The sequence below is a fragment of the Coptis chinensis genome, chromosome 4, assembly GCF_015680905.1.
Source record: "Coptis chinensis isolate HL-2020 chromosome 4, ASM1568090v1, whole genome shotgun sequence".
Taxonomy (NCBI): Eukaryota; Viridiplantae; Streptophyta; class Magnoliopsida; order Ranunculales; family Ranunculaceae; genus Coptis; species Coptis chinensis.
In genome coordinates this window covers 50,179,953-50,252,041 of record NC_141459.1, presented here as the reverse complement: position 1 = coordinate 50,252,041, position 72,089 = coordinate 50,179,953, and the positions used below count along the sequence as shown (strand labels likewise).

The 72,089-nt window shown below is 38.1% G+C and overlaps 3 protein-coding genes and 2 pseudogenes across 3 annotated transcripts; 2 read left to right on the top strand and 3 right to left on the bottom strand.

The window, feature by feature from the left end:
* Positions 1 to 11,286: 11,286 nt before the first annotated feature.
* LOC147503854 (exopolygalacturonase-like) lies at positions 11,287 to 14,738 on the bottom strand. Its single transcript, XM_086604981.1, has 6 exons — positions 14,671 to 14,738; positions 13,388 to 13,544; positions 12,819 to 13,127; positions 12,621 to 12,674; positions 11,616 to 12,131; positions 11,287 to 11,517 (listed from the first exon to the last, which is right to left on the bottom strand). The coding sequence occupies exons 1-6, from the start codon at positions 14,736 to 14,738 to the stop codon at positions 11,287 to 11,289; spliced, it is 1,335 nt and encodes a 444-aa protein (XP_086461107.1).
* A 246-nt stretch (positions 14,739 to 14,984) lies between these two features.
* LOC147503853 (uncharacterized) lies at positions 14,985 to 16,932 on the top strand (annotated as a pseudogene).
* A 607-nt stretch (positions 16,933 to 17,539) lies between these two features.
* LOC147503852 (protein FAR1-RELATED SEQUENCE 6-like) lies at positions 17,540 to 20,382 on the bottom strand (annotated as a pseudogene).
* A 2,125-nt stretch (positions 20,383 to 22,507) lies between these two features.
* LOC147503851 (exopolygalacturonase-like) lies at positions 22,508 to 24,740 on the top strand. Its single transcript, XM_086604008.1, has 4 exons — positions 22,508 to 22,773; positions 22,910 to 23,425; positions 23,531 to 23,775; positions 24,306 to 24,740. The coding sequence occupies exons 1-3, from the start codon at positions 22,510 to 22,512 to the stop codon at positions 23,759 to 23,761; spliced, it is 1,011 nt and encodes a 336-aa protein (XP_086460134.1). The 5' UTR covers positions 22,508 to 22,509; the 3' UTR covers positions 23,762 to 23,775; positions 24,306 to 24,740.
* A 12,511-nt stretch (positions 24,741 to 37,251) lies between these two features.
* On the bottom strand, positions 37,252 to 38,801 carry LOC147503850 (uncharacterized). Its single transcript, XM_086604980.1, has 2 exons — positions 38,639 to 38,801; positions 37,252 to 38,459 (listed from the first exon to the last, which is right to left on the bottom strand). Exons 1-2 carry the CDS (start codon positions 38,799 to 38,801, stop codon positions 37,252 to 37,254), a joined length of 1,371 nt encoding a protein of 456 aa, XP_086461106.1.
* Between the last annotated feature and the right edge of the window lie 33,288 nt (positions 38,802 to 72,089).

Sequence of the window (72,089 nt, the reverse complement as noted above, 5' to 3'; positions counted from 1 at the left end):
TGAGGATATAAAAATTAAAATCTTACGTATGATTTTATCTTCTTGTAAAAACCGTCTATATAGTTAGAGATACCTTTTGAGAAAAACATAATTCCAAAAAAAAAAATCGTAGTAGAATAATTACGTAAATCCCTAGTATAGTTAACCCATGTACATCTTGTTCTAGATCTATCAAACCATGCTCCAAACTTTTTTGGGGGTGGTATATTCTTATCATGAATAACATAGTACATGTTATTGCCGTTTTTGCTCATGTTCTTATGGTAATCTCTTTCTTTTTCTTCATACTTAAAGGACAAAGCATATTTCTGTTTAAGGGTGGTATAGTAACATTCTGCAAAAACTAGGCATTTATTATATAACAATCCTTATATTAGATATATTAAGCATATTTCTATATTTTTTCTTTCTATAAAAAAATATTTCGAAAAGACCAAAAATATTTTTCTGTTTAGTAATAAACGTCTTGTTTTCCTTTTTCTATGATGAACAAATGGTTTAGAAGTCTCATTATAGCAATAAAGTAAAGATTCATTCTTCGAACTCAGACTAATATGCATACAATAGTTCTTTCATCTTTTCATGAATGGCATGCATCAGCATTTGATTGTATATAGCGGTGAGTTTCTGAGACCAAGGTTAGAACAATTAAGTTTCATATCTTGTGAGAATCTAGCCAAAAGCCTCATCTGAATGATTATTAAGTGATGACACAAAGGATTTCCAGATAGTGAGATAACATGTCTACTTGCTTGATCACTGTGCCATATCTTAGGAGAAAATTTAGCCCCTTTTTGGATCGATATAACAAATAAATATTAAAAACCCAAAAAGATAGTTTTTTCTCTAGTTACCCCCCATGAGCCTTCACCAATTTCTAAAAACCTTTTTATTTTTTCGTTAACAATCCCTGAACCGTTACTTTACACACAATAAAAAACATACCCAGCTGACGAGTTGAGAATTGGATGAACTGTAAAAAGAGAAGAGAAGGTCTTGTACAAAAACAGAATAGTTAAAAGCTTCAAAAAAATGGAAAGAAAATAAAGAAAAGATTCAAAAATCAAAATCTCCCAAAAGTTCAAAATCAAAAGGAGTCGATTTCAAAAGAAACAAGAGCAAAGTTAGAACTCCCAAAAATCAAAATCATATGGATACACAAAGCCAAAGGGCTAAAGAATTAATCACAAATTCATAAGCAAAAGAACAAAACGAGGTTCTTCTCTAGTTACAAATATCCTGAAGACCCAATTTCTCAACTTATCATAGTTTGTTTTCCCTTCCTTTTTATTTTTAAACCACTACCTTAGCCCCGTAATTCTTAATAAATGACCTCTAGCTCAACTAGGAATAGAATGGTGTGATAGTAAGTGGGTATTGTGATCAATCGACCCCGGTTTCTTTGGACATCATTCGTATGTGAGGAATATAAGTGCTCTCTACACTTAAGAAAACCAAATTTGAGTGAATATATCAGAGAGTTATGATTGCAACACACCCCTGTGAGAACCCACCTGAAAGACACTCTCCAAAAGTTTCGAAAACGACTCTGCTTTTGCATTTCACCGCTCATGTTTTGCACATTTATCTTTAGATAATTAAATTACTAATTAAATTACTGTGTATATATTATTCTGAGTTCAAGGGAGCTTTTCCTTATTCCCCTGCTAATAAGATGTATAGGCCTCTGAGAATAAACAAGGAAACAAGACTTTTGTACTAGATAGAGGAAGTTTATGAGTACCTTCTATGGAAAACTCTCACGAGGCTTAAGCTCATCTACTAGGTAATTCCTAGTGGTTTAAGGCCTTGTTACATATGGTCAATACAATCGCACTGCGTGAAACGAGACTAGTAGAATAAATCACACATTTGTGATCTTAGTTTTTTCTCTCTCATCTATGCTTGAGGACAAGCAAAATGCTATTTGGAGGTAGTTGATCAGTCCCCAAATGTGCATTTTATTATTTTTACAATGCTTCAAATATGGCATTCTTATGATTAATGAACATACAACTTATCGCTTTTGTTACCTTTTGCAGGATACAAGCCATTTAGGACATATATTCCTAATACGTGCATTTTAGCGCAAAAAATATTATTATTGGCGCTGCTTGAGAAGATTCCAGCTTAGGAGCAAAAGTGCCAAAAACTTAACGTCAAAGTCAACTCTCAAGGACTCAGGACTAAAAATTGAAGAACCAAGGACTCAGGACTAAAAGCTAAAGACTCAAGGACATAAAGCCAAAATCAAGAACTCAATTATATGGGCTTAAGCCGAAATCCCACAAAGCTTAATCTTATCCTTAAAGTTGTTTATAGAATAAGAGGCAAATATGTAATTGGTGTCCTATATAAACCAAAGAGATGTAAAGAATTAACCATCCAATGTTTTAGGGTCCAAACCATTTGGTTTGTTAGGAGTAGTGTAACCTAAATTTACATTTAAGTCATTTGATTAAAAGTCTTTTTATTTTCTTTTATTTGCTTTATTTCAATTTCCATTGTTGTCTTCAAGTTCTTCTTTCAAGTTCAATCAAGTTTTCATTCTCTACAAGTTCTTTTCCTTCAAGTTGTTACAAGTTTCTACAAAGTTAATCCTAGTTACACACTCTTGTTTTCATCACTAGTCTATTTCATTCAAACTCCACCACCAAGTTGGGTTCATTTCACAAGTTCAAATGAAAACAACTTGGTGATTTAGTTACCTTTCCAAATCAAGTTCATTCCAAGTTTTGATTTAAACAACTAAACTAAAATCAAGTTCTAGTTTTCCCTCAAGCAACAAGAGTTTTACATTAAGAAAGCATTTGAAATAATCATTAGAAAGTAGGAGAGAAGAGTTAGAAGTTTAGTTTTTCAACCATCAAACCATTCCTCCAAACAAAGGATTCAAGATGAACAACAAAACCCAACACCCACCACTTTACACTTCTTCACCAAGGTGTGCGTACACTACCCTTGGGGTGAAGGCGACATGGTGGGGTTGACGAAGTGTATGGTGTCTTGCATGTCAACCCACCATTCAAGTTTTTCCTTACGGTTACATGTTTAATCTAACTAAGACCCACAAGTCGGGTCGAATTATGGCAAAGCCAATAAGATACAATTGGTTGCCTTCGTGGGCCTAAAACAAAGTTGCCTTTGTAGGCTTAAAACTATGAAAGCGGTAAACACGAAAAGTAATTATGTTTAGCTAATTAACTATTCACTAATGATTAATTAAACAAAATATGTAAAAACTTGGAAAATGTTAGTCAAATATTGAATTTCAACCCCCAAGTTGGGTTGAGATGCGCGAGTGTGATGTTACACTACTCGCCTCGCACATCCAACCGGTCCAAGTTGGTTGAATCCCCAACTCTTGGTAAGTAAACTTAAAACAGAAGACTAAACTTCCAAAACTTAAACTATTTCGTATTTATCCTATATATATATATTTTTTTTTTTTTTGTATTTTGACTTAACTATATGATATTATCTTAATCTAATAATGCATAAACAACAATTACTAGAAAATAAAACCTAAACATGCTACTAAACTAATTTTAATGTTTAACTTTACTGATGGATTACTAATTTATTTTAATTAATACATTTTTTTAATTTTTTAATTACTTTTTTAATTGAATTTTTGGTTTTAAAAACTCAAAACTTTGCAAATCTATCTACTTTTTATCTACTCACAGTTGAATTAAAAAGACTAGGGGGAATTAAAGGTGAGTTACACACGAAGATTCTGAGCCAATAGAACCTTCGTTGGAAGAAAACAAGGTGCGACGCGGGTTAATGAAGTGCGGGTGCGTGTCTTACGCGGGAGCATGTCTGACAGGTGCGAACGCATGTTGTGCGTGGGCGCGTGGGTTAATTTGCTCCCTTTGCGCTCGTTTTTCTCCAGCAGTCTCCAGTAAATCCTCTCGTGCTATTCTCGAGCTCCATTTGCTCATAAGTGTACTAGAATTACACAAAAAAGAAACATCAGTAACGAAATAAAGGAAAAAAAAACTTGAAAATTTTGAAAAGAAGATTGAGAAAAAGAGTTCAAAGAGTGATTTTTTTCTCCATCTTCCTCTTTCCATTTGGATCCATGACTACGGCGCCATTTGATGCTTTGAGAATAGTGGTGGTTTGGGTTGTGTTGTTCATCTTAAATCTTTTGTTTGGAGGAATGGTTTGATAGTTGAAAAATCACTTTCTAGTCTTTCTAGTCTTTCTCTACTCTTGTTCTTAAGGTTTTAATGGTGGAAACACTAGTTCTTTACCTAGAATGGGTTGAAATCTTAAGTAAACAATTGATTTGATAGAGGTGGATTATCTATACATTATTGTTCATTTCTGGAATACATGCTAAATATAGGTTGAAATCTTAAGTAATAATATGAGCGCTAATAATATTATTATATCTTAACAATAATAATATTTAAGTAAACAATATGTCTTGGATTATCAGAAATATGAGCGAGAGGATTTTGCAAGCCAAAAAAATAGAAGGTTAGTTAGGAAAAATACAAAAACAGTCCCCGCCCACAATAAAGATTTCCTAACTATTTTTTGTGGGTCAAACGAACAAAATCGATATCCTTTTTCTGCTTTGTTCTGTTTTGGGCTACGCCAGATTTATAGGCACATGAGCGCTATAAAGTTGGAAACTTGGAGTGCAGTGCATAATTTTCTGATTATAATATGTGTTTCGATCATTATCAGATATTTCAGGTCAAGGAAGGAGAAAAATGGTTTCAAGCTTAATTCATCATCATAGGGTCTTGTTGGTCTTCTTTTCTGCATTGGCTGCAAATGCTAATATCGAAGTATTTGATGTGAGGAAGTTTGAGGCTGTGGGTGATGGTAAAACAGACTGTAGCAAGGTGAGTAGTTTTAGACACTATTTTTCCCATTGTTGGGTGCTGAAACCAGGCTCAACATGGAGGCTAGGCAGTAGGCACCCAGTCTGGGACAGACGCAGCATAATGTTCCCATCCACTTGAAGTCCTGTCCAATACTTGAACCCATGACCACAAGAATGACTTTGATAAATGCCAACCACTTGAGCTATTCTGCTGGCGGGAGTATCGTATACGTAGTTTCAGAATCAACTGTAGTGTTAAGTAGCTATTTAATGGTTGCGTTCTTGAGTTTTAACGGTTATATACTAAATCCTATTTATGGTTTATATATGTAGGCCTTTTTGCAAGCTTTTGAAATGGCATGTGCATGGGAAGGAGATGCAGTTGTTTACATACCATTAGGAACTTACTATGAAGGTCTAACAATTTTTAATGCCCAAAATAATCGTTGTAAGTTTTCTACAGTCAGGTTTCAAGTAGAAGGATTAGTTAAGGCACCAACTTATCATTCTGGTGATAGCTGGATTAATTTCAATATATCAAACAAATGACACTTGATGGAGGTGTCATATTCGACGGCAAAGGAGCTTCGGCGTGGTCGGACAAACTTCAATCTGCTGTAAGGCCTTTGTATTTTTTCAGATTTAGAATTTTACTAATGGGAAAAACACCTGTGTTGAAAATGTTCTTTTCACGCTGAAAATTTTGTGCTTGGAATTCTACATGTTAATTAGACATGGAAGAAAAAAAGTATACAAATCATCCTAAATTATGTCATGGCAGTGTGGCTAAAGTTACACACTGTAACACTCTTGGTCTATTGTATTTATTTGTATCTACATGGTTGCCAATGTTGAAATTGCTTTAGCTAAGGTTGTATTGGTCGGATTTGTGTATCAAAATACCTTCTATGTTATTTTTTTCATGTCTGATATTAGTGTCTACATTAAATACAAAAAGATTGTGGTGCCTTTTTCTAAAATCTTGATGTCCAAAATTTGATTTGTTTCCATATTTTCAACCGTCCTTAAGATTTGGTTCCGTCACCGATTCAACAGTAAATGAGATACAGACAGTGAACAGCAAGGGTGTCCACATAAACCTTTCCCAATGCAAAAATATGACTTTCGACACAGTAACAATCACTGCACCTAGCAACACCGACGGGATTCACATAGGCATCTCAAGCTCGATTTGCATCACGCATTCAACGATAGGCACAGGCGATGATGGCATCTCCTTGAGTCCAAGTAGCGAAGACATCTACATTGCCAATTTGACTTGTGGACCAGGGCATGGTATTGGTGTTGGTAGTCTTGGAGGATTACTTCATGAGCAGAATGTGAAAGGAGTGGTAGTAAGGAATTGCACTCTCATTGGTACTACGAATGGCGTAAGGATTAAAACATATATGTGCTAAATCGAATCCTAATCTCGTCCGAAATAAAACTTTTGAAGATATATTCATGGACAACGTTGCAAATCCGATTTTCATTGATCAAGAGTACTGTCCATCTCAAACTTGCGATCCCAAGATACTATAACATGCAATTCACACTCCTTTAATATCTCTCAAACTCAAAATGATCGAATTTAACTAATTACTTGATTGAATTTTATTTTTCCAGTACTCCTCGAATGTTCAGATTAATAATGTTCACTATAGGAATATCTGGGGCACATCTACGACGAAGCTTGCAGTAAATTTTGTTTGTAGCCAAATTGTGCCTTGTCAAGAGCTCGAGCTCAAGGAAATCAACTTAAAATACAATGGCAAAGATGGACCAGTGGCAGCATCATGTAGTAATGCCAGAGGCGTCACTGTCGACCAAGGGAACCCCTAATCCTGCCTACAATAACTTTTTCACTGAGGTTATTACTTAGGAAACACAACACTTGTTTTATTATCTGAAACCTCCATATTTATGTAGCCCAATATCACTAATGCACTTAGGTTTATTTGATCAAACATCTACGAGACTACTAGTACACGAAACTTTTGGGTCTAGATTGTTTGTATTATAATTTTTTTGGTTCTGGGTCAAAATTTTATCAAGCGCAATTCTGATGGCACCCACCTCTACGAATCCGAATTCGGCCGCTTGATAGTTAGAAAATCTAATTCAAACATTATACATTATTGTTCATTTCTGGAATACATGATGCTAAAGATATTAACAATCCAATTTTTGACATTCCATGATACATGTACATCCACCCTAATACTTGTTTGGGCTCTGAACCAAACTCCTCTGATCCACTCACATTTGAAAAAAACATGTAAGTTAAGCTCTATCTATTTTTTCACATATCTTGTTAGGCAAGGCATAAGTATACGTGGCATAGACAGGCATTGCTTGAGCAACTGCTTGGACTAAATATTGGTTGTGTGAGCATACAAAGATAATCACATCAATAGATGGATTTGAATCTACCGAGCCTAGAGTTTGTAAGTGAAGCTTAGACGTACTCCGAAAAGTAATGGAGAAATGTCCTCTAAAGGATATGGGTCCTGAAAATGTAAGTCTCATGGTTTTGTCTAATTCCACTAGTACTGTGAGTTACTATAGCAACGTATAGTGATTTTGCAGTGTCAAATATCACTACAACAACATGGATGTTGCATTGTTAAATGTCACTACAACATGGATGTTGCACTATAAACTATCACTGCAACATGGATGTTGCACTGTCAAATTCCACTGCAACATGGATGTTGCAATATCAAATTCCACTGCAACATGGATGTTGCACTATGAGTTAGTACTACAACATGGATGTTGCACTATTATATTGACATCAAATAAATGAGGTTGCATGTTAGTTTTGAATCTTAACTGTGTTTTTTTGTGCACTATCTTCAGGTATTAGTCGAATTGGGCACTAAATCAAGCAAGCAGGAAAAATTGTTAGATCTCAACTTCAAAGTTGGAAGAGAAGTTGTTTCAAACGAAGAAGCCATGCGAATTGAAAATGAAAACTTGTCAATGATAACCATGACTTAACTCTAGCCCAACCTTTGCTACTTTTAGGCTAGGCGTGATTTTGGTTCCAACGTTTAAGTGATTTCAGTGAGCATTGTAACTTGAGAGGGCATCAAAGAAGGAATGTCATTCTCTAAGAAACATAATTGCTTGTCAATATGTTTATCGAGTAATATGTTGCTTTAACAGGAAAAGGAGCAAAAGCTCAAGTTTAAAATAAGTATTCGACTAGTACCTGGAGATAGTGCACAAAAAACACAGTTAAGATTCAAAACTAACATGCAATCTCTTTTATTTGATGTCAATGTAATAGTGCAACATACATATTGCAGTGGAATTTGACAGTGCAGCATCCATGTTGCAGTAACAATTAACACTGCAACATCCATATTGTTGCAGTGATATTTGACACTACAACATCCATGTTGCTGTAGTAATTCACAGTGCAACATCCATATTGTAGTGGAATTTCACACTGCAACATCCATGTTGTTGTAGTAACTCACAGTACTAGTGGAATTAGACAAAACCATGAGACTTACATTTTCAGGACCCATATCCTTTAGGGGACACTTCTCCGTTGCTTCTCGGAGTACGTCCTAGCTCTACCTACAAACTTTAGGCTCGGCAGATTCAAATCCATCTATTGGTGTGATTTTATTTGTATGTTCACACAACCAATACTACAATTTGAAACAAAAGTATTAGTAAAAGGGATTGTATTAGAAATAGAATTCATTTGCAAAAGAAAATGAAACCTACCAAAAGTACGTGCAACCACATAACCAGAAACCGTCAAAAGCTTGTTCCTTTTACGTCTTATTTGATCCATCAACTCTGCATGGATTACTTTCGCCCAAGAGATTCTTCTCATCCCATTCAAATCTTCAATATGTGGAACAAAGGACCAACTGATTCTTGTTGGGTTCGAGAAGAAGATTGTCATAGTCAAGTATATGGATATCAACCTCACAAAATCATCTTCCATAGCAATCTTCTTTACAACACGTGTAATTTCATTCTTTACTCCTAACAATTTGATTTTGTCCTCTCTTCCAAAGTAGGTTTTCATAAACTCCAACTTGTTACTCTTTCCTACATGTTTTGGATACAACACCACAGTTTCCCCTTTCAAAGGCGACCCAAACATCAATGCAACGTCTTACGGGGTAAATCTAACAATCTTACTCCCAACACAAAACTCATCATCTACTCCCGAGAATGTCTCCAAAACTGAACAAACATCAATGTTTGCTTTTATTGTAGTCTTAACATTCAACCTATTATTAATAAAGACACTAAAAAGACTTGCAAACGGTGTATCCATCATTTTTTCCTTATGTACTTCCGTTATGTCACCTCTAATCAAATCCACAATCTCAACCATTAACTTCAAACTTGACCTATAACTCAACAACTCCCTTTTCACCAAATTTTGTTTACCCTTCTCCTCTATCTTTTCTTGCCTTTCGTTTTTGGGTTTACACTTGTTGAGGTAGTTGTATCCTTACTTCGTTTGGGAAGGCTCAGTTTAGATTTAGATTTTCCAACAACATCGACCTTCCCTTGCAGCATAACCTGAAAGACAATTAATGATTTAGTAGTTTGTTTCAATAAATTTCCACGACAACATTCATGTTGCAAGTGTTCATGTTGCAGTGTTTTTTTTACTCTAACATAGATGTTTCAGTGGAAAACATGCCTCAAAACTCAAACAAACATCACCAATTTAAACCTCAAACAACACTCATGTTGCATTCGACCCAAACACTTATGTTGAAGTGGGATTTGACACTGCAACATCCATGTTGCATTGGTAAGTGATAGTGTAAATCAACCCTAGTATATTCGATGCAACACTCATGTTGTAGTGAACACATTCAACACGTTTTAACTAATTTATTTCCAATTTTTCATAAAATGAAAATCCTAGTATATCAAAATGGTGAAACTATCAATGAAATTTGGGTTCTAACATTTTTGCCATCTGGTTGTCCTTTTTTTGGAGTAGATTTTGTGTTTGCTTGGACATGATCATTTTAATCGTTACTTTTTTCTTCATTACGGTTCTTCATTTTGAAATTTGTGTTTAATTTGGGGGAACTAGGGTTTTCTGTTTGCAATCTAATTGTTATTGGCGTATTTCTTTTTTATCTATTTGTTTAATTTTGATTTTTGTTTAAGGGACAAATTTGTAATATTACAAACAAATGGACCGGGTGGGCTTATGACATAATTAGAAAAGTCTGTGTCTTTTTTCCATAATTAAATTGGAACATCATAATAACTTTGTGGACAGGCTACTATTTGCTATTCACAAGACAGCAAGTGCTCATTGGTGGAGTTGGTGCCCGAAAAAAATGTTTATGTGCCCGAAAATGGTTTGGACCAATAAGAAGCTGCTGTTTGTGGACAAGCCTGTCCACAAATTCGCTCTCTTGGAACATTGGGCTTCAAGCCCATTCTCTGTTCTATAAAAATGTGATAGAAAATAGCACTCGGATTAGACTCATGGTGGTTATAACATGTCTTCAAATTGATGTCTTGCATTTGCATTCTTAACACACAATATCCCTCGGATGGAGCTGAAAGGTGAACAATCTTCCACGACAAACTAAAGCTTTGTACATAAAAGAATATTACTAGATGTTTGGGTTGGAAGGTCCAAGTTCAACAGAGGTTACAACTTCCCTCAAATGATGGCGCAATCGTCAGCTCTTTCCAGGGCTTCAATAAATTAGCTCTATCTCTGCCATCATAAAACAGGCCAAAATTACCTTGGCATGATATCAGGATACACTACTAGTTTCTGACGATGTTTGGTTTCACTCTTGCCTTTGTCAAGTGGCTTCTGTTTCTACCTCAAACAAGGCGTCCCTGGTTCTGTTTTGTAATCCACTTTTCTACTATTAAAGTCTCTGTTTTATCCGAGAAGTGAAAGACTATCAGTTATCACCCTTGACATTTGCTTGTATATCACTAAATCTTCACTTATCAAATAAATGAAATAAAAAGTATATTACCAGATGAATAACAGACTCTTGTGTTCTACTTGAGGCTAGATTGTTATTAGAACAGCAGTAGCTAATAGCATCCTAAGTTCAAACAGTTGCAGCATATGGCAGTATGCCATTTCGAAAATGCACAATAACGTTTAGATTTGTTTTTATTTCTGTCAAGCGGATTCATGAAGAGGTGGATGTGATTTTTATTTTCATGCCAAAAGTAATATGTTTGCAGAAGCTTTAACCAAAAAAAGAACTAAAATGTGTTACACAAACAATTTAGACCCAAAAGTTCGATGCATTAATACTTGTTTGATGACTTTGATCAAATAAACCCAAGTTTATTAGTGCATGTCTACATAGGTGTAGAGGTTTCAGAAAATACAACAATGAACGAAGAATTAATAAAATTGTGCTTCCTAAGTTCCTAAGCAATTACCTCAGTGAAATAAATTAGTTAAGGCAGGACGCAGGGGTCTGTTTGCCAAAAGAGTCACCCCTGGCATGAGTACAAGACGCTGACACTGGTCCATCTTTGCCATTGTACCGCAAGTAGATTCTCTTGAGCTCGAGGTTTTGACATGGTAGACTTTGGCTACACACAAAATGTACTGCAAGCTTCGTGGAAGAGGTGCCCCAGATGTTTCTGTAGTGAACATCTCTGATCTGAACGTTCGAGGAGTGCTGGAAATAAAAAGAACATTCAGTCAAGTAAAGTAGTCAGTTAAGTTCCTTTCAGCTTAATGAGATGTTTAAGCAGTCCGAATTGCATGTTGTAGTACCTCGGTATCGCAAGAACCAGATGGACAGTATTCTTGATCAATGAAAATCGGATTATCAACATTATTCATGAATATATCTTCAAACGTTATATTTGCCACGAGGTTAGGCTTAGATTTAGCCCATGTTTTGATCCTTACGCCGTTAGTAGTGCCAATGAGGGTGCAGTTCTTTACTATTAGTCCTTTCACATTTTGCTCACCATCGTCTCCTCCAATACTACCAACACTAATTCCATGCCCTGGTCCGCAAGTCACATTGGCGACATAGATGTTTTCACTGCCTGGACTTAAGGAGATGCAGTCATCTCCCGTGCCTATCGTTGAATACATGATACTGATCAAGCTTGAGTCACCTATGTGGATTCCATCTGTGTTGGGGCTATCTTCAGGTGCGGTGAGTGTTATGGAGTTGAAATTCATATTTCTGCAGCCATAGACGTTTATGTGGACACCTTTGCTGTTCACTGAATGTATTCTGGTGACTGTTGAATCAGTGACGAAGTCGAATCGTAAAGACTGTTGACAATATGGAAACCAATCAAATACAGTATACTCTGAATGCTTTCATAGACACTAAACTTAATATTGACATTAAAATCTGAAAGCTAGGAAAGAACAAAATATATCGTAACCAGGGACATACAACCTTAGTCAGTTATCCTTTAGCTACGTCAATTTCATCACTGGCAACCAGGGAAATATAATAATGCACTGAGTAATTAATAATGCAGCATTAACTGTAGAATCATATTCAGTGAATTCGCCAATATTAAGGAAAGATTTGAAAAGAGAATCTACTTAAATGGAAAACCCAGTAGCACATTCGCACTAATTTAGAAATTCTGATTAGACTCCATGTTTGTATAGAGATAGGCGCCTGTGTGTGTTGAATTAGAAATCAACTATATCTACTTAAAGAGTCCCTTGAAGCAATTTTTAAATAAGTGCAAGTGTTAATATTAACAACTGTTAACTAATAGAAAGACTGTCAAAATTAAGATATACAACATCAACCTCGGTAAAATTCCTAGCGTAACATTTCTTTTTGTCAGTAACAGCCTATAAAGAACTAACACAGACAAAACATACGTCATTCAATTAATATTTAATTAAACAATGATTATAATAAATTAGACAACACAAGGAGCAAATGTGAAATATATATATTTGACAAAAAATACGAAATACAAATAAAGGCCTTACAGTGGGAATTTTGCAATGTGGATTCTTGATGCAATCGTTGTGCTTCCACGCCAAAGCTCCTTGGCCATCGAATGTGCCCCCTCCATCAATTGTCATTCTTTCAATATATTGAAATTTAATCCAACCATCACCAGTAATAAGATTAGTTGGTGCCTTAACTATCCCTTCAACCTGAAACTTGACTGCTTGATACTTGCATTTTTGTCCCCCGATGAAAATTGTTACACCTGCATAGTAAGTCCCTCTTGGTATGTAAACAATTGCATCTCCCTCCCATACACATGCCTCTTCCCAAGCTTTTACAAAGGCCTAATATATAACACAGAACACACAAAATACGACTTTGTGGATATAAAACTCATCATTTACAACAACAACAACAAAAACTGGTCAGTTTGTGTATATATAAAACTCATCCTTGAAGGTCATTAGTTATAGTATTTCCCCTGACTTGTAGGGCGAACATCTTGGGACTTACCCAAACAAGGGTGAGTGCCTAGCCTGGGTTCTAGGCTTCCAGCACTCAATGAAACGAAAAAGTAAAAGAAATAGAGTAAAAAACTACTAACCTTGCTGCAGTCTATTTTACCATTGCCCAGAGCACCATACTTCCTCACATCAAAAACTTTGGTATAGGGTCTAGCTCTTACAGCCCATGCAAAGTGAAAGACCAAACAAACCCATAGGAGAAGATTTAAGCTTGAACTCATTATCTCTTCCTCTTCTCTAACCAAGACAAATCAAAAGTCATAAGTAGTCATAAGTTATGTTATATTGGTTAGTAAGTGGAAGATCAAACGAACAAAACCGAAATCCTTTGTGTTTTTGCGTTTTGGTTTTGTTTTGTGGCAATGCTAGATGTACTCTTTGCTTTTATAAGGGAGTTCATCAGCATTAATAAGACTCAAACACATAATTCTCGAGTATTTATTATTCTCTGATTCTAATATGTGATTGCTTGCCATAATTATGATGAGAAAATCTTTACTGTGGGCCGGGGTGGAACATTTTTGGATATATTTCTAACTTACCATCTGTATTTTGGCCTTAAATCTATCTTGCATAATCCTCTTTATCATATCTGTTTCTAAAATGAGCCAAGACTTTACATATTTTAGTAGCTTTCTACTTTCAACTAATTTTTTTCTAGTTTCAACTTTCAACTGTAACAAATATCTGTTAACAACCCCGCTTGCTGATAAAAAAAAAAAAAAAAAAAACTGTAACAAATATTGCTTACCTTGGCCGAATTTAAATGGTGAAGATATTTTAGGCCCAGTTTTGCTGAAAAATAATTATATCTCCTAGCTATTTCTCGAGAAGTGCTACGGCCAAAGCAATTGTGATTTGCATTCATACCACTTACTTAAAAACGGCATTTCTGTGTCTTAAAATTGCAATAATGTACTGGATGTTTCAAATCTCAAGAAGTATTGAGGTCTCTTGTATGTGCCCCACTAGCATTCCTCAAATTTCAATTCTAGAAAACTCACAAATGACAACACTTACAAACTCTTTATGCTATAATCCGTGTGCTACTTCTGCAAACACAAATCAACATTGACACTACACTAACAGTAAAGTCATCTCAAATGGGGTGTGTAAAACTATATCTCCACATAGGCTCTATGTAGGGGCCACTAGGATTTTACATCCTCATTTCTAAAGTATGCAAAGATACGAGTAATACTACACTGACACATAATATCGACACAGTCAACTAACACACTGAGGTGGCTAGTGACGTGTTATGTCCACGTAATCAAAAGTCAAACATACCATTTTTCTTTTCGTTTCTGCGATAAAAAATCCAAAGCCCTTGTCTTCTCGCTCTCTCTCTCCCATCCCTTACCTTTCTTCGTGATCAGAACCACAACGTTTTTCAAAGGATGGGTATGAAGAACCATCTGTCACCAACATTACTCTTAATATTACTTTTACCATCTCTTATTAGAGGCTCCCCAAGCCGCATTGTTAATGTGAACTCTATTGTAAGTTCCTTATATACCATTCTTCATTATTGATAATATTGTGTTATAAAGCTATTTACTTCATAACTTTATCTGAAGAATTAATCTCCTATTGCACTGACGTATCCAATCAATTGTTTTTTTTTTTATTTTTTTTCCCGGATGCATCTTGTTGGCTTTGTCGATCATCGAAGACATGAATGTTAATTCGGCAAAAGGAAATTTTCTAGTTTGGTGGGATACACAAGTAGCAAACTTTGCACAGGTAATTTTTTCTAGTTTGGTTAGGTGTGTTTTTTTCTCTATTGGCTTTTCACTTCCACTAGCCAAATTGTTCTATAAACAGTCTAGTCATAAAATGTGGCACAGAGGTTTGCCCCACCGTTTGATGGATGAGACCTCAAATCTGTCTCAGAAAGATAACTAATTCTGGTCAAGAATAATCCTTGCGTCTGTGTAATTTTTAGTTCATTGGAGAAAAAAGTTTTGCATACATACTTCAAAAAGACAGAAACTAAAAGCAGTAAGGGCACATGAACTGTTTGAAAAAATGTCTGAAAAAGTTTGGACATTGCAAACTATTGTCAAATAAATGTGAAACTTGATTGTGAGCTCAAGTGCTCTGCACCAGCAGAAATATGCTCTTTTTGCTTGAGATGGTTGAAGTTTAACTTTATGTTTGACAATTTTGTTTCCTGTCAGATTGTTGTTTAGTCAACTGGTTTTCTACTATTGAACTTTTTATGATTGAAGGTTCTTTCTAATGATTCTGCTCGAATAGAAACCCCAGCTTGGAGATACATAGATTTGGGTCATTGGGAAACTTTTCTAGTTTGTCTACTGAATCAAGACAAGACTATGGCATATTCATGGTTTGTTTGTGTGTTTTTTTTCAAGTTTTTTATACTGCACGTTTATGCTGCTTGAATGCAAATATTTTTTCGGTAATTGATCCTTGGGTATGTGTAGATGTTCTTTTTGTATACCTAAGTGGATTTTTAGCTTAAACGGTAAAGCGCTTGAGAGTCTGAGTGCATCTCTATGATATCTCAAGAGACGGTGGTTCGAATCCACCAAAATCCAATAGACATTCTTGTATATTACTTGAAAGCAGGAAAACTGTTGGCGAGGCTTGCCAGAAATATGGGAGCATCTTTAGGCATCCTCAGGGTCTTTATATCAGTTTGAAGGAGAGGTATGTTGTATTCCAACTCAAATGTGGAATGTCTTCATATCTCTTTACATTATTGTACACATGATAATATCTTCTACTATATTTTATTGTTGAAAACAAAGGAAAAACAACTGGAATAGAAAGCTAGGGTTGTGAGTTTGTTTGTGACTTTTTTTTTCTTGGCTTGTGAGTTTGCTGCTTGTGTATGATGTAACAAAGAAAGGGTTATTATATATAGGGGAAAAAGAGGATTTCTAATTCTTGTTGGGTTCTGATTACGCATACGCGGTATTCAGGAGAGTTTCTAATTTTAGTTTTAAGCGTAATTAAAGGAGGAGAGTTTCAGTTTCATATGACTACTAATCCTTGTTGGATCTCGATGTTGGGCTTCTCGCATAGCAAAATGGAAAGTTGAGCTTTATGTCCTAATTCTGAATTGATACTTGATTAAGTGTATTCATCTTAAGTAATGGAATTGAGTCACCCCAATTCACAATTTGCTCACACTTGAATCTGATTTTTGCGATTAGACTTTACAGAGATTCTGCATGGATGTGTGCTCCTGTTCGTGACATTTCTTTTGAGAAAGCCACTAAACTTGGATTCCATAGGTTATTCAACTATATCCAAGGTGCCAATCAGCCCAATCTGAATAACTCCCAAGTGTCAATGACTATTCCTGTCTTGACAAGCATTGTTGCAGACTCTGGACCTTTCCATTCATCCGCCTATTTTGTTCGATTCTACTTGCCCCTGTAAAGTTGCAGGGGACGCCACCCCTTCCTCTCCTTGAACTGAACCTGCAGCCTGCAACTTGTTGCATGGTCAAGTCACTGCGTTGCAGTCAAAAAGTTTTCTAGCAGAGAAACTTTCTCTCAGTTTGAGTAGGTCTCCATGGGCAAACTCGACTTCAAAAGCCAATTCCACTTACTCAATTGATATAACCGATCATCACCGTAATGTACAATAGTCAGTAAGTCTTCTATTTATGTGGTTCTCCTGTTCATCCTGTTCACACTCACTACTTGTGGTGGGAAATCAATTTAAGGTTTCTACCATCCAGCAGCATAATATTACACAATGGTAATGGTTTTTAAATTTCGCACCAGAGACCATCCAGCAACATAATATTACACAGTGGTAATGGTTTTTAAATACGCACCAGAGTCCAAAAAACTGGAAGTGTTTCTAAAGATAAGACAGATTCCAAAACACTTCTTAAGGATCCTACTAAATTGGGAAAGACTTCACTAAAGAAAGTCAGACCTGAAAGGATCTTAGAAGGCAGAGAAAAGATCTCAGACATAAAAATCATGCTAAAACAAATCAATGATACAACTAAAAAAATCAATGAAACATTCATTTATATCAATATCCTCACATGGAGTACTTGTTACACTTTGTTTCCAATGTTTAACCAACATACAAGAAAAGATTAAGACCCACTCTAGCCAATACAATATTCTGACATGCTACAAAAAAAGAATGTGATCACAGCACACTTGACTTTGTGATACAAAACTCCCCTAAAAGTCCTATCACAAACCCAACAAAAGCACCATGTCACATGTACGCCTTCAACCCGCAAAATAGCTCTCAAACATATGAATCAAATGATCACCCAATAACGCAAAATTTGAGTCAAAACCTGCAAGAGAAAGAAACCATAAGTAGGGACATAAAAAATGGTATTTTTATCTTTGCCATTCCGTAATATACAAACAACTAAGAGTAAAAGAAACGGTTTGTTCGACTAACTCTCATTCTTCATTTATGCCTACTAAATGCTTCCACCAAACTCCATAAGTTATGCTCCACCAATTGTATCCTACATTACCAAGAATATAAATCCAATTCATGAAACAACTTCAAAAATAATAATAATAAAACAGCAATAAACTATAATAAATATAAATCTTTAATGCAATGCTTTCTTGTGTCTCGCCTGACTCCATAACTTCTGATCCACCAATTGGGTCCTACATTTAAAGTAAAATTCATACAAATGAGCAAATAACTAAAAAAAAAAGTAAAATCAAATATTAAAAAAAAAAAACATTTCAATACGGTTGTTTGCAAACCTTCTCCAAATCTAAATCATTCATTGTATTTTCAATTGTGCTCATCCCTTTCTTCTTTCCTTGGTTCATTTTAACGACTTGTTCTCGCTTCCCCTCTTTCTTCTTCTTTTCTTGCAACTTTTTAACAGCTTGTTCCAGCTTGCTTGTATTCCGCTTGAAAGGTGGACGACCTGCACCACGAACTGATTGAGGACTACAAATAAGGCCATTATCCTTAGTTGTAGTATGAACATTACCACTAGTTTCACATGCAGTAGGTTGCTCACTTCCACATGTAGTAGGCTGACTACTCGCACATGCTCCTTCACCTTTCTTTAGTTCATTATTCAAGCCCTTAATCCACTTCATAACAATATTTGTCTTATCTTCATTATCAGTTGCCAAGTCTGCTATTTCATAGAAGGCATTACACATCCTATCAAAACGTTCATTCTCAGGGTTTTGCATCCAATCAAAGTAATTGATTTTAACCTTTGTATGACACCTCTTTACATCTTTCCTCCATCGATGAAGAATGTACTTTTCAGGTATATTTTGAATCTTTTTTTGAATTAATACGACAATAATGTGTTTACATAAGATTCCTCTAAACTCAAACAAGCGACAATTGCACTTGATGTCACTGTCATCTGGGTTGAAGCAAACTGTAAAAGTAAGTTGCAAATTTGCCTCTCCAACCATAACATCTTCAGAAATTTCATACACCTCAATGCCACATTCCTTTTTAACCGAAGACACATCACAGTAGAGCTTCCCCGTTAACTCCTTCTGAAACTCCTTGAATTTTGCAGTTGTATAAGCATCCTGAAATTGTTTCTCAATTTTATAGTGAGTAATACATGGGACCCGGGAGTTGAAGGAATTAAAATCTTCTTGGTTTTCTTTCTCAACCTTGCTCCGTAATGCATTCTCATATTGCTCGACAAATTGTTTCAATGTAGTCTTTGAATTGACATACCCGTCAAAAAATGCATTCATGCTCTCACTTCTTTGAGTACTTGACATTCCCGCCCAAAAAATATCTTTTACAAATGCAGGAACCCAACGATGACTCTCCTTATACAAACCATCTAACCATCTATTTTCCTTAAGATCATACTTCTCAATAAACTTGTTCCATCTCCCTTCGAATTCGGTGGTTGTTAAGGAATTATAAATAGCTTATTGCATCGCAAACTTAATTGACTCGTACTTCTTATGAACCCGTAATTTTTGAGGTAACTTTTTCATGATGTGCCATATACACCACCTATGGAGTGCATTCGGAAACACAATTTCTATAGCATTTTGCATGGCTTTGTCCTGGTCTGTAATTATTGCATTAGGAGCACGACCACCCATACAACCAAGCCAAGTCTGAAAAACCCAAGAAAAAGTCTTGGTGTCTTCACGCGATAGTAAAACACAACCCAACAAGATTGACTGACCGTGATGATTCACACCCACAAAAGGAGCAAACGGCATGTCATACTTATTAGTTAAGTAAGTTGTGTCGAACGTGATCACATCACCGAACTCCTCATATGCTGCTCTGCTCCTTGCGTCTGCCCAAAATAAATTTCTTATTCTACCACTGTCATCTAAATCCATGAGGAAATAGAAGTTAGAATTATCTGCTTGCATTTTTGCGAAGTAATTCTGAACAGCTGCAGCATCCCCATTGCCAAGCCTTAACCGTCTGGATTTCTCAACATAATTACGACAATCTTTATCCAAATACGGCAGTTTATCAAGTCCACCCGCTTCTACCGCCAAAGAAGAATAACTTTTGTTTGGCCGAATACAGGCTTGATCATTTATCTCAAGTTTCCTTTTAACACGTCGGTTCAATTTACGATTTCTTATGAAATATCGTGACTTTCCTGGACTCAAACCATGATTATGATCAAGTACTACGGATGTCACCCGCCACTTTCCATCGAATCTAAAGCGACTCTAAGCTTCGCATTACATTGGGTTTTGTAAGCTGGATGCAATTTGAAAGCATTTCTTGAAGTGCTCTGTCGCCTTGCGATCGAGAACATGTAAAAGCACCCATCGAACCACCCCATCATCTCCCTTCGACGAAGACCTTTTCTTTATTGGAAACCCATTCTCACTACCGTATTTAGTGTAATATTCAAACAATCCTTCGGCAGTATCAAACACCATTCCTATTTCTGGATCTCCCACTTTTTCTTCTTGAGCAAATTCATTCTCCATACCCACATCAACATCAATTGTATCTTCCAATTCTTTATCATTGATACCCTCATCCTCATGCATTTCTACACTTATATTGTCAAATTCAGAAATTTCTTGCTCCATTCCTAAAAGAAAGAAGTAAACAATTACAAATAATTAAAACAGGTATATTACGATCAATAAGTTAAGGTGTTATTTGGTGTGTGTGTGTGTGTTTTTTTTTTGAGTTTGAAAAAGAAGAGATGAGAGACGAAGGGTTTAATAAATCAAAAAATAAAACAAATAAAAAAGGGTTTGGTTTAGGGTTGACTTTTGCTTAGATGGACTTGACAAGTCAGCGTCCACCTCAGTGTGTTGGTTGACTGTGTCAAGTTTCTGTGTCAGTGTAGTATTACCCATAAAGATACACCATATGGCTATTCCAATGGCAGAATGGAAACAAAGAGTAAACAATGGGTTCCAAGTTTTAAAAAGTGAAATTTGGCCACATCAATTTACCTGCGTTTTAAAAAAGAGTTTTTTAGACATAGACCCCCAATTGGGGAGGTCATTTGATATAGACCCCCAATTTATCAAACATTTGTTTTGCACCCCCAATCTAACTGGTTGACTGGGGAAAAACCAAAATAGGTGTATATTCCAAAAAAAATTAGAACAACTCATTGTTGAGTCAACTCATCATCTTCCCCGAGTGAAACCCAAAAACATCCACCATTAGTGGGGTGATCAAAACACTCATCATAGGCGATTATAGCTTCAACATCACCGTGTATACCAAAATCCACAACTTTTAACAATCAAATCGACATCAAACAACACCGTTCACTATCAAATCGCCAAAAAATAGATGTAAAGTTATAGGTTTAAGAAACCCATGATATCACCATTAATCATCTGATCTCTCTTTTTGTCAATTGATCAACGATTCAACGAGCATTTGCAACTCCAAGAACTAAATAGTTTCATACAATTTCACTTACGTTCTTAGTCTTCACAATAATGAAGGTTGAGTATAACATGTAGAGAATCTTTTGAAGAAATTTAATTTGTTTGGTGCCTTTGTGTTGGAGTTGTCTTGTAGTTGCAGGGTTTCTAAAAACTGTTACTGATGGCTGATGCGGTGTGGCAAACTATAGGTTGGGCATTTTCAGTATTAAAACATAATAAAGGCACTATTTTGGTCACCAAATAAAATGACCCAGGTCGAACGGTTATATTGGGGGTGCAAAACAAATATTTGAAAAATTGAAGGTTTATATCAAATGACCTCCCAAATTGGGGTCCACCTATTGTCTAAAAAACCCTAACTTATATGTTCAAAAGTAGTTAAATTGGAAAGCTTCTAAAATATGTAAAGTCGAGGACTATTTGAGAAAGAGAAATTAACAATGAGGATTATGCAAGATACAGTAAAGGGCCAAAATATAGAAGGTTAGTTAGAAAATAATCAAAATATCCAAAAATGTTCCACCCAGGCCCATAGAAAATATTTTATCATCATAATTATGGCAAGCAATCACAATGAGAATCAGAAATATGTGTTCGAACTTATTAATGCTGATTAACTCCCCTATACAAGAAAAATAAATAAATCTAGCCTAGGCCACCAGAACAAAATCAAAAAACAAAAATAAAAACAAAAACAAAAAGGATTTCGGTTTTGTTGGTTTGATCCATAAAAAAAAAAACTAAAGACTGCCTTGCGTTTGTCTTGGTTCAGGAAGAGGATGAGAAAATGAGTTCAAGCATAATTCTTCTCCTAAGGGTTTGTTTTGTCATCATCTTTGCATGGGCTGTAAGAGCTAGACCCTACACCAAAGTTTTCGATGTGAGGAACTTTGGTGCTGTGGGAAATGGTAAAATAGACTGCAGCAAGGTAAGTAGTTTTTCACTGTTTTGTCTTTTCCCTTTTGTTGCGTTATTCTTTTCTTTTTTGTCTTGGTGCTGGAAGCCTTGAACCCGCCTGAACCGGCCTGGAGGCTAGGCACTGGCACCCACCGCCGTTTGTTACAAACTTAACACGGTCAAGCGCCCTAGAAGTCGGGGGCAAATACTGAACCAATCAATGACCTGAAAAATGAACTAGTTATAGATTATTCAGTTGGAGTGTAGTGTTGAAATCAATAGTACCATTTAAGTAGTTATCAAAATGCATGGTTACTTTGTTTTGTTCTAAAGAATAATAGACTCTACTAATAAACCCTGTTTTGTGTGTTCATGGTTTATATACATAGGCCTTTATGAAGGCTTTCGAAATGGCATGTGCATGGGAGGGAGATGCAATGGTTTACATCCCAAAAGGGACTTACTATGCAGGTCTAACAATTTTCAGTGGGGAAAAGGATCGTTGTAAGTTTCGTACACTAAGATTTCAGGTCGACGGGATAGTTAAGGCACCAACTGATCTTGTTGGTGATAGTTGGATTAAATTTATATACATCAAACGACTGACGATTGATGGAGGGGGCACATTCGATGGCCAAGGAGCTTTGGCATGGAAGCTCAATGATTGCAATATGAATCGTCATTGCAGGAAACTTCCTAAGGTAAGGCCTTAATTGATTCGTTCATTTCAGAGATTATGATCCAATAAAAAGTTTATTCACCTACTAGTGCCTATTTATGATTTAAAATCATGATATATATACCGATTTTGATTTGTTTTCATATTGCTTTCAACAGTCTATAACCTTTGACTTCGTCGCACATTCAACAGTCAACAGAATACATTCAGTGAACAGTAAAAGTGTCCACATAAACGTTCATGCCTGCAGAAATATGAAATTTAACTCCATAACAATCAGTGCGCCTGATGATAGCCCCAACACAGATGGAATCCACATAGGCAACTCAAAGTCGATCAGTATCATGTCCTCAATGATAGGCACCGGTGATGACTGCATCTCCATGAGTCCAGGCAGTGAAGACATCTACATAGCCAATGTGACTTGTGGACCAGGGCATGGAATTAGTGTTGGTAGCCTTGGAGGAGACAAGGATGAGCTCAATGTAAAAGGAGTGATTGTAAGGAATTGCACACTCATTGGCACTGACAACGGCGTAAGGATTAAAACATGGGCTAAATCTTATCCTAACGTCGTACAAAATGTAACGTTTGAAGATATATTTATGAACAGCGTTGACAAGCCGATATTTATTGATCAAGAGTATTGTCCATCTGGTCTTTGCGATACCAAGGTACTACAGAAGTACAGAACACACTTGGACTGCTTAAAAATCTTGTGAAGTTGAAAGGAACTTGACTAACTAACTAAATTACTTGACTGAATGTTCTTTTTCCAGCACTCCTCGAACGTTCAGATCAGAGATGTTCACTACAGGAACATCTGGGGCTCCTCTTCCACAAAGCTTGCAGTACATTTTGTGTGTAGCCGAAGTCTGCCATGTCAAAACCTTGAGCTCAAGAGGATCTTCTTGCGATACAGTGGCAAAGATGGACCAGTGTCATCATCGTGTACTCATGCCAGGGGCGACTCTTTTGGCAAACAGATCCCTGCCTCCTGCCTTAAGTAACTTATTGCACTAAGGTAATTGCTTAGGAAGCACAATTCTGTTAATTCTTCACTGGGTTTCTTCATTCATAGTTGTATTTTCTGAAACCTCAATACCTATGTAGACCAACATACAGGCACTAATACACTTGGCTTTATTTGATCAAACAAGTATTATTGCATGAAACTTTTTGGTGAACAATAAATAGTTTTTATGCTTTTGGGTCTAAATTTCAGCAATCATACATCTCACAGCATGAATGTAACTTCCACATAACTTCCACCTCTTCAAGAATCCGCTTTACAGAATTGATATCTATCTTAAATGTTACTGTATGTGTATTTTCTAGATGAGTATTGCCACTGGTCGAAATGGTTTGCACTATTCTCTTGCTAAGGTGCGATGCACTCTCCACAAGGTATAACCTAAAAACAAAAAAACAGTTTGATCTTAGGATGGTATTAGGTCCTTCTGTTCATACCTCAAGCAGAGCTCATGAATCAGGACATCATCTAGTAATGTGCTTTTTATATTTTTTTCGTAAGTGGAGATTTTATTGTTGCAGTTGTGAAAGGCAATCAAATGTCAGGGTGACAGAATCTTTCAAACCTCAGATAGACAGAGAGAATATAATAGTACAAGTGTACAACAGAGTTTTAAGAATCCGGGACACCTTGCTTGAGACAGACGTGCAGCAACTAACCAAGGCCAGAGTGAAACCAATTATCTTCAGAAACTTCTAGCAGGGGCGCTGGAAGCCATAACTTGGATGACCCTGAAATCGTGTCCTGCCTAGCTTCAACTATAGCAGCAAACATTCTGCATATATAACAGTTCAAGATAGCTTTTGCTGGGTCGCCGTGATAGAGCTAATATTTAAGGCCTAAAAAGAGTTGACCTCTGCTCCATAACATGATGGAATGAAATTGTAACCTCTGTTTTACTTAGACCTCCATGCCAAACATGAAACATCTAGTAAGATTCTTGTATACCAATTACCAAGTTTATGTTCGTTGAGGAAATTCGCCTTTCAGGTCCATTCGATGCATATTGTGCGTGTGAAAAATGCAAGACATCAATTTAATTGACGATATGATGTAACTGCCTTGGACTAATCTGACTGCTATTTATTTGTATCTCATTTTTAAAGACGCTCCTGCAACAGTTGATGAAAACACCACGTCCGTACCCCATTCTACAAGGAGTGCATGCAATGGCAGTTCTAAAGTCTAATAATAAGCGAATGCAATTAGAATTCCAAGTCCACAAACGGCATTGGTGTGCCGCGTAGTCCCAACCAAGAGACAATATAATGGTCGAGCTTTTGGGAGTCTTGCCCGAGGCTTCAAGGAACAATTAATGCCCAAGGGCCAAGAGACAATTTGAGTCTATGACATCAACAAATACCCATTCTTAAGGTTCAAGTTGTTTGTGATACTTTTCTCAGTTTTCTGTCACCTAAACCTTGCATGGAAACACATTTCCCTCATGTAACACAAAGTTGGTAACACATAGCATTACTTGGTGAGGAACAACTAGCGCAGGGCGGGCTCTGAGATTGTGGAGGCTCTAGGCGAACTTTTACATGGGGCCTATATAGGAGCGGATTCAAGATTGTCAGTCAAGGGGGGCTGCTACAACTAACATACACCACAAATATCCAGATTGCCACTCAAGGGGGGCTACTACAACTAACATACATTACAAATATTTTTTTGGGGGAATTATATACACTATTATAACTAGTATTTTTTTTTTCGACGGAAAAGTTGGGTGTGCTGCTCCCCCCCCCCACCGGGCCTATAGACATTGCCATAACAAAAAAGCCCAGATTTTTTTTTTTCTGCACCAATTTATGTATCTTGTGATATATATAATTTTCGGAAATCATAACATAAGAATTGTGTGGTGTAGTGGTTGTGTATCCTTCCCAAAAATTGACTTTGGGCCTAACAAAATACAAACTGACCATATCCATACCAACAAAATCATATTAGTTGTGGTCTAGATGGGGCCCCTAGGCGGTCGACTAGTTGGCCTTGCTCCAGAGCCGACATCTTTTCCTATTATTAGCTATTAAGAAACCCAGACGTAGCTTGTAATCTCGTTCGATGGTTTATAAAGTACGGACGTCACTTAAGCAGATGGTTATAACTTTTCATTTGCGACGGCATATGACCGTCGCTATTCCTTTTTCCAGATTTTTTAAAGGGCTTTTTAGACATAGACCCCCAATTGGGGAGGTCATTTGATATAAACCCCCAATTTTTCAAACATTTGTTTTGCACCCCTAATATAACCAGTCGACTGGGTTATTTTATTTGGTGACCAAAATAATGCCTTTATTATGTTTTAATACTGAAAATGCCCAGCCTATAGTTTGCCACACCGCATCAGCCATCAATAACAGTTTTTAGAGACCCTGCAACTACAAGACACAACTCCAACACAAAGGCACCAAACAAATTAAATTTCTTCAAACGATTCTCTATATGTTATACTCAACCTTCATTATTGTGAAGACTAAGAACATAAGTGAAATTGTATGAAACTATTTAGTTCTTGGAGTTGCAAGTGCTCGTTGAATCATTGATCAATTGACAAAGAGAGAGATCAGATGATTAATGGTGATATCATGGGTTTCTTAAACCTATAACTTTACATCTATTGATAGTGAACGATGTTATTTGATAGTGAACGATGTTATTTGATGTCGATTTGATTGTTAAAAGTTGTGGATTTTGGTATACATGGTGATGTTGAAGGTATAATCGCCTATGATGAGTGTTTTAATCACCCCACTAATGGTGGATGTTTTTGGGTTTCACTCGGGGAAGATGATGAGTTGACACTGAGTTGACTCAACAATGAGTTGTTCTAATTTTTTTTGGAATATACACCTGTTTCAGTTTTTTCCCAGTCAACCAGTGAGATTGGGGGTGCAAAACAAATGTTTGATAAATTGGGGGTTTATATCAAATGACCTCTCTAATTGGGGGTCTACGTCTAAAAAACCCTTTGGTGAAATGATCTTTGTAACTTATAGGATTTTTTAGACATAGACTCCCAATTTATGAAACATTTGTTTTGCACCCCCAATCTCACTGGTTGACTGGGGAAAAATCAGGTATATATTCCAAAATAAATTGGAACAACTCATTGTTGAGTCAACTCAGTGTCAACTCATAATCTTCCCGAGTGAAACCCAAAAACATCACCATTAGTAGAGTGATCAAAACACTCATCATAGGCGATTATAGCTTCAACATCACCGTGTATACCAAAATCCACAACTTTTAACAATCAAATCGACATCAAACAACACCGTTCACTATCAAATCGCCAAAAAATAGATGTAAAGTTATAGGTTTAAGAAACCCATGATATCACCATTAATCATATGATCTCTCTCCTTGTCAATTGATCAACGATTCAACGAGCACTTGCAACTCCAAGAACTGAATAGTTTCATATAATTTCACTTATGTTCTTAGTCTTCACAATAATGAAGGTTGAGTATAACATGTAGATAATTTGTTGAAGAAATTTTATTTGTTTGGTGTATTTGTGTTGGAGTTGTGTCTTGTAGTTGCAGGACATTTTTACTATTAAAACATAATAAAGGCACTATTTTGGTCACCAAATAAAATGACCCAGTCAACTGGTTATATTGGGGGTGCAAAACAAATGTTTGAAAAATCGGGGGTTTATATCAAATGACTTCCCCAATTGGGGGTCTATGTCTAAAAAACGCTTCACCAAACTTTTTTTTTTTCAACTTTCAACTGCCATGTCCAACATATCTTGATTAAGAAAAATATATGTCATTAGCAAACAATTTTTTTTTATCGGGTGGACTGAATGTAAAAATTATTTACTAACTATTTCTCAAAAACTATAAATCTACGTGATTGTGATTCATAATTACGCCATTGATACCACTTGCTCGCTAATTCGTAACAGCATTTCTATTCTGAGTTTTAGCTAATTACTGTATGAGGAATTCAAATTAGTAGACTTTTTTTCTTATTCCGGATTTAGCTCTAAGTGTAAGAATGTTAACCTAGATACAGTAGTTTAAATTGTGTTATGGGTCATCTCTAAATTTAGATGCAGCTAACTATGGAAATGTACTAAATCTATATGCTTGCTTGACAAATTAGGAGCGGTTATATTAGGAAACCAACTAGATGCACTTCATGGATTTGGAAAAGTGTTAGTGAAGGAATCAGAATAAATCCATTTGGAGAGTTGGAAATGGTTCCACTATCTCCATTTGGGATGATAACTGGATACCCGGTCTTCCTCATATCAATAATGCACACGCTGTTACTATCCATCTTCCACTTCATGTGTCCAAGATCTCATTCACCCAACCCACGCAACATGGAATGTACCCCTTATTCGCCAGCTCTTTGATGACCAAAATATTAAATTAAATTGGTCTCTCACAAAAAAGGGAGTCTTCACCACGCGATTCATCTACAAAAAAATTTTAGATGATGATCCTCCACTCCATGAACATGATCCCATTGGTCCTAAGATTTGGCACGTTCAGAGCTCGCCTAGAGCTCTTAACTTGGAAATGTTATCACAATTTTGCTCCTACAAGAACAAATATCGGAACTCACATCACCATCCATACCACCGCTTGTCCTATCTGTAACTACTCCAATGAAACTCTTCATCACGTGCTTCTTGAATGCCCTTTCACCAGGGCATGTTGGTATGCTTCCCAGTGGAGTTTTCAACTTGATCGAGTTGGTCACCTTAATACACAAAACTGGATCCGATTATGGATCTCTCCCCCAAAAACTTGGGGTTTCTGCTTAAATGCTTGGAGTACTTTTTGTGTCGATATAACTTGGTTAATCTAGAAAGAGAGATGCACAGCTGCTTTTGAAAAAAAAAAAAAATTCAAACATGGTCCGCGTCACGCAAATTACTAAATCCACTAACACCACTAAACCTCTCACTATCAACCATTTCTCGTCAAATTCAAAACCCACTCAAACCAAGCGATTCCAATCCACAGCAAACTACCAGGCCACTTTGGAAAGCCCTGAAACCACCCTTTCTTAAAATCAACATAGATGCTTCATTCATACCCACTACACACTCATTTGGTATCAGCCAGCTTTATTTTGCGTGACTCTCACACACATGTTTTAGCAGCAGGTACATGGACAGCATATGCCACTGTATAAACCTAAAATATCTTTCTCTCAACTGCTCTCTCTTTTTCTCTTCCTTTCTCTTTCTTACTGTGTTTTCTCCCTCTTTCTCTAATGCGGCCTCCTCTTTTCTATTCCATCATCTTCTTTTTATACCCCTTCCCCTCTGTATCTGGATCGTCCATCTGTCCTCTAATCTGGTGGCTCCCATTTTTGCCGTACCTATGCCACGTCCGCGGTCTAGGGTTCCGCAGTTATATTTCCCTACTCTTCGGGTTATCTTATTATTCTGCATTTCACTCTGTGTCCTGTTGACCTGGTCTCCTTCCCTTTATTGGGTCACCACAAATGCCCCTTCTCGACTCCGCGGTCCTATTAATGGACCCGGGGTCGAGAACCCTCACCGCTTCGTTCTCTATGCAACTTAATATCCCCTCATCGGTTTGCGTGTGATGTTGATTGTAATCATCACGCGCGTTTTCTGCAGCCCCTTGTACTTTGTGCGGACACGTGTCACCTTTTGGCTGGATCCCTGGCCCGACCCTTCGATTTTCCCAACTCTCTGAAATTACCTTTTTATCCCTCCTCTATTTAAACTCTTCTCCTTCTTCTTCCTTTCTCATTTTAACTTTTACACTCTTCCTTTGCTCCTCTACTGCTCTGCCATCTTTCCCCTCTCCGACCAACTTCCGGCTTAGGTGCGCGTCCTCCCTTCCTTTGGTGACTTTCTTTCCCTTCAGGCATTCTCTTCGGGCTTCTCACTTCTCTACTTGCTTCCCTTGGTACGTTTTCTAAGCTTTTCTTTTTTTAGTTTGCACTGTTATTTGAGTTTATTCAAATTCTCGCGTCTGTTAGTTCATCCCCTTTTCCGATGTCGGGTCCTGAATCCGCTGAATTCCTCTTCCCGGTCCGGTAGAATAACGTCTCCACCCCCTCCTGCCCCTGCTGCGGTCCCATCCACCTCTGGACGCCTGGTCTCCTTATTGCCACCCCTTCCCGGTGCCGTAGACCTAATTTGGGCGCAATTAGGGCTGCCTATGGCATTCCAGCTGACATAATTTTAGAACACGTGACATCTATCACCCACTACCCCCACCTGGTTCCCCGACATCCGAGGCACCTTGTAATCACTGTGGGTCAAATTGTCGCCGATTTACGGTTGCCTCTCACTCTACTAGATGTCGAGGTATGTAATCACTTCAACATTCCAAGGCATAGGGAATTTTTGGAGAGTTATGTATGTTCGCGAACTCGTACAATAGGACCAGAGACCCTAAGATTACGAGCCGCAATATCTTCTCTTAATATTACATCAAGAAAAGTACCAAAGATGTCGGTGTGGGATACCAGTCCTTTTGTGTACACCCTCAGAAGCAATCTTTCCTACTCCACGTCACAACCTCAGATAAAGTGTGGCATCAATACCCGTTGTACGTATCAGGGCAATTTTTGTCTACGGACCTTCCTTTTGATTTAACTCTTAACCATCTCGCCTTCATAACCCGTGGTGCGTATCTCTGTTCTTCCCTTCTCTCTTGATGTATTGCCCCTGTTATCTCTAAACCGTGGTTTCTCTTTGTTTCGTAGGTTAGCGGCCAGATTCCAAGTCTCGAATCTACTCTGGCATCTCGAGTCCTATCTTTCAAAGGCTTCGCGACCTCAGTCCTGCCCAAGCCGACCGCCTGGGTATCCACCCTACTATCGCTACTCCCCTGTTACTAGTCTCCGACCTACAAAATATAAGCAGTTTCTTAGCTCCATTTTATCGCCCTCCGCCTCCCAAGGAGCGTAAACCCCGAGCATCTCCTCCTCCAAAGAAACGGTCTCGCACTCACACATCCTGGCGCAATCATCCCTGAACCTCCACACAATCTCCCGCCTCCCTTAAATCTCACGATCCTCCCACCTCCTCTGCTCTCGAAGACATCCCTTCATACCGCTCTATCTCCAATTGGGACGATTAGTACACCTCTCCCAACTCCCCTCCTGAAGATATGGATGTTCACAAACAAAAACTTTTCGACAGCGATACCGATGATGATGAGGTGAGGGAGGTTCCCTCCCCAGAGGTGCAGGCACCTGTTGACCAACCTCCATCCAAGAAACAACGGACCTCAGCATCTGCAGAACCTACCCCTACCACTCAGCGGACCTCCACATCCGAAGAACTTGCCGCTATCACATCACCCTGCTGCCTCTTCCCCCCGCACACGCCGGTATGGCAAAGAACCAATTCCCCTTACTGCCCCGGCATCTGAGCTCGCACCTGCAAATGACTTCTGTCCCATTTTCAACGTGCGCAATCACAAGGTGAATACTGCCGACTCCGCATTGGATAATGTGGCCGTAGCCTCCTCTCATTTTTGCAATGCTCACTTGCCTAAAGACATAGCATATGTGGACGGGGGTTCGTTCGATCAACATCGTACTTCCCTATATACCAACTGGGAGAGGGAACTATTTTTTTTAAAAAAAAAAAAAATCCATCTTCCTCTTTGATCCTAGGTGAGCCTGGATATCTCCTTCATGATCTGCGGATTGTTCAGTGCCAAAACCAAGGTGGCATCCCTAGAGAAAGAGCTTAATGGCCCTGGTGGCCTAAGATTTGCCTATGCCGGCCTTCAATCAGATCTAGAAGCTGCTAATTTGGCTAAAGTCAAGGCCCGGGATGAGCTCCAGTCTGCAAAGAAATCTCACGAACAGTACATGGATAAGGTCAACGAACGCCTGAGCCATCAAAGGGAAGTGCTCCTCCAACAAAACCAACTCAACCTGGATGCCCTCACTCAACAACACAAGGAAGCCGTGGACGCCCTCAACTAGAAGCACCAAGAGGCCTCCGCCGAATTACTACGATAGCACCAGATAGACATGACTGTACTCCGTGATCGTTTCAAGCTCCTGGCCGACAAGAGGGTGGCCAAGAAAGTTCAAGAGAAGCATGAGAGACTCACATGGGAAGGTCGTCTTCTCCCTGAAAGGCCTGCCACCCCGGTAATCGAATCCCCAGAAGCCATGAGGGAAGAAGTGTCGGCCTAAGAGGTCATTCATGAACATCCCGTGACAGTCGAATCATTCACCCAGGCGACGGTCACCCATGAGACCACCGCGACCGTCGTCGAGGAAACTACTGAAGGGATCATCGCTGCTACCCTCCAAGACACTGCTGATGTGATGCCCGTTAATGATTCCACCTCTGAAATGCTCTAGAGATCTTCTTTATGTAATAAGATACTTTTACAATTTCTTGATCTGTTGTTTGCTACACTCCTTGTTTTGCTACTATTTCCTTTAATGTGATATTTGATTTTGCCCAGTGTGTTGTTGCCTCTTTATTTCTTGCTTCTAACTACTTGTTTAAATTGCAAAATATCTCCCTATGTAGATTTCCATGGCTCTACTTCTTCCCCCTGCCTTTTTGACTGTATCCGCTAGATATGCCTCAGATCAGTCCCCTTCTCTCTCCTTGGTTGGCGGTGCTGCCTGACATAGGCAGCTCTAATTGCCCCAGGTGTCGTGTGTATATCTTGCTTGAAAAGGACTCATCCCCATCCGATGAATCCACTATCTCGCCAGCGAAGGGCTCACCCCCTCCACTGTCTCTCTCTTTATTGGGATGCGCAGATTGAAGGGGGCAGCTCCCTTTGCCCCATGTGTCATTTGCATCTTTCGGTCGTGAAGAGCACATCCCCCCTGTTGGACCTATTGCCTCGGACATCCTGTTGGGGCAACTCGGCTTGCCCCAGGTCCAACTTTGGCTTAATGTTAGCAAAGGGCTAGCCCCCTCCGGTGTCATTCTCTTTGACGGGTTGCGCAGCCTAACGTAGGCAACTCTCTTTGCCCCATGTGTCACTTGCATCTCTCGGCCGCGAAGGGCTCATCCCTTTCCGCTGGATCTATTGCCTCGGAAAACCCGTTGGGGCAACTTGGCTTGCCCCAGGTTAAGCTTTAGGCTCATGTCAGTGAAGGGCTCCTCCCCCTCGCTGTCCCTCTCTATGGTTGGATCCCATGCCCCATGTGTAGTTTGCATATCTCATTCACAAAGGGCTTATCCCTCTCCGTGGGATACAGAGCTCCAGGAAACTACTTGGGGAGACTCTTCTTGCCCTAAGCTCAACTCCAACCTTGCATCAGCGAAGGGCTCATCCCCTCCGTTGTCTCTATCTATGCTTGGATTCCATGCCCCCTGTGTATATTGTATCTCTCGTCCGCGAAGGGCTCATCCCGCTCTACGAGCTCCATAGCTTCAGGAAGCTAATTGGGGCAACTCGCCTCGCCCCAGGTCCAAGGTCAACTCTGGCATTGTATTAGCGAAGGGCTCATCCCCTTCGTTGTCCCTCTCTATGGTTGGATTCCATGCTCCATGTGTAGTTTGTATCTTTCGCCCTCGAATGGCTCATCTCGCTCCGCAGGCTCCACAGCTTCAGGACGCTAATTGGAGCAAACTCATCAGGCCTCAGGTCCAGGATAAACTCGGGCATTGTATCAGTGAAAGGCTCATCCCCTCCACTGTCCCTCTCTATGATTGGGTTCTATGCCCCGTGTGTAGTTTGTATCTCTCGTCTATGAAGGGCTCATCCCGCTCCGCGGGCTCTATAGCTTCAAGAAGCTAATTGGGGCATCTCATCTTGCCTCAAGTCCCAGCTTCACTATGACATTGTATCAGTGAATGGGCTCATCCCCTCCGCTGTCCCTTTGTATGATTGGATTCCATGCCTCAGGTTCGGTTCGAACCCCTTCCCTTACACAAAATGTTTTCTTCTCAAAAGTGCCGTCGTATTATATATTTACATACAGCTATATATCCTTGCTCAGGATTTCCATTATATTCAAGTGTGAATTTTTTTTTAACATTCCTACATTCCACGGTTTCTTTACCAATTTGCCCTCCTTGGTTCGCAATTTGTAGGTGCCCGCCCCTCCTACGTCCACCACGGTGTATTGTCCTTCCCAGTTTGGACCTAGCTTCCCGTCATTCTCTTTCCTGGTGCTAGGAGTCACTCTGCGAAGCACTAAATCTCCCACTCGGAATTTCCATGGTTTGACTCTCTTGTTGTATTGTCTTTGTAAGCGCTTGTGATACTCTTCTAGTTTGATACGAGCGGAGTCTCTTCTTTCCTCTGCTAAGTTCAAATCCCCTGCCAATATTCTCCAATTTGAACCCTCCTCCACAGCCTTGGTTCGCGTTGTCGCTTCCACCATCTCGGACGAAATCACGGCTTCCATGCCGTAGGCTAGAGAAAAAAGGGTCTCTTGGGTGGATGATCGAGGTGTAGTCCGATATGCCCGGAGCACATGGTTCAACTCATCGGCCCACGCCCCCTTTTTATCTTCCAACTTTTTCTTGAGGTTATTCATAATGGTTTTGTTGGAAGACTCCGCTTGTCCATTACCCTCGGGGGTTGTACGGTGCCGAAAACCCTTGTTTCACCTTGTAAGCTTGTAAGAATCCCGTCACCTTCGCTCTTGTGAATTGCATCCCATTGTCCGCGATAATGGCATACGGTAGTCCAAATCTACATATAATATTCTCCCATAAGAACTTGACTATCTGCGCTTCTTTCACCTGCTGCAAGAGTACGACCTCGATCCATTTCGTGAAATAGTCAGTGGCTGCTAGCATAAATCTCCGCTTGTCACTGGCCATAGACAGCGGTCCCACTATATCGATTGCCCACATGGCGAACGGCCATGGACTCGACACATTATGCAGGGGTTCCGCTGGAGCGAAGATCAGCTGGGCAAATCTCTGACACTTGTCGCACTTTTTAGCAAACTCTACTGCATCTCTTTTCATGTGGGGCCAAAAGTAGCCCTATGTCAATAGTCGATGTGTTGTCATTCTCCCTGCTGAATGGCTCCTACAATCTCCCTCATGTAACTCTGCCAGCACCTCTGATGCTAACCGCGGGCCTAGGCATTTTAACAGCGGCCCATTGAAGTTCTTGCGGTACACTTCTCCATCCACCAAAACGTATATCTGAGACGCCTGTTCCAATCCCCTTCTTTCTTTCTTATCTGTCACTTTCCTTCCGGCCTAGAAGCACTTAATCGGATCCATCCAACTCTCCTTCTCTTCTGCGACATGGCATACTTCTGCCGCCTCCTCCATGCTTGGTTTTTCCAGCCTTCCTACTTGTACTGTTCTCTCCTCTGACCCAGGTGTTGTTGCGGCTATGTAAGCAAGAGCATCCGCATGTCTATTTTCTCCGTGACCTAAGTGTACAAATCTGAGCTTCGTGAATTTAGCGGATATGTTGTGCAGCACCTCTAAATACCTCGCCATTCGGGGGCATCTGGCAGCGAACCCTCCATTTGCCTGACACATCACTAAATTTGAATCGGAATATATTGTCAGTTCTTTTACCCCCAAATCCTTGGCCATTCTCAACCCCGCTATCACCACTTCATATTCTGCTTCATTACTAGACGCCGCGAACCTTAGCTTCATTGTTAGTTCTATTCTATTGTTATCTGAGGTAACCAATACCACCCCTATGCCGCTGCACGAATCTGTGGCTGATCCATCTACGAACACTCTCCACCCATTCCTCTTATCCCACGGATCTAGAAGGTCTGGCTCCATCTCTCTTTCTGGTTCCATAATCATCTCTTCTCCCCAAGTGGGGTGGTCCTCTGCGGGGAACTCTGCCAGAATCTCGGCCATCGCTTATGCTTTCTCCGCGGTCCTTATCTGGTACTGTATTTCATAAAAGCTCAACATCACTGCCCATTTTAGCATTCTACCCAATTTTTGTGTCCCCAACGCATGTTTCAGAGGCAGATTCGTCACCACCACTACCGTGTGTGCTTCAAAGTAGGGTTTCAACTTTAAGGCCGAGAATACTAGCGCCAAGGCATACCTCTCAATTCTGCTATACCTGGTCTCTGCATCCAATACTGTCTTGCTCTGGAAATACACCGACTTTTCTACTTTATCAACGACTCGGACTAGAACTGAGCTAACTGCATACTCTGTGGCTCCCAAATACAAATACAACTTCTCCCCCTGCTCAGGCCGCAATAACAAAGGAGCCTTACCCAAATATTTCTTCAACTCCTGAAATGCTTCCTCGCATTCTGTGGTCCATACGAAGTCTGGTGTACTTCTTAGTAACCGATACAGTGGTCTACACTTGTCGGATGACTTTGAAATGAATTTGTTTAAGGCCGCTACCCTCCCGGCCAACCGCTGTACTTCCTTAACATTCTGAGGTGAGGGCATCTCCACCAGAGATTTTATCTGATCGGGGTTAGCCTCTATTCCCCGGTACGTAACAATGTAACCTAGAAACTTCCCTGTGGTCACCCCAAACGTGCACTTCTCTGGATTCAACTTCAAATTGTATTTCTGTAGTATCCCGAATGTCTCTTTTAACCCTTCTAGATGTTCCTCCGATGACATGCTCTTTTCTACCATATCATCTATATATATTTCAATCCCTTTTCGAATCTTGCTTTCAAACATTTTTTCCCCCAATCGTTGGAAGGTAGCCCCTACATTCTTCAGCCCAAACGACATCCTAGTATAGCAATAAGTGCTGCCTTCCACAACAAAGGCAATTTCCTTTGATCAGGCCCATACATCGCGACTTGGTTGTATCTCATAAATGCATCCATGAATGAAAATATTTTGAACCCCGCTGTTTTGTCCACCAACTCGTCTACTCGCGGCATGGGATAACTGTCTTTAGGGCACTCTAAATTCACATCTATGAAATCCATGCACATATGCACCTTACCATTCATTTTTGGTACCGCGACTACATTAGACAGCCAATCCGTGAATTCTGCTTCTCGGATTATGCTTGCTTCTTTCAACCTCGTGCCTTCCTCATGGATACCCTCAACGTACCTCGGCCTGAAGCTCCGCATCCTTTGTCTTACGGGCTTTGCATCTTCCTTCATGTGTAACCGGTGACATGCGAATCCTGGGTCTAATCCAGTGACGTCTTCAATATCCCAAGTGAAAACATCCCTATTCTCAGACAAGAACAGTATTAATTTGCTCTTCCACTCCTCGGGTAACCTGGTTCCTATCGATGTGAACTTTTCTTCCTCCCCCACCCTAATATTCACTATCTCAATCTTATCGAGGGTTTTCGGCTCCACCGATGCCTCCGCCTCCCCCTCCACAGAGGCACACTGTAATTGCTATGTCTGCCTCTTCCTGGGGCTCGATGTCTCTCCTTCTGCGCCGCGAATTAATCATTTCACTGTACCTCAATGACTATTTTTGGCCGTTATCTGGTCGCCACGAACCTCATGCATTCCGATCGAGGTGGGAAATCGTATCACCTGGTAGTACGTTGATGGAACAACCTTCATTTCATGAATTCAGCGCCTCCCCAAAATTGCGTTGTACTGAGAGTTAAAATCCACGACCATGAATCGAGCAAAGACCACCACCGGCCCCGTTATAACGGGCAATAAGATCTTTCCCATGGGCTCCGTCATACTCCCATTGAATCCATACAAATTAGTTCGCGGAGGCCTCAATTGCCCAGGGTTGATTCCCATTTCCTCTAATGCTCCTCTGAATAGTAAGTCCACTGCGCTACCACAATCAATCAACACCATCTTGACCATATAATTTCCCATTGCTACTGTAATAACCAATGCGTCTTCATGGGGGAGATCCACTGCCCGGAGATTGGCGTTGCTAAACACAATTCTATCCCTTTCTCCCGCTGATCCTATTCTTGGTCGCGGCCTATCTGCCCCCTCATTAACTTGCTGGATGCTACCAGTTCTCCTTATCTTGTCTCTGTGAGCATTGTGGCTTAGAACCTCCCCGCTAAAAATCACATTAATAGTACTCAGTATTCTGCCCTGTGGCGGTGCGCGCTCCTCATTCTGTGCACCCCTCACAAACTCCCTCATCCTCCCTTTCTCCACCAGCCTTTGAACCAACCACTTTAACGCATAACAGTCATTAGTATCATGGTTCCGTACCTGATGATACGCGCAGTAAGGTTTATTTGGCATCTCTATCGGTGTACTTCGCGGTCCTTCGTATCCCTGAAGAGTTTTGATCAGGGGCAAAATCTCGCTCAGTAGTCTATTCAGCGGTGTCTGCTCAATCTCGCGGTATGGCTTCCTCTCCCAATTCTCCCTTCTGATCCATTCCCGGCTTCTCTCTAGCCATGAATTATATCCGTGGTACCCCCCGCTTTCCTTCTTGGATGGTTCCCTCCTATGATGTTCTTTGCCCTTATCCAAGGATAACACTGCCTTCCCTAACTTCCTGGAATCCTTCTGCATGGAATCTTCATGCCTAATATATTTCTCCACTCGTGGGTACAACTCATGTAAGGTCACGATCTCATTCTTAACCATGAGCTGGTGCACTCCTGTTCCAGGCCGCAACCCTCTTTCAAATGCTATCACCGCTGTTCTCTCATCCAGATTTTCAACCTTCAATGTCTCGGCCTTGAATCTACATAGATACTCCCAAACCGAATCTGAAGATCTTTGCCGAACATTGAACAATGCCGTGATATCTACCACCCGCCTTTCTAGTGTATGAAGTGATCTATAAATGCCTGTTCCAATTCTTGGAAATTATTTATGCTTCCTGCTGGCAATCGGTAGTATCAATCTGACGCCCCTCCTTTTAGACTAGCCGGGAACATCATACACCGTAACCCGTCATATCGAGACTCTTACCATAGCGGCATCTGCTGTCGAAAATGATGGATGTGATATGCTGGGTCTCCTTTACCGTCGTACCTCTCAAACCTAGGATGATTGAAGCACTTTGGGACCTCCGAAGCCCAGATGGAATCCGCTAATGGGTTGCAGTTTAGCCTGGCTATCACCTGACTAGCTGCTCCCCCACGACCCTTCGTCTGCTGCCGATTCGCCTCCCTATCATTGTCTATCATCTCTTGCACCTGTTCTATTGTCAAGCCTGTCACTGGATTTTCAACAAGGTTCGGCCCATCCTCTTCCTTTTCATACTCCTCACTTGCCTCTCCACCTACTTCTTCCTATTCCCTTTATTTTCCTCTTCTCAACTCGTCATTCTCCTCTCTTAACCTCTCGATCTCTTCTCTCATAAGCCACGTCTTTTCCGCTTCATGTTCCTCTCTTCTGTCTCCTTCTTCATCAATCACTGCCCCTGGCGTCGGTTCCAGCACCGCCACCCTCTTTGGTCTACCTACCCCCTTCTTAGGTGCCATTTCTAACTTGCTTTTATCTCTCCCCACAGACGGCGCCAAATGTATAAACCTAAATTATCTTTCTCTCAACAACTCTCTCATTTTCTCTTCCTTTCTCTTTCTTATTGTGTTTGCTCCCTCTTTCTCTAATGCGGCCTCCTCTTTTCTATCTCCATCCTTTTCTTTTTATACCCCTTCCCCTCTGTATCTGGATCGTCCATCTGTCCTCTCATCTGGTGGCTCCCCTTTTTGCCATACCTATGCCACGTCCGCGGTCTAGGGTTCCACAGTTATGTTTCCATGGTCTCCGGGTTATCTTATTATTTTGCATTCCACTCTGTGTCCCGCTGACCTGGTCTCCTTCCCTTTATTGGGTCACCACAGCCACCACTGCAGAGGAGGCAGAATGCAAAGGGGTTCTTTTGGCCTCCCAATGGGCCATAGAACGACAAATCACTCACCTAGTATTAGAGATCGATGCCCAAGCAATCTCAGTAGAATGGACAACTCGTTATTCAAATCTCTCTTGTCGCTCAAAAGACATCATCAGGGATATCAGATCTCTATCTACTAATTTAGTATATTTTGATGTATATTATTGTAGCCGTAACATAAACGACATTGCAGACTTAATTTCAAAGAAAGCAATATTGCTTGGAGAATCGTTCCTTTAAGAAGATTCACTCCCCCAATGGCTTATGTGTTGAATGCGAATAAAGAAAACAATGAAGAGACAAGGACAACATTAACAGGGAACAACCAAGGTGTGGATTAGGCTGTCCTTAAGGAAAGATTTCACCACTTCTAGTGGTGCAGAAAGGTAGCAGTGGCGTCTTCCTCAGAGGATTCAATGGTTTACATCAGTTTGACTTGCACTAGAACAAACTACTCTCTAGAATGGCAGTATATATAACTCTCTCTAGCGGCTATAGTAAGAAGAGAAGAAAAAGATGGTAGGATGCGAGTTCTGTTTCTCTAATGGCTTTCACGAGTTCTGTTGGAGTGATCGAGCTACCTCTATGGACACACAGTCTTGTTTATATAGAGGTTAGGGGTCTCCTAACAGATAAGGAAGAGAGACCAACTCGTAATAGAACACTGAAACTTGCTGCTGAAGCAAAAACAAGTTTAGGCAATTGGTCAAGCCACTACCCACTAGACACAACAGTAAGCCCAAGCCCAAACCCGAACCCCGACTCGGCTCGGTGCGGGCGGGCGCGCGCGTGTGGCTTTGGGTAAGTCCTCCCTCCTAACACAAAAGCATTTGTACCCCAAGGGCACGCCCTTATATTAGAGTAATTCCTCATATACTTCACTTGCTAGTGGTGGATAACCAATGTGGGACTATCTTCTATGCACTAAAGTGGAGAGAACACTCTTTGTTCATCTCCTCCACTTTGCACACACACACACACTAGTACTTTGAAATACATTAGAGATTCCAACAATCCCCCACTATTTCAAAATACTAATAGTCCCTCACTATTTTGGAATAGGATATTACAAAAGAAATGGGTTAACGAAATGCCAGAGAGAATCGAAAAAGCAATGCCTAAGATACTGGTGCTTTACGGGCTTGAACCAGTCATATGGTAACATGTCTTATAATACGTGAAAGTAGTGGATTAAAAAATCTTTGAACCAACATTCCTTTGTAGTAAAATAGATCACATGCACCCACACTGCTCTTTCATTATATGCCAGTTCTGCAGTGTTGCGTTTTTTGGCCCTACGCTGCGTGTGTTCCATGAATGCTTTAGAGTACTTGCCCGAATACTCATAAGAACCGACCCAGTTCTATATTCACATAGGTGGATTTCCATCAGGTGTACATTGCAGTATAAATACACCACCTCATTAAAATATGGGATATGGAATCCAATAAGAGTTAAAGAACTCATCCTTACTCACTGCAATTCTAGTTATACAATGTATACTATAGTACCATCTCACCATAGGGTGGGACGCCTCATAAATAAATAAGACGATAGTATTGCATGACGACGAAGTGACTTATTTTTCCCTTTGAACCTACTTCATGGGATCTCCAATCACATAGGTAAGGTTGCCGTCAGTGTCGCCTTATATATGGGCATAAGTCTCATCCCCCTCGACGTATAACCACTTGCCTCCAAATAAGTGTTGTGGTCAGACATGTGGCCAAACTAAGTCCAACCTAACATAATCTCTACAAGATGCTTAATTAAGTTATATCTCAAACTTATATGTATTATTTTCCCATTGCACATATTTCTTTATGTCTTAGCTATTACAATGAGACAGTTGCAAAGCATATACACATCAAGAGACTGTTTAGAGCCAATGAGAAGATTTTCCAAGAGGTTGCTAACCTACTCAACATCATCACATGCCTTTTCTAAGGCGATTAGCTTGGATGATATCCAAGACATCCAATTTCCACCAAGGGTAAACACATAAACATTACTGGATCCAGCTTATAACACATTACCCTTTCAACAATGATGGAAATCTACTAAATATAAGTCCATAATCAATGGCTCCGCTATAGTACTTGGATAATTTGACAATATATATACATCCAATGTTCCTTATAAGAACAATGAGTTATCAACTTAGTATGCCATTAATGTAGGCAATGTCATCTCTCACAAATATAATCCATTAAGTACAATAGGCTACCAATGATATTGACATATCTAGTAAGAGAAAACACAAGTAGATTATTTTTCATAAGATGGATATCTACCACAAGAAGTGTTGACACAGTCTTACTAACGTAATACCCATACTTTTCAATGAAAATATTTCTACTAAGTGCTAAAACAACATAATGAGACCAACATGAGTTATAATTCCTATATTCACTAGTCATTCAATTCTGTCGTGCCTGAAATCCCCCCATACCATCCGGCCGGTCTGGTTTAAGGTACGCTGTGATCTTCAACCATATTCAAACGCCAACATCTTGACAACTGAATATAGCAGTTACAGAAATGAGTTTAACAACATAATGAACTATCATATTCAATGACGGTCTATTATATGTTTCAAATAGGAATTTCTCTGTCTCATACACATTCTCAATGTTAGCACTCATGATATGAAATCATTTAAAAAGAGAGATTAACACATATGTCTTGCTTTACTCTAAAGAAAGGACACATCTTTATCAACAACGATACTTTGACATCCATACGACACCAATATGTTGTTGAATTGCTCATGCCATTTATAGGCGCTTGAATCAATTCATACAAAGATTTAACTAAATTGTATACCTTAAGCTCATCACCTAGTACTACTTGGTATTGTAGTTCCGCATAACTACTCAACTAGAGTCTTTAGAATTCTGAGGAAGAAATTCTAGTTACATGAGCAAAGTTCCAAAGTAGCATAAATCTTGTCTCTGAATGAAACCCTTTGGCTATTATTATTAGCCTTGTATTTTGCAATACAACTATCACGTTTTAGTTTTCTCTTGAAGATCCAATTCAACCTATAGATCCCCAAATAAATCAAGAGTCTAGTTTAGAGGAGTTGTATCCTTCAAAAATGACATTTCTCATAGACAGACAACTTACTTATAGGTTAATGAATATCCCTTCAAGAAATATATAAACATCATCACCGTGAATGGTGGATATACTCACTGATAGTCTTCCAAATTTCCTGTTCAGAAATTATGGGATCCTCTTATGTAGTTCATTATGAACATCCAACCACTCTATGCCAATTTCACAGAAAGCATATCCTCAAATAAAATTAGCATATAAGATATTCAATAATAGTACGGTATCTACAAGATTGTTATCATACATGACCACTAAAAACAAACATCACTATTATGATTTTCACCAATGAACATCTACTAGATAGTTCTAGGTCTAAAAAAAAAACTTCTTTTAGATTCATTCATAATAGTCTTGGCAAGACACCCCCCCACATTTTGAAGCATTTTTGGATAGGCCCAAGACCTTTCCATACTTTGTAGTTCAGTGTCTTTCCAATTATCTTGTGAGGTAAACTATGGTAAAACAGTGTCATGCCCCACAGTTCAATGGTTACTCAATCTAATCAAACTTATATACAAAACACATTATACCGCTACAAATACTAAAAGAATCAACAACAATAATATGCACTTTTATGACAAGAATATACTTTACTTAAGTCTATGATTATGGATCATATTAAACATAGTTATATTATGTTCATGCTATCTATATGAAAGGAAATCCATAAGTGATTCAAATGAATTTTAAAGAATAGAAGAATTAGATGAAAAAGGTTTTACCCAAAATAATATCATTATCATTCTTCTTTTCATCATTCAACATTCCAACTTACATAGTGAGACAATCCATGTACTTGTATATCACCTTGGCTATTTATTCATAGTCATAGGAGGATAATGCCTAACCAGACAATCTACAAGCGTTACATCTCCTTGTCTAAAATAGTCACTGGAGGATATTATCTAAGAAGACAATCCATACCCTTACATCTCCTTGACTAAATTAGGTTTAGGAGGATATTGACTGTTTCCCATATTGTTTCCTCTGGTAGACAACGATGCTCATTACTTAATAATACATGACATGGTTAAGCTTCATGCCAATATTAAATAATGTATTCATGTCAAACATGGTTAATATCATATCATAGGTCCAGGAAAAGTAAACTTTAACTGTACCCCTCACAACAAAAAGTATACAATATTTAAGCAAATCTAGCCACTAAATATGCAAAACAACTAAGGACTCCACCTCCTCTTTTTACATGAGCTCAAGTGAGATAGAATACCCTATTAACAAGACCTCAAGTACTACCACAACATTTAATGGCTCAACCCATTAATGTCTTCAACTAGAAAAATTTACCAATAAACTATCATCAAGTTCAAAGTAAATCCACGATGATTAATATCAAAAACTAGCATGCTACACAACTTTAACATATGTTATATTGGATATAAGCTACAAGTTACTTCATCTAACATGTATTTTCATAACAGTGCAATTATAATCATCGTCTAACAACATGTACACTCAATAGCCGTAAGCAATTATTCATTGAATACATTATAATTACTATCTAAGATTTAAGTGTGGTTGATATTAAATATCTTAAGGTCTCTCTTAGACCATCTAGATACATCTACATATGTACAAAGAAAATTAATATCAAACTACTTCTAGTCAAACCAATTAACATCTTAGTGATAAACACGTATAATTTGTTGACTAGGTTATTAAAGAAGTTTAAGCTTAGGGATTTCCCTCCTAAGAAAAACTAGAATGCAACTCAAGGCAAGAATATCACCATATAATCAAACCAAAAGAATTACAAACAGTGAAAGAATACGATACCTAACCGATTGAAAAACCGGATTACCATACTTTCCTCCTTCCAGAAAAATAGTTCAAAAGAACTATAATTCTGAACTAGCTCAGAACAAATTGGGTATCAAATCTTATACCATTGGAAATCTATTTAAATCAGCTATCCAACACAAGAAGCGGATTGCAAAACCGAGCTCTGAGCTGAAAGTTATAGCAGTTTCCGTAACGATTGACGCAGCTGTCAAAAAGACGAACTTTGACATTTTTATTGATAGAAATCTCATATTTGACTTAAACATAGGAGAAAGGTCTACAACCATATAGGGTTTGATAAACCACAAAATATCAATAAATATTCAATCTTTAATTGGTTTCCCTAACAAAAATTAAATTATTAGAAAATTTCTAAAGTCATAACCTAATAACACTAACAATAACTCAAAGTAAAAGACTTATCTTTTGATTGCCTTATTAAAGCACTCTCCTTTGTTCTACTTCAAAATTCTTTCTTCTGAATTGGTTTCTTTCTTCGGCGTGTCTGCTGGTGTAGACATCTCGAATCTTTCCTTAAGATTGTTGAATGTGAATAAAGAAAACAATGAAGAGACAAGGACAGTAGTAATAGGGAGCAACCAAGGCGCAGATTAGGCTGTCTTTAAGGAAAGATTTCCCCCCTTCTAGTGGTGCAGAAAGGCAGTAATGGCATCTTCCTCATAGGATTCAATGGTTTACAGTAGTTTGACTTGCACTAGAACAAACTACTCTCTAGAACGGCAGTATAACTCTCTCTGGCGGCTATAGTAAGAAGAGAAGAAGAATATGGTAGGATGCGAGTTCTGTTTCTTTGATGGGTTTCACGAGTTCTGTTGGAGTGAGCTACATCTATGGACACACAATCTTGTTTATATAGAGGTTAGGTCGGTCTCCTAAACAGATAAGGAAGAGAGACCAACTCGTAATAGAATACCAAAACTTGCTGCTGAAGCAAAAACAAGTTTAGGCAATTGGTCAAGCCACTACCCACTAGACACAACAGTAAGCCCAAGCCCAAGCCCAAGATCGAACCCGGCTTGACTCGGTATGGGTGGGTGTGCGTATGGCTTTGGGTTAGTCCTCCCTCCTAACACAAAAGCATTTGTACCCTAAGGGCACACCCTTATGGTAGAGGAATTCCTTATATACTTCACTTGCTAGTGGTGAATAACCAATGTGGGACTATCTTCTATACACTAAAGTGGAGAGAACACTCTTTGTTCATCTCCTCCACTTTGCACACACACACTAGTACTTTGAAATACAATAGAGATTCCAACATTATGGATGCTATAGATAGATATAGATGGGACATCCACACCCATATGTACAGGATCAGTTCTCTAACATATATATATATATATATATATATATACATCTATCCCGTTGATTACCAAAAAAAAACTAGATATGGACGAAGTCTACTGATGTACGGACTAAACTCGAACTAATCTTTGTCACAAACAGGATACGGACTTCAGCATCGATCAGTGGACTTAATTTATCCCACTAGTGCCATCCACAAGATACCCCTACAAATACTATTACTATGCATAAACTAGTTTTTGAACCCGTCCTACGAACGGGGTGCCGTTATATGAAAATTTTAATAAATATCTATAGCATATATCAAATTAATAACTACAAATGGGTTACATTCTTTTTAAATCAATGTCATAGCTAAAATAAAAATGCACAATTATTAAGTTTGGAATTGCCTATCCTACCAAAATATGTCCAAAAACTACATAGTAATGTATTATGATATTATGAAATAGATAACTCCATTTTAAATGATGAACTATATATTTTCATTACATATTCTATTTCTATTATTTTAAGCCGCTTGTGTGCTTTGAGATTTCATTGATTTCTTTTGCTTCCAATCATTGGGATTGTTTCATCAATATCATTTCAAAACAAAAATATGTTGCCACTCATAAGCAAGAATTTCCAAAACATTCATACGTCATTCCATAATTTGATATATCTATGCTACTAATACTTTGACTCACTGTACTCATCTAAAGATCCAACATAGGAAACATATGGAAATTTTAATGTTATATCTACTTAGGATGCAAAGATTATATTTCTAATGAAAAATAGAGAAACGGACCAACATAAATGTAGTGACCAAGACACTTGAACTAAGATTATTATCTGGTTGATAAGGCAATATAATTTCAAACTCAAGCTCAAATTCAAAACTCAGGTTATACCAAATTCAATTGATCACTTACTATTGTCTGATATATGCACGTACCAAGTACCTTAATAAGTTAAACCTCATTAGGTTTTCTATTGAAGGTATTTGAAGTCTCACCACTATCTGTGTAGAACTGTAGCATGTAGAAAATAGAAGTAGAGCATACACCGTGGCGTAACAATAGTTCTAGAATTCCACTTGACATGCCTAAAGTTCTTAACATAACAATACTTCTAGGCATCCACTCGCCACATATGACATTGCTAGTTCATTCAATGTCTACATCTCTACTTCAAAAACAAACCTTTAATTTCAATTACAGCCAAATCAAGATTGTCTTGTAAAAGCTAAGTCATTATTTACGCAGTCCCAAACTTTTTTAAGATTGTTTGTGCTACACGTACCCGAGTCTTTATACTGCTTCCTACTTACTTAATTAACATCAGAACGACACAAAGTGATGCAACAGACTTGAAGAAGCCAAAACCAACTACATATGCTAGAGGCCCTTAAGCAACTCTAAATAAGTAAGCCTAACTGGCAATAAAATCTAAATTTCCTAGGAACTTCTTCGACTTGCATCATATTTCCTTCTTTTGTCGGTGATTTTGTAACATTATCACTATCGTATATGGAAATTCATAATAGATTTAAAGAGTAACGTATATTACATTAAATAAATCAAACTACCAAAAGATTATTCAAGAACTTTTCAAAACCAATTAATTTCTCAAGTATAAGTATTGATAAATAAACTATAGTACTAACTACGCTATGTTTGAATAGTGAAATTCAGACATTGTGAATGTATGAAGAATGAACCTTTACGGAGAGTTGGACCCCTTTTGGAGCTAAATAGAAGGGAAGGACTCTATGTTACAGCTCGCACCTATGTGCAAATGAGTATGAACATGCTTAAATAATAAGAGCAATTACAGTGGCATCTCCATGCTGAATTTCTCGAACCGGGTGAGCTTGTATCGAAAACAACCTCTAATCTCATTTACCCAGGCAAACTTGTATTGAAAACAACCCCACCAGAGATGGCGTGGCATCCCCAAAACCACCACACTATTAAAACTAATTTTGATAGTTCTACCAATACCAATTCCAATACAAACATCCTCATTATAACAAAATTAAAAATCAAAATCAAAATCTCACCAACAACGAGTTCACTAAGATGATTATGTCAAAGGGACATAGCTATATCAATAGTACAATGTCACAGTCAGCTCACAAAGAAAAGCATAAGAAAAGCTCAACTCCACTTGCATATGGAAATCTTTGTCTATGAGGAATGACCAAAAAAATAATTAACCCATTCAAGCAAAGAACAAAGATTAATTAATTTCACATTGAATAAACAATATGTATAAACTAAGCAGCCTTGTTCAATTGTATTATAAAATAATCACAATGGTGTGAGTATTTAAGACTCGAGATTAAATTATAGAATGTAATGTCACATCCGGATGCTTGATTAAGAATAATCACAATGGTATGTATTATTAAACTTATGATTATTAAGTTAATAGCTATAATTATAGCATCCGGCCACTTAGCGAGTATTAAACCATAGCCATTCTTAATTTGTAAAAATCCCACACTGCGCTCGTTAAAATTACTTAACGACATTAATAGGTACTTGATAATACGAAAAAATTGAATAATTCTACTCACGAATAAACGATGAAGTCTTAACGCAAGTAAAACTAAAACTTTATACGTAACAGTTCTTATCAAAGATTTCTACTCTCGATACTACTGAAGTAGAGTTCGAATAGAAGATTCGTTCCACTCCTAGTTCTTTTACATTCAAGTTTTCTATGACTATCAATCCTACCAAAGTCAATGAGAGTTTTACGAATTATACTACGATGCAATTTATACTAACAAGATAATGGGATTATAATGATTCAACTACGAAATGCTACGGAATACTAAAATTTGAATATAGAATAAGAATTATGGGGGAATTGAATCCAACTTAATAAACTAGCATAGATTGTTGTAATCCAATTCTTACGTTCTTACGGTAAGAATTGGTCGTTCTAATCCCTAATTATACATGACATTTCTACCAATTCATAACTAGCATGTGAGGAAGTCCAACCCATTCTCATGGCGAATCAACGACCTTCTAGAGTGGAATAGACTCTTACAATGATTCTACACTACACAATCAAGTTTTCATCAAGCTTTTCATCAAACCCCTCTAATGGAGGTTTAGCCTTGATTTATCAAACTATCATTTCCATATGAATTAAGACTAGACATCATAAAAAGATTGGAACTTTGCTTATTTAAACTCAAATGGAACTACTCATGCAATAATTGATTTAAACTAATAATGACAAATAAGTAAATCTAATAATTAATGGAAAACGAAATTAGATTATCAAGAACTAAATATTTTATTGACCTAACAACTAAATAACAATCATTCAATACTGAAATTAAAACAAGAATAATAACTAATTAATTAATTGAAAAACTAGATCTACAACTAAGCTTTAATGGCTACCGTCTATCATAACCTAATTGATCCACATTTTCGTGCATGGGCTGAGGGTCCATATTTTGGGCCGGAAAATCGAACCCAAAGTCCAATTTCTTCAGTCCACAGGGCCTTTTCAGTTAGCTTTGACTTCAATAGGCTTTTCGTCCACTTCGACTCCTCTGATTTGGTCAAGGTTTGGACCATTGGAAAGCTCTTTCCGAGTCGGTCATTTTGACATAAGGTATGCCCAATTCCGAGGCCTGAGTCCAAAGATACGGTCTTCGGAAGTTCTCTTTGACTTTTTTTGTGTCTTTGTTTACGCCCGCGTTGACTCGACTTTTCAGCCGGCCGACCCGGCTTTACAAAGGCTTTTTCTCTTTGAATCTTGGCTTTTAATCACAGAACTTCTTTGCAACCAACCCTTGCTCCTTTATATCGCCAAAGTGGCACATTTCTACACATAATTGACTTCAATGCCTGAAATACATAAAAGTACGTAATTAGCATTAACTCTTATTTATTACTCGCATAATTGGTCTAAAAGTATTATAGTTAAGGGGTTAAAACTACAGTTTTAGGCTCTTATCAAACCACTACCAAACAGCATTTTACTTGTCCTCAAGCAAATATGAGAAATTAGCATAAGTGACCAAAAATGGAGTTCTAACTAATCTCGTTTTGTCGAGTGCGATTGCACTGACCATATCCAACAAGGCCTTAAACCACTAGGAATTCCCTAGTGGATGGGCTATAGCCTCGTGAGAGTTTTCCAGTGAAGGTACTCACAAATTTCATCGATACTATAACGACTCAGAAATAAAACTATTGTTTCCTTATCTATGTCTCAATTATCTATACATCTCACTAGCAATGAATACAGAATAATCAACTCGAAACCTAAGCTAATATATGCATAATAATCAATCATTTACGAATAAACATATATACAATGAGTAATACTATGAGATGAACTAGCAGGTCCGTTTCTGGAAAATCAGAATAGCGTCCTTAAGTAGGTCCTCACATAAATGTCAAGACAAAAACCACTCTAATTTTTCCGCTCAAGTTTTGCTACTCCAGTGTGCAATGGGAACACTTTACCTTACAAACTTAATGACACACAAGGAAGCCAGAGTCAATCAAACACATCTGCCAGTTACTATCACACTAACCTATTCCTAATTGAGCTAAAGGTCTTTATTAGGTGTTGCGGGGATTAAGAGATGTTTTAAGAAGGAAGGAAATGGATATTCAAAATGGACAAGTCTGAGATAATAGAGGCTTCATATTATGCAACTAGAGAAACCGTTGTTCTTTACTTTTGCTTCTACACTTTGTTTCCATCCTTAGCCATATATATATATTTTTTTCTTTGGCTTTTGACTCCTTGATTCTATTTTTGGAATTCTAACTCTTTATTTTCTTTTCTTATTATTTTTTATTTGGATGGAAACTTACTTTTCTCATCTGAAGTGACTAACGAATTCTTGATTTCAAAGGTTCTTCTCTTTTCTATTCTTTATCTCTATTCTCAGACTTATTCAAAGAATTAGGTAGGTTGATTTTTTTTTTATTTTGTTTTGTTTTGTAACAGTGTAAAGGATTTGTGGTCTATGAAAGGCTAAAGAAAGGCTCAGAGGGGCGACTAGCGGAAAATAATTCATAGGTTTGAATTTATAGCTATATCGATCCACAGAGGGCCTAAATTCTCGCGTAGGATATGGTATAGTAATCAAGCAAGTGGGCGTGTGATTTCTCTATCCGGATTTTACTTCTCCTTTGTGTTATTTCTCAAATGTTCACTCATATAAGGCTTTAGGCTATATTCTCACAGGATTTGTAGAATAAGTACTCTAGCCTAGATTTCAAAAACTTACTACCAACAATCATAGATACTCATGTAACATATTTATAAATAGATGCAAGGATTATTACCTACATATTAGCCTAAGTTTCTAAAAACTATTCTAATGCAAAAGCTACGTGAGACTTCTAGATTATTGAGAGCATAGAGAAAGAAAACAATATCAATATTCCTAAGTATATACCATACTTTTTATTTATATTTTTAAAAATTTTGAATTTTTTTAACTAGAAAACAAGTGCATATTATACATATCTATATCCTAACAGATGCCTTAATTACACATGTTTCTACCCCCAAACAAGAAGCATGCTTTGTCCTCAAAGTATTTAAATAAATAGTGTAGAGAAATACCATGGAAATGCGTGAAATTCTGGAACATCTGCAAAACAAGGTTAAAACATACTAATATAGAAAATAAAAACTGACGCAACTCTATAAGAGTTCTACCCATTATGGGGTTAATGAGAAATAAATTGCTTGGGACATAAGCAGACACTAACTGAAATAAAAACTAACCTTAACTCCCGTTTAAGCATTTTCCTCATTTCCCTCTCCAAAGAGAGGAGGTTCCTTCGCATCCTGCCATGCCATGATAACTTGCCAAGCACGTCGCCGTGTGTCGTCAACTTGTGCTAACCTGTCTAGTGTTACTATGTCTGATGGGGTGTAAGGAGCAACCAAATGAGGTTGCACCTGCCATCCCGGCCAAGTCATTACTCAAAATGAGCGAACCACCCAATTGGTGGGTCTCATTACTTCAACCCATTTCCAATCCGTGAACTGGGTACAGAATTCAGGTAGACAACTGAGCATGATGCGGCAAACCAAAACAGGCATAAGAAGATACTTATGTTGCATGATTTGGGCTCTCTTAAGACTAGCCACTAATACTCGGGGAATGTCATATCGGCGACGTCCCTCAGCTAAAGCAAGGAAAACGTCACCAGCGGTACTATTTGCAGAGGTAAACTGCCAATCCCCTAAAATATTCATCAGGATGAATAACATAGTGGTGCCTACATTTAGGGACAGACTACCAAAGGCTATGTTGTAACGCCCTTGGTCTATTATACGAAATACCACTCCCCCATAATACTCATGGATATATATCCCCATAATAGTTATAGAGGTATGCATTATTGGTCATATATCCCCATGTGTGAATAGGAGCAAGTATTGGTATTCCCGAAACTAATGCTACCACATACTTATTGAATTCTAGTGGTGTGTTATCATCCGTGACGGAGAATTCTTGTTCTCCATCCAGGTTACAATAGAACTTAACATTATTGTAAAAAAAAAATTCAATAAGCTTAGGTGAATACGAGTCGTCTTAACTTACCAGAAGATGCCTCCATCCGAACTGCATGATCCTTTTGCGGAACCAATGTCCATAAGTCTCGCTCCCCAACAAGTTTTCGAAAGACTGCTCCAGTATTACTATAGGAGAAGTCATCACAAAACTACTCTCTAGAACAACTGCAACGATCCTGGAACTACCCACAAAAAATTGGAATTTTTCTTGCCCACGGAGTTTAAGGGCGGGTAGCTTCAACCTATGCCTGGGTAGGCGGGGTCGCGAATTGGTGATTTTGAGTTCAGGCACTTGGCGCAGTGGCGCTCACTTTTGCTCGATGGATGGTGGTCGCGCAGGATGAAAACTGGAATTCCAGTGTGGTGGGCACACAGTAGCTTCGGCTTTGGGCTTGGTAGCTGGCTGGTCGCAGCCTCGATGAAATTCTTGACGGTGCCTAGAAGCAGGTAGCGCTTCCAGAAGCTTGAGCACGCCCGAGCTGGCGAGTTGCTAAAATGGAGAAGAAAAATGGGAACTGTGGGAGTGAAAGGTGAGAGATGAAAGTGAGGTGTAGTGTGGGTTGTGATTGTAGAATGAATGAAGTTTTTATAGGTTTTAAGTTGCTAAACGAATCGGGAAGTTGCCAAAAAATTTTAAGGCAATTGCCGGAAACAAAAAATTTCCAAAACCGAAAATGGAAATAACTCATATTCTTGATTCTAAAACAACCCTAATATCTTTTAGATTGAATATAGGATAGAAACTGCCTAACTCATCGAAATTTCATCCTACCACAATATCTATTCATAGCCATGCCCATATCGGCAATATTCTCAACCTTCACTCCAAAACAAATCCTAAACTGGAGGATCATATCACAAATCATGCTAGAGTGAATAATACCACCCCCAAACAATTCGGGAAGGTGGGATTAACGATAAAAACATTGCACAATTTGAAAAGAACCATATTATATTAAAATTGTAATTCAAACAACATTTAACAACCAAATTCAAATTTAAATACGGAATTCATAAATTAACATCCGAACTAAATAAAAAACAAATACAAAACAACATCAAATCATAATATTCCTAAACCACTCGCTGCTGGTAGTGGAAAGCACATGGGAAGGTGATGGCTCCTGAGCTCCTGATGGACCAGAGCCATCCGTCCTGCGGCGACGACGCTCTTTCCTCACAGACTGCTCCTCAGAAGAAGCACCCCCTTGGGGTGGAAAGCGTGCAAGCATATCGTCTCGGAACTTGCGCTGAGCTTCCATCTCGGCCCTCGTCTGTTCCCACCGCTCATCCTCACGCTGCGCACTAGTCTCAAAGTTATGATGCATGGTAGCCTGCCGAGTCCGGAGGTCTTCGCAAATAGTATTGAGAGAACGCATGCCATGATGAATCACAGTCATACGTTCTGCATCCGACCTACACCTCTCCAAGGCATCGGCATCAAAACATGTCGTGTCCTCCTCATCCTCTTCGACTACCCTCTTTTCAGGCAACCTCCAAACTCTTTGGATACACTCCGTATAAATATAAGGATTTCGGTGCTCTTTCAGGCAAATCCTATCAGACATCAGAGTCGCTCTCAAGGTCATCATGATCTTCATTATCAAAACAGGGAGAGGTGCAATACTCTTCCCAACTCCCCTAATCATGTTACTCAAAAACTCCAAAATACATAACTCATACTTCTGCTCCTAGAGTATCCATAGAATGTGAAGGCAGTTCAGACCGATGTCGCGCCCGCTGACTTTCTCCTTCCCTATGGCATTCATTCCTACCAATCCACTGAGCTACAGCCAGTTGGTTGGTTCTGAGAGATGACTGGCGAACACAATGCGAGCTCGCATTGTAGTTCCCTTCCGAAACAGTCGCGTTCATCAAAGGCTCGACCCTAGTAAATTGGGAATCCTATAATGTGGCATCGAGATGGCGTCTAGGCGGAATGCCTAAAATCTCAGCCAACAACCCAGTAGATACTTCTCTCCTCATCCCAACCACCTTAACAAAAATTTTATTCCCATCCAACTCCCTCGTCCTATAAAACTGTCGGACCAAATCTTCGTGGTAAAAATCGTCTGTTGAGTACCACAAGCCACTCCAATCTCTCTTAACCATCTCGTCACCGTAAAACGGCGCGAAGTGGTCGGCAGTAAATGCGTGCTCTGGCAAAATCCTACGTCTTTGAGCCATTTTTAAGTGTTGAAAGGATTTGAGGGTTTGTAGAAAGTGTGGGAACAAGTTGAAACAACCTTACAAAAAAAAACGATGGTGGTGGCACATGGGTGGCGCGGCAGTTCAATTTTTTATTTTTATTTTTGGTGGTTTTTGATGGTGGAAATTGTTGGGTGAATGAGTTGGAGAAGAATATATGTTTTAGGAATGAATTTGGGCGTGGGTTAAGTTAGGTTTTTTTTTATTATTTTTTTTTTTTTTTATTTTGGTTCTAGGGTTGAAAACATGTTAATGGTAGTGGTGAAGGTGTAGAAGAAGAACGTGATGCGTTCTTGGGTTGTACTATGGGCTTGGGCCCAAGCCTAATTCGAATTCCAAAAAAATTCGATTATTAGTGCAACTTCAAACTAAAATTGCCGCTTCGTTACCGGTCCGATTTTTGCGAATGAGATATGGAAATGATCAGGAGAGAATTTCCAATCCAATGTACCATAAAACACTCTATTCCGACTATGGATGACATATAAGAAGATGAAAAATGCCTCAAAGTGTGTGCATAATGTAAGTTATGCGAACGAATGAACTCTAATTTCATAGATAATGTCAACCTGAATTGGAATACAATTAAACGACCTAAACAACACAACTGGAAAGTTGAACAATCCAGGACGGAAACGAACACCCCAAACAAATTTTAGACACAGAGTTTAGAAAATTTGTTTTAAAAGTGGGTCTTTTAAAGTCAGATTCCCGAGACTTCCTAAATTACTATGTTTGTGATTTTAACAATTTTTTTTTTGAAAAATATTTAATATAAGAAAAACAAGAAAACAATAATTGCATAATTCACACCATAGAGGAACATGACTCAAAATCCGAGAAAATATGCAAGAGTGGAAAACATGAATTATGTTTAACGTGGACTTAGGATCCAGTACTTATAGCCACACACTCCATAGGGAGGGCCCGGTTACTTGAATGGGGCACTTACCAATATATGGAAATGAAAGGAAGTACACCAATGAAAAGGTCAGTCTGCATAGATAAGGTCCTGTAAAAAGACTTCCTCTACATCAGGGGACAAAAGATCGTGGAAATGTTTCAACCATTGGCCATTGACTTGAAACGTACTGTTGTCCTTGGGATTTACCAAGGTGATTGCCCCGTGAGGGGTGACTTCAGTGACCAGAAAAGGACCATACCAACGGGTTTTTAATTTCCCTAGAAAAATATGTAGACAGGAGTTGTAAAATAAGACCTTTTGACCTACCACAAACTATTTGCACAAGATTTGCTTATCATGAACATGTTTCATGTTAGCTTTATAATCCTTCGCAAGATCATAAGAATCACTACGAATTTCTTCAAGCTTATTCAATTGCAACTTGCGCTTGACACCCGCCTCGTCAAAATTGAAGTTAAGGCTTTTAATAGCCCACATAGCGCGGTGCTCCAATTCAACGGGCAAATGACAAGGTTTTCCAAATACAAGTCTAAAGGGAGACATACCTATAGGAGTTTTGAAAGCAGTCCTATATGCCCATAAGGCATCAGATAGACGCTTTGACAAGTCTTTCCTGTCTGGATTTACAATTGTTTCTGATATCTTTTTGATTTCTCTATTAGTTTGTGGATGATATGGAGTAGCTACCTTATCTGTAACTCCATACTTTTTCACGAGAGATGTAACAACTCTGTTGCAAAAATGTGTTCCACCATCACTAATGATGGCTTTGGGAATGCCAAATCGACAGAAAATATACTCTTTAACAAAAAACACAACTGTCTTATGGTCATTGTTACGGCAAGCCATGGCCTCTATCTATTTAGACACGTAGTCCACGGCAACTAGAATATAAATGAAACTGTGGGAAACTGGAAAGGGACCCATGAAATCAATTCTCCATACGTCAAAAATTTCTACCACCATGATTGGATTTAATGGCATCATATTACGCTTTGTGTTTCGCTCAAGTTGTTGGCAATGAATGCACGTCTTGCAATGCACTTGGGCATCTTTAAAGAGAGTAGGCCAATAAAACCCACATTGAAGAATTTTAGCAGCTATTTTCATACCACTAAAATGGCCACCACACTCTTTGTCATGGCAGAATGAGAGAACCTCATTATATTCCCATTGGGGAATACAACGACGAATAATCTGATCCGCACAATACTTGAAAAGGTAGGGCTCATCCCAGTAGTATAGCTTAACTCTGGACAAGAACTTCTTACGTTCATTTCTTGACCAATCATAAGGAATAACATCAGACGCTAAATAATTCACAATGTCAGCATACCATGGTGCAGAAAAAATAGCATACAGATGCTCATCAGGAAAAAAAAGTCCGGTATGGACTCAGAATCACTATCATCGTCGTTTGTAAGTCTAGATAAGTGGTCGGCAACTACGTTTTTGACCACTCGTTTGTCCTTTATTTTTAATGTGAAGTCTTACAGGAGAAGACTCCATCGGATTAATCTCTGCTTAGCATCCTTCTTTGCGAGAAGATACCTAAGGGCTGCATGGTCCATGTAAACTATAGTCTTATAACCAACCAAATAAGGACGAAACTTATCTAAAGCATAAACGACAGCTAAGAATTCTTTTTCAGTAGTTGTATAATTCCTTTGAGCATCGTTTAGAGTTTTACTAGCATAATAAATAACAGTGGATTTATTATCTAGTTTTAAATCCAAAAGAGCGGCACCAAGCGCATAATCATTAGCATCACACATGAGTTCGAAAGGTTTAGACCAATCGTGAGGTTGTATAATGGGTGTAGAAGTTAAGTCAGCTTTTAAAGTTTCAAAAGCCTATTTATAGTTAAAATTAAAATCAAAGATGGCATCCTTTAAAAGTAGATTAGTTAACGGCCTAGCTATTTTCGAAAAATCTTTGATAAAGCGCCTATAAAAACATGCATGGCCTAGAAAGGCTCTAATATCACGGGCAGTCTGTGGTATATGTAGAGTAGCTATCTTATCTAGTTTGGCCTTATCTACTTCGATGCCATCACTAGATACTATGTGACCTAGTACTATGCCTTTTTTCACCATGAAATGACATTTTTCCCAATTTAAAACCAAACTTTTCTCTTCACACCGTGTCAAAACCTTAGATAGGTTAGACAGGCAGTCCGTGAAAGAGTCTCCATAGATAGAAAAATCATCCATGAATACTTCCATGAAACGCTCTACCATGTCACTAAATATATGAAGCATACACCGCTGGAAGGTACCAGGAGCATTACAAAGGCCAAAAGACATTCGTTTATAGGCGTATGTCCCAAAAGGACATGTGAAGGTAGTCTTTTCTTGGTCATCAATATCAATAATAATTTGGAAATAGCCAGAGTAGCCATCCAAAAAACAATAAAAAACATGACCAGCTAGGTGTTCAAGCATCTGATCTATAAAGGGTAAAGGAAAATGATCCTTTCGTGTCATTGCATTTAAACGGCGGTAATCAATACAGATCCTCCATTTCATAGGACCATGCATGGCAACATATTCACCCTTGGCATTACGTACCATGGTAATCCCTGATTTCTTTGGAACTACATGAATGGGACTTACCCATTCGCTATCAGAGATTGGGTATATGATACCTGCATCGAGTAACTGTAAGACCTCTTCCCTGACCACCTCTTTAATGGCAGGGTTCAAGCGACGCTGAGGTTCGCGAGAAGTCTTTGTGTTATCCTCCAAATGGATACGATAAGTGCATACATTAGGGTTAATTCCCTTAATGTCGGCTAGGGACCAACCAATCGCAGAACGATGTACCCTAATCACCCTGATCAACCGTGTCTCTTCCTCCTTAGATAATAGAGAAGATATAATTACCGGATGACTACCATCCGGATCAAGTTGAATATATTTTAACTCAGGAGGAAGAGGTTTAAGCACCGGGGTGGAAGGAATATCGATAAATGCTTCTGGAGGGTCCTCATATTGACTAATGAATACTTGCTTAGGCAGCAGGTCTTCAAACTTTGCATATGGAGCAACCGAAGGGTCCACGATTTGTGTAGACTCGAAGATGGTGTTGACTTCCTCTACGTAGGAGTCATCAACAAAATCTGAACTTCCAAAAGAAAGGAATTTATGCATATGGTTTTCTGGAAACATGTTATTAAAGTAATCTTGAGCTAAGCTCTCAATCATGCTAACCTCTCCATCTATAGATGAATCTGGTAACTGTTTCGTCATTTTAAAAACATTTACCTCAACCAAAAGATTGCCAAAAGACAAAGACATCGAACCATCGTGGCAGTGTATAAGCGCGTTGGCAGTCGCCAAGAAGGGACGCCCTAAGATGATCAGAACAGAGTCGTTAGCGACTTCTGTATCGAGGATAACAAAATCAGCAGGATAGTAGAAATTCTGGGCCTTAACAAGCACATTTTCAACCACACCCTTAGGGTACTTAATAGATCAATCCCCTAATTGCAACGTAATTTTAGTAGGTTGCATCTCTTGTAGACCTATTTGTTTGTATAGATAATACGGGAGTAAGTTAACACTCGCCCCCAGGTCTAGTAAAGCGGTCGTCGTGTGGGAATCTCCTAAGGTGCATTGTACAGTGGGACGACCAGGGTCCTTGTACTTAACGATTCCATTGTGTTCCGTTAAAGTTGGAAACTGTTAAGTTAAAAAGGCGTCTTTAGGAATATTTGTCTTACGCCTTTTAGTGCACAACTCTTTGAGAAACTTAGCATGGTGAGGTAATTTTTTAATTGCGTCTAGAAAAGGTAAGTTTATTGTTAGATTTTTAAAAACTTCCCTAATCTCATCAAAATTTGTATCCCTATTTAACATAGCTAATTTCTGGGGAAACGGTGGTTTCTCTCTATATTTAGTGTATGGATCAACTAGATGTCTAACCTTTGCTTTCTGTTTCTTAGGTTGTGGTTTAACTGGTACCTCTATAGGGGTAGGCTCTTCAGTTTCTATTATGGTATCTAGTTTAATCTCCGGTGTAGGGACAACTGGTGGGGTAACTATAGGCATAATTACTTTGTTATCAACTGATGGCATTTAGCTCACCTACGTTTGCATTTTCCGTACTAGTATTACCATTCACCTCAAAGGCTGTGTTTGTTATTTTAGGATTAGCTATCGCTTGACCTGGAAACACACCTTTGGGTTATACTTTCTCTTGAGCTAACTGCTGTAAGGAAAGTTGGATGGCTTGTAAAATCTGTTGTTGAGATTGCATAAAAGTATCAAAACGATCCGGTTGTGGAGTAGTATTTGCTACTAGTTGTGTGACAGGAACTATGTCACGTTGATTATTAATTGGTGGATTTTGATAGTTATTATTATTAACCGGAACGATAACTCTATTAGTATTATAATTATTATTGTTATAAATATTATAATTACCCTGACCTTGTCTTTGTCGTGGTTGAGCTTGGTTGTTATAATTATAATTACCCTGACCTTATCCTTGACCTTGTCATGGTGGGCCTTGGTTATAATTGTTTGCTGGCCTAACATTTTGATTATTAAATCCTGGAGGTGCTACTTGTTGATTATTTCTCCAACTGAAGTTGGGATGTTGTCTCCAAGGGGCGTTAGGAATAGGATAACTATTAATCGAGCAAACATTATCTTGTTGTGATTGTTGTTGTTCATAGGCGAGAGGACAATAGGAGTCGGGATGCTCTGGACTCAAACAGAGATTACATGGATTGGAGTTGACATTCATGACGGGGATAGGCGTTTGTTGAACAGAAATAGCCTCTACCTTTTTAGTTAGAGATTCGATTAAATTTTTAAGTTCTGGATCGGATTTCATCTCAAACATACCGGCGGCTTTAACTGTTGTAGAAGAACTAGCTGAACTGGAGAAATCGTCACTACCCCCCAGTTATTATTACGCTTAGTTTGATCTTCTAAAAATTTATATGCCTCTGAGGCTCCCTTACTTAGGAAACTATCCCGATTCATTATGTCAAGAACTTCTTTATAGTGGTGTAGAAGTCTTTTGAAAAATGCACGAACTAGCGTGTCTTTCGTGAGATTATGGTGTGGACACTCTATAAGAAGATCGGTGAAATGATTCCAAGCCTCTGAAAATGATTCATGAGGATTCTGTCAAAAGAAATGAATCTTGGAAAGCATTTCATCGGTCTTCAGTGGTGGGTAAAAATGTTCCCTAAATAGTTGAACAAGTTTAGCCCACAAGTCCATTGAGAATTAAGGCAGGCGAGTTAACCAAGACGCCGCCTTATCGGCTAAAGTGAAAGGAAATACCCTTAGTTTAATTTGTTCAGCACCAACCGTAGGATAGTGGAATATAGTAAGGACTTGGTTAATCCTACGCATGTTCTGATAAGGCATTTCATGGTCTAACCCATGAAAAACGGGTAACAAATTAAATATATTTGGGGGGATTCGGAAATCCCCCACTGGATCTGATAGAACGATGCAAGATTTAGGGCTATCGTTCAAGGCTTTGTAAAAGTAGAGAGAGGAGACTCTCTTTCTTCAGCCATTACTTCAGGTGGTGTGTGTGGTATATTAGCTAGAGGTGTAGTGAATGGTATACTAGAAATGCGTGTTTGTTGACGTTGCCGGTTGATTACGTTAGGCGTTTTTCTTCGACCTGACCTTAATCTCATGCAAGGCTAAGCCAATCTTAACGAAACACAACAACACTCCAAAAAATCCTGATTTGCTAGTATGAACCTCTAACAGGAGATGCGAGATGTAGAAGAAAAGAGTACATGAATGCCTCCTTGCTTCGCTTAGGAATAACGTCTTTTTTACGCGTGCTCAGTGTGTATAACAAGTTAGAACACTGAAAACTATGAAAGAAATGGAAGTTTGAAACAAACCTGTGGAAATCGGGTAGTTTCAACAGAGGGCGCAGATCGCGCTCAGAATGGGCCTAGGTAGGGCGCAGGTTGCGCTCAGGTCAAGTTTGAGTTCCAGCGTTTGAGCGCGGGTTGCGTTCGAAGTTAGCCTTGGTAGGGCACGGGTCGCGTTCAGGGAAAACCTCAAGATCCAGGCGCTTCAGCGCGGGGGGCACTCGGGTTTTGCCTTGGCAAGGCACGGGTCGCGCTTAGCCAAAAAGTGGAGTTCCAGGCGTTTGGGTGCGGGTGGCGCTCCAATTTAGCTTGCCCAGGGCGCTGGTCGTGCTCCGTGTAATTTTGCGAGGAAAGTTTTCAGTGCTGAAACAGACAACCACAGTGAGAATCAAACAAGGGTGGGTGGGTTATGGGACTTTGGAAAACTAACAATTTTAAAGAAAACAATACTAAAGGGAACTAAGATGGCAGCAGCGCCATTTGATAATACGATAAAATTGAATATAATTTTACTCTGAATAAATAATAAATATCAAACGAAAGTAAAACTATTTCTTTTACGTAACAGTTCTTATCAAAGATTTCTACTCTCAATACTATTGAAGTAGAGTTAGAATAGAAGATTCGTTTCACTCCTAGTTCTTTAGCATTCTAGTTTTCTACGACTATCAATCCTACCAAAGTCATTGAGAGGTTTACGAATTATACTACGAAGCAATTTATACTAACAAGATAATGGGATTATAATGATTCAATTACGAAATGCTACGGAATACTAAAGTTTGAATCTAGAATAAGAATTAGGAGGGAATTGAATCCGCCTTGAATCCAACTTAATAAACTAGCATAGATTGTTGTAATCCAATTCTTACGTTCTTACGGTAAGAATTGGTCGTTCTAATCCCTAATTATACATGGCATCTCTACCAATTCATAACTAGCATGTGAGAAAGTCCAACCCATTCTCATGGCAAATCAACGACCTTCTAGAGTAGAATAGACTCTTACAACGATTCTACACTACACAATCAAGGTTTCATCAAACCCCTCTAATGGAGGTTTAGCCTTGATTCATCAAACTATCATTTCCATATGAATTAAAACTAGACATCATAAAAAGATTGGAACTTTGCTTATTTAAACTCAAATGGAACTACTCATGCAATAATTGATTTAAACTAATAATGACAAATAAGTAAATCTAAGAATTGAAGCTAATAATTAATGGAAAACGAAATTAGATTATCAAGAACTAAATATTTTATTGATCTAACAACTAAATAACAATCATTCAATACTGAAATTAAAACAAGAATAACAACTAATTAATTAATTGAAAAACTAGATCTACAACTAAGCTTTAATGGCTACCTTCTGTCCTAACCTAATTGATTCTTAAGAGCTAAGTCTAGTGTGTGGAAATGGAGGAGACCAGATCCACATTTTCGTGCATGGGCTGAGGGTCCATGTTTTGGGCTGTAATATCGAGCCCAAAGCCCAATTTCTTCAGTTCACAGGGCCCTTTTCAGCTAGATTTGAATTCAATAGGCTTTTTGTCTACTTTTGCTCCTCTAATTGGGTCAAGGTTTGAACCATTAGAAATCTCATTCTGAGTCAGTCGTTTAGACATAAGGTGCATCAATTCGAGGGCACGAGTCCAAAGATACAGATCTTTGGAAGTTTTCTTTGACTTTTGTGTCTTTGCCCGGCGTTGACTCTGACTTTTCAGCTTCTGACCGGGCTTTACAAAGGCTTTTTCTCCTTGAATCTTAGCCTTTAATCACAGAACTTCTTAGCAATCAACCTTTGCTCCTTTATATCGCCAAAGTGACACATTTCTCCACATAATTGACTTCAATGCCTGAAATACATAAAAGCACGTAATTAGCATTAACTCTTATTTATTACTCGCATAATTTGTCTAAAAGTATTATTGTTAAGGGGTTAAAACTACAGTTTTGGGCTCTTATCAATACTTTTGTAAAGGAAAAAAAATACATAGAGCTCATGTTACATACCAAGAGTGGAGATGATTGATGAAAAACTCAGTATATCCTATCATAGTGAGTGCAGCTTGATGTTTTGTCTTCAAGTCATTCAAAAAGTTGTGGTAACATGTGATTTAAGCTAGCTAGATGCTTAAAACCACCTAAGGTAACATGTGCCAAAGCTTCTGCAAGGACATGATGAATTAGTAAGTGAAGAGCATACATACATACTAATCACCCTAAAGAGTGTGGCAGAGATGCCAAAAATATGAAGAAGTCAAAATAAAGAAAAGGTAGAGAAGAAATTAAAGAACAAACTTGCAAACCTAGAAAGTTCATAACTTAGTTCTTTCAAGATTGGAAAACCCGCATTTAAAAGCTTTAGAAGTCACCCGGCGCCCTCATGGCTAAACATCAAAATTATAATGAACAAATTAATAGATGTCCATAACTTAGCCCTTTGAAGATTCAAAACCTCACGCATCTAAAAGCTTTGAATAGCATGCATCAAAACATAAGTCAAATTTTGTAGAAAGTAATTAACGGCTTGAATCTATAGGAAATTTATATAAAATTCGTTTGATTGCTTATACATGTGATATGAGCATATTGATATATACATTAGAAATATCAAACAGATCATTCAATCTTAACAACCCGACTAATTTAACAATAGTGGTTAGTCTTTAGTACGTGTACATTCCTTTAACTTTCTAATACACCTTTGGATGCGGATACATACCAACACTTACGAAAATGCTGGGTACAAACATCAGTAGTTCATTATATCTTAAACATAGCTAAGTGTGTAGTAATTAATTATCATGTAAAAAACAACAACTTGTATTAAAATTTATTTGGAGTATCAGCAATCATCTTTCCAAGTTCTAAACTACAACAAAAATATTTATACTAACTACAACAGACTGAGTTGCTTGCTTATTACACATTGTATTCTAATGACAGTTGATAAGCACCTAGAAGTGTAGTTTAAACCGAACCCCTTAATAGTATTACATTTAAGCCAATTTTGTTTATAATAAATAAGAATTTGTATTGTTTACATGTTTTTGTGTATTTCAGGTCTTGAAGTTGATTATGTGCTTAAAGATGCTATTTTGCATGAAAAATGAGTCAAGATGATTGCTGAGGAAGATCTACGTTTAAAGCCCAAGAATCATGAAGAAAAGCCTTTTTCAAGCCCAGTGAAAGCTGGGAAGTCAAAGTCAATTCGGGTAGAAAAAGAATAAAAAAGTCAACAGAACTTCAAATAGGCGTATCTTTGGACTCAGGCCTCGGAATTAGGCCTACTTTATGTCAAAACGACCTGCTCAGAATAAGACTTCCAATGAACCTAGCCTTGTCCCAATCAGAGCTGTAAAAGTAGACGAAAAAAGCAATAATGTAATTTCCAACATCTGTGGCCTCTTTAGACTTAACCTAATGGACTTTGTGCTCACTTTAGAGGCCCAAAGTCCCCCTTTTCGGCCCATACACGAAAATGTAACCCTAACTCTCTCCTATATAAAGAGGGTTAAGGCTAAATTTATTTTCTCCATCCTCCCCATTAGTTTAGTTGTAATTTAGGGTTCTCTCTCTCTCCCTTTCTTTAGAATAGTTTAGTTTAGTTTAGGTTAAGTAGTTTAGTTTGTAGCCACCATTAATTCCCATCAATAAAAGCTTTAGTTCTTAAATTAATTTATTATCTTTTCAATTATGTCTTATATTAATTATTTAGTTAGTATGATTCCATTGAATCGTGGGTAAACCCCCATTAGTTTGTAGCCACCATTAATTCCCATAAATAAAAGCTTTAGTTCTACGTTTATGAATCCACGTGAGGATGAGTAGCCATTAGTATTTATTGTGTTGCATAAAGAACTTCAAGTTCTTCGTTGTGAGTGTCTAGAGATAGAGCTCATAACGGAGAACTAGAGTTTCGAGCCACCACCAAAGAGATTTGTGGTGGAGCTTAACTCTCAATCTAGTGAAACCTTGATCCGAGGCGACTTGGTGTTCACTAGGGATTAATAGGCAATTCGATAATCAACCTAATGGTCAATCGAATTGCGTGGCGGATTACTTCTCTCTATATCTTTCTCTCAATTAAATCTACTGTTTTAGCATAATTATCTACTATTTTCATATTATAAATTGCTCTCTCATTATTGAATAGTTGTTTAGTCTAAATTCGTTTCAAGTACGTGCAAGCAAGAGTGGATTGAAAATGATTACTCTCCTCTTACCAACATGTTTAGAGAGTATTATATAAATTGAATTGCATGAGTTTAGTAGTGTTGAGCTACTGTTTTTACACTATCAAATTTCAATTGTCAAATGGCACTGCTTGCCATCTTGCTTTGTTACGTATCACATGTTTAGATTAACAAAACTGTTTTTACTATTCACAAACAAAACACTGAAAACACTGTTCGTAATTTCTTGAATTTTTTTTGCTACTGCCTAAGTGCATACGAGTTGAGAAACCAACTCCTTGCACTCCCGTGATCTGACCCTTAAAAAATTCAACCCTCGTTATTTACTTAAGAGCACGCATGCGCTCTCATTTTGTCCTTACCCAGCGATCCCCGCGCATTACACCCTAGGCACGACCCACGCCCAATTTGCTCTAATTCTAAGCGCACACGCACCCTAATTTAAATACAGTAAATTAATTTTTTTTCATATTATTTGCAATATTATCTCACGAGTACAGTACAGTACAGTACAGTACTCGTATGCTACCAACTACAAAATTTTAAAAATTATTTTTCGTCATTCTAAACGGTGTCTAGCAAACTGAAAGAATTTGGGGTTCTCTAATTAAGGAATGTGCACGCACGGACAACCTCCCTCAAATTCCTAAGTGACCTGGCCGTTTGTTTGATAGAAAAATACAAAAAAAAATAATTAATATTAAATTAGTAAGCCCACCTACTACCAAAGCCCGTTTCACAGGCCTGACATCCAGGCCCAACACGAAGCCCATAGTAAAAAGCCTTACCCTAATTCTTAAAACATTATCACTAATAAGATTAATCTTTTTACAGGACTTCACAATCCACACCGTGTACCTAGACCAGTACTCGTATAATTGTTCAAGTAACACTAGACGTGCTTCAAAGCTGTTGAAAGTGCTATTTATACTCGTAGCAAGGACGCTCTAGGTAACACCTCTATACATCCTCGAATCTACTGTCAGAGGATTATATTTCTAGTAATAATCAGGCTATTTTTGCATGCTCATTAGGAATTGCCTATTAAACTTAAAACTTGCATGAGATTAAGATCTAGTACGCATAAACCTGCCTTATTAGTTTATCATAGACGCAAAAATAATCGCCTATCTAGAAATTCACATATCACAACACACATACCACCTACACCCACCCTAACTACATCTGTAGCAATGGGTGAAGAAATAGCAGAGAGACCACTCTCTAATTTTTATAAGGCTTTAAACATTGAACCTGACTCCTACATCATTCTTGGAGATACTACGGGAGATTTTAGAATTCCCCTAAATATATTTAATCTGTTACCTGTTTTCCATGGGTTAGACCATAAGAAGCCTTATCAACACTTATGTAGGATACAACAAGTTCTTACTACATTTAATCATCCTAACATAACACCTGAACAAATAAAGCTTAGGGTGTTTCCTTTCACCCTAGCTGACAAAGCAGCAACTTAGCTAACAACACAAAAGCCGAACTCTGTCGACACATGGGAAAAACTAGTTGAATTATTTATAGAACAATTCTACCCACCACAGAAGATTGATGAGATGCTACAAAATATTCACTTCTTTCACCAAAAGCCTCAAGAATCCTTTTCTGAGGCTTAGAATCGTTTCATTGATCTTCTAGTAGAATGTCCCCATCATAATCTTGGTAAAGACACACTAGTTTGTGCCTTCTTCAAAGGCATATCCCAACACCATAAGGAGACTTTAGATATAATGAACGGAGGCACTTTATTAAGTAAAGGAGCCACAGATACTTATAACTTCTTAGATAATCAATCCAAGAAAAGTAACAACTGGGGAGGTAATGATTACTCCCGCTCCACTTCATCTTTTTCAATAGTTAAGGGAACCAGTATGTTTGAGGTAAAACAAGATCCTGAACTTAGAATTTTAATTGAATCCCTCACTCGTAAGGTTGATGCCCTCTCTGTCAATAAACAAGAAACGAAACCCACTCCTGTCATGAACGTAAACTCTCCTCGTTGTAATTTATGTTTTAGTTTTGAGCATTCCGACTTCTATTGTCCTCTTGTCTATGAACAACCACCACCACAGCCAGACAATGTCTGCGCTTTTAATAACAATCCTAACACACAATGGAGGCAAAACACTAATTATAATCCACAATAACAAGCTACACCTCCAGGTTTTAATAATAAAAATGTTAGGCCCATTACAAACTTCCACCAATTTAACTAACATCTAGGACAAGGATAATTAGGTGACCAGAATAGAAGTTTAGTGCCCATGACCCAAAACTATCAACATCTAGACATTAACGCTCAACAAGCCTTAGTCCCAGTCACCCCTCCTATTATCACACAACCGGCTAACCCATCAAAGATGACTTATTATTAACTATGATACAAAACCAACAACAACAAAATAATATGATACAGGTATTGTGCCAAAAGGTACTTGAGCTGTCTCCTAACCAAAATAATAACCAAACAGGCGTGTTTTCAGGTCAAGCTGTGCTTAATCCTAAGTCAACAAACATTGCCTTCGAAGTAAACTATATTCAATCTAATGGTAATATAAACCAAGGGTATCTACAGGCAGTCACTACCCTTCGTTCAGGTAGAGTAATTGATAACAAAGTAACTATGCCTAAAGATCGCCTGCAAACTAAGAATGAAACCATACCTAATACTGTCATAGAAACTGAAGAGCCTACAACTGTAGAAATACCAGTCCAACCACAACCAAAAGGGAAAACCTTACAAGACCCCATAATAGAAATTGATGATCCTACACCTGTAGAGGTTCCAATATGGAAACATAGTTGGAAAATGGCAAAAGATAAAGACAAGGTTAATAATATTGTTGACCCTTATGCTAAGTATAGAGAAAAACCACCGTTCCCTAGAGACTAGTTATATCTAAAAAGGACGAAAATTTTGATGAGATTAGGAAAGTGTTTAAAAATTTGACTATAAACCTACCTTTTCTAGATATTATAAAAAGTCTACCTAGACACGCTAAGTTTCTAAAAGAGTTGTGCACCACGAAGAGAAAAACCAACATACCCAAAGAAGCCTTCTTAACTGAATAATATCCTTCTTTATTTGAACAAAATGGAATTGTTAAGTACAAGGACCCTGGTCATCCTACTGTACAATGTACCTTAGGCGATAACTTTATAACAACTACTCTATTAAACCTAGGGCGAGTGTTAACTTACTCCCTTTTTATTTATATAAATAGTTAGGTCTCCATGAACTTAAGCCAAGTAAAATGACTTTGCAGTTAGCCGATCATTATATTAAGTATCCCAAGGGTGTAGTTGAAAATATTCTTGTTAAAGTTCAGGATTTTTACTACCCAGCCGACTTCGTTATTCTTGACACGGAAATTTCTCATGATTATATTCCCATCATCTTAGAGCAAGTCCAATGGAGAGCTGATAAATTGGGCTGCTAAAAGTGCCACATAGGCATTTTAGCTTGCCCAACCAAATTTGGCTCCTCAAAATAAAAAAACCAATCTAATTGTGTTGTCTGTTTTGAAGTGCTAAATGATACAGATGACATAGTTTCTGCCGTTCGTCCATTATTTTTTGAAATTTTTTTGGACGGACGGCACAGTTTCTGCCGTCCATCAAAATTTAACACACGGACGGCAGAAACTATGTCGTCTATCTCCCAAACTTATTATAGCAGCTGCTAGCGAAGGTCTTAACTTTAGTTGGGTTTTTGACTCCTTCCAAATTTAAGATCCTTTTAGCAGCCCCATTGGAATGACATTTTTGTGGTTGGGGTGCTATATTTGCTTTTAGCAGCCCATATATATAGCCCCCTTATTAGACTTGCTCTTAGGGCGTCCTTTCTTGGCAACCGTGTCACACCCCAAATTTCTAGAAAATTTAAAATAGGGAATTATCCAAGATATAATTATCTCAATCGTTACCCTATGCAATCATTTGAAAACCCAGGATGAAACGAAACCCTAATAACATATTATCAACCACGATATTAAAATTTGAGATTAAATTTAAAACCAAGAGGGACAACCCTTCAATCACATTATTAAACTACAAAGAAACTAACCAACTCTATTGCATCTGTCTCAAAACAAAACCGTACACTTCAGAAAAACTTAAACCCAAAGACTCCAAGAGCAACTCCAAATCATGTGTCCTCATCCACTGCACTCCACCATCTATGTTTCCAAGAACACACCTAGTTGCAAAACAAAGCAAACATGGGTCAGCAAATTGAATTTGCTGGTATGAGTAAGACTAAAAATATAAAATAGTATAGCAGTATGTTCGATCTTTCAAATCAAGAAATATATTATTACAATCATTTCAACTTGGAAGACAATTTAGTTCCATATTCTCAAAACAGCATGCAGTTTCTTCCCAAGTAAGATTTCAACCCCCAATATACATTTCCAAGAAATCTCATATAATAGTATTCATCATTCTCACTTTCCAAAATAACTCACAATATAATTACCACTTATTACATACACATATGATAACTTATTTAAATATGAGTTTGATACATTTTACCTTTAAGACAGCACGTCTTCTTAGGGTAGGACATTGTCTCTGCATAAAAAGTTAATAAGTCCCACCCTCCTGCAAAACAAAGTTAGATTTCCCAAATGTAATCATTTATAATATACATCTATTTCAGTTTCACTGCAACCATCATGGGTATATATAATCTAGCATAATATATTGCCAATATTAACATTCATGTCACACCACCATATCCATTATATCATAATATATCACCAATAATAACTAACATTCATATCACACCACTATATCCATCATATCATAATATATCACCAATATTAACTAACATTCATATCACAGCACCATATCCATCATATCATGTTAACCATATTCACATTCCTTCGTAAGAAATTATATGCATCATATCATAATATATCACCAATCATGTCCAACAACTCACTCATACTTAAAGCCAATATTTTTCTTAAAAACCACTCGTCTACTTATGAGAACGAGGAAATAGATCACAACTAGGGAGTACATTCATTCCTCGTGACTATTAACTCACACAAACCACGTATACATTTCTCATAAGAAATCATGTACATCATAATACATAAATATTCATATGCAATAACTCAGTCACACGTAAAATCAATATTTTACTTTGCTTATTACTTATCTCGTTGACTCATTTATTAAAAGACACAGCCCAACCTTTAGTTCCTACTCCACGATTTGCACTTCACATATTTGCCAAATCACACATATCCGTGTGCCTCACTCACACCGAGTACCACTATAAGACATATGTCTCAAGCAGGGATATCGCCTCCAAGAAACATATTTGCATCTTGTAAACTTGTAACTTGTGAGTTACAACCATCTCTAGGCTTTCCATACACATACACAAAGCCTTTTTTGGGCATAACACAATATCAGGTCATTCATGGCACATTCAATGAATACCCTGGGTCATTCCCACCACATTCAAGGAATACCCATCATAACACTAACAGATCATTCATGGCACATTCAATGAATACCTTAGGTCATTCCCGCCACATTCAAGGAATACCTATCATAACACTAACAGGTCATTCATGGTACATTCAATGAATATCTTAGGTCATTCCAGCCACATTCAAGGAATATAGCCAACCTGCAAGGCGAATGGCTTAGTTCCTCTCTAAGGCGGCTTTTCACATGACATCATTAGTCATAAATATTTCATTTCATTTATTTTCATCAAAGAGGCGTGGAGAGATCTAAAGATGTGGGCGACACATTAAATTTTCACCAGACACTTTTGCACTTGATTTTAACACTCAAGAGTTCTCATTTATTATAATATTGTCATTACAAAACAAACTTCATCTCAAATAATAATTCATTACTAAAGATTCCTAACACAATAACTAATCAACTCACCTCATTATCAATTATATAAATCATAGATATCAAAAGGTTCAATCAGGAATAAAGCATTAGTTAAATGTCTCGTGAATACATTTTAAACAACCATAATCACGTACACAATTAATTACTAATATTGTACACATATAGTTATCACAATAACTAATAACTAATATATAATATATAATATAGTGGTTACACTTTTGCTCAAAGCTGCCTACGTATCCAAATCTTTCAAGATTGGAATCAAGCCTTCGTAGTTCTTATTAACCACATAGCCAAAGTCAAAGAACAATAAGAATTCATGTTTTAAGGTTGCACACTTCATTTCCCTTTTATTCCTCAATTATATATATATTAAACACAAACTTTAATGTAATATGTCACGCGAGATAACATAAATCTATATTAACATTTAGTGTATATGCAACAATTGTACTTGGAATATAATACAAATGTGAAATTAAGCAATCAAGATTCAAGACACTTGTATGTCTAAGTAAAATCATTTATCTCATTACAATAAGAAAAATTAACTAGAGCTCCCCTAAAAAGAAAACATGGTAGGTTATCTAGTTAACTTGCCAAAATAATAATATTTCCTATAGCCATCCAAATGATACCCCACTTGATTATTTGAAAACTAGGATAG

Bases quoted from the DNA above. Each gene is read 5' to 3' on its own strand.
- LOC147503854 (XM_086604981.1), bottom strand. From the start codon at position 14,738: ATGTTGGTGACAGATGGTTCTTCATACCCATCCTTTGAAAAACGTTGT. The intron at 13,545-14,670 runs GTAAGGGATGGG...TGTCTTGGTTAG, and splicing joins GGTTCTGATCACGAAGAAAG to AGAAGAGGAAGAGATAATGA. The intron at 12,132-12,620 runs GTATATCTTAAT...TATTGTCAACAG, and splicing joins ATTTTACCGAGGTTGATGTT to TCTTTACGATTCGACTTCGT.
- LOC147503851 (XM_086604008.1), top strand. From the start codon at position 22,510: ATGGTTTACATCCCAAAAGGGACTTACTATGCAGGTCTAACAATTTTC. The intron at 22,774-22,909 runs GTAAGGCCTTAA...TGCTTTCAACAG, and splicing joins ATTGCAGGAAACTTCCTAAG to TCTATAACCTTTGACTTCGT. The intron at 23,426-23,530 runs GTACTACAGAAG...TTCTTTTTCCAG, and splicing joins CTGGTCTTTGCGATACCAAG to CACTCCTCGAACGTTCAGAT.
- LOC147503850 (XM_086604980.1), bottom strand. From the start codon at position 38,801: ATGATAGACAATGATAGGGAGGCGAATCGGCAGCAGACGAAGGGTCGT. The intron at 38,460-38,638 runs GTAAAGGAGACC...GAATTGGAACAG, and splicing joins TAGGTTTGAGAGGTACGACG to GCATTTATAGATCACTTCAT.